Source organism: Euleptes europaea, chromosome 5 (genome assembly GCF_029931775.1).
Source record: "Euleptes europaea isolate rEulEur1 chromosome 5, rEulEur1.hap1, whole genome shotgun sequence".
NCBI classification, from domain to species: domain Eukaryota; kingdom Metazoa; phylum Chordata; class Lepidosauria; order Squamata; family Sphaerodactylidae; genus Euleptes; species Euleptes europaea.
The window spans coordinates 54,011,758-54,083,846 of record NC_079316.1 but is presented as its reverse complement, the minus strand read 5'-3'; positions in this window follow the sequence as shown (position 1 = coordinate 54,083,846).

Here is a 72,089-nt window from a genome sequence, read left to right as displayed (position 1 = left end):
AACCATATTCTAAATGTCCATCTCTTAAAATATGTTTCCCATCTTGCTTTTGAATTCTTTTCAGTGATTTCTTAAGCCACAGATAGCTATGAATTCCTTCTTTGATATAAATTAATTCCCTTTTCACATTTCTACGTTTAGGTTCTTTGATCCAATCTATTATCCATACCAATGCTGTCACTTGGTGGTATAACTTAATATTTGATACTACCAACCCTCCTCTTTTCTTTTCATCTTGTAATATCTCGAACCTTACTCTTAGTCTCTTCCCAGTCCATATGAATGTATTTATTGAATTTATTTGCCACAAATGGCAGGTGTTGATCAGTTGAGCAATTTATGAGCCATGTGGCAGAAACAGACAACATATTTGCTGATAACACATGAAGCTGCCTTACAGTAAATCAGACCACTGATCCATCACAGTCCGTATTGTTTATTCAGACTGGCAGTGTCTCTCCAAGGTCTCAGGCAGAAGTCTTTCAGATCACCTCTTACCTGATCCTTTTAAGTGGAGATGCTGAGGACTGAACTTGGGGCCTTCTGCATGCCAAGCAGATTTTCTAGCATTGAGCCACAGCTCCTCCCCTTGATGTGGGATAAGCGGAATTACAAGTAGAAGTCCTAAATGGTGTAGCATACTACAAGTTTTTATACAGGGTTCCAAGGCTTGTGGAAATGCCAGTTGATACAGTTGTTGTACCTCTTCATTTCTGCTGCACATGAAGAGCAAGATGAAGGAGACGCAGAAGATCTGAAGCTAAAGGGGGCTAAGGAATGGCTAAATAGCAATTAGAACATGACAGCAGAGGTCTCAACAATGCCTGGAAACTCCAGATATTCACAACTGCTCAAAAGTGTCAATGAAAATGCTGTATAAAGGGTGCAATTCAAAAGCATCTTGCACTTCTTATGGCCTCTCTGATTATACAATTGGTGGCTCTGTAGGGAAAGCATTTTCGTAATAGGCTTAAAACCAACAAGAACAACTATAGTGCTTTTTTTGTGCTGTGAAATCACAGCTGACTTATGGAGACCCCATAGGGTTTTCAAGGCAAGAGACATTGGGAGGTGGTTTGCCATTGACTTCCTCCCCATCACCCTGGTATTCCTTGGAGGTCTCCCCTCCAAATACTAGCCAGGGTCAGGGCTGAGAGTGTGTGATTTGCCCAAGATCACCCAGCAAGCTTCCATGGCATAAGTGGGGATTTGAACCTGGGTTTCCCAGGTCCTAGTCCTTAACCACTACACCACTCTGGCTCTCTTTTGTTTTACCTTCCCATAAATATTTCTTAAGAACATAAGAAAAGCCCTGCTGGATCAGACCAAGGCCCATCAAGTCCAGCAGTCTGTTCACACAGTGGCCAACCAGGTGTCTCTAGGAAGCCACTAACAAGATGACTGCAGCAGCACCATCCTGCCTGTGTTCCACCGCACCCAATACAATAGGCATGTGCCTCTGATACTAGAGAGAATAGGTATGCAGCATGACTAGTATTCATTCTAACTAACAGCCATGAATACCCCTCTCCTCCATGAATATGTCCACTCCCCTCTTAAAGCCCTCCAAGCTGGCAGCCATCACCACATCCTGGGGCAGGGAGTTCCACAATTTAACTATGCGTTGTGTGAAAAAATACTTCCTTTTATCTGTTTTGAATCTCTCACCTTCCAGCTTTAGCAGATGACCCCGTGTTCTATTATTATGGGAGAGGGAGAAAAACGTCTCCCTGTCCACTCTCTCCAAACCATGCATAATTTTATAGACCTCTATCATGTCTCCCCTCAGCCGCCTTCTTCATTATAATGCCCCAGATGTAGCAGCTGGAGACTTTCATTGTGGCCACTAAGGCTTGGAAGCCAAAGTAGAAGCAAATGGGAAGCAAAGAGTCAAGATAGCAGCGTCAATGAGAACAACCATGATAGGAGAAAAGAAGCAGGGGGACTATTAAAAGACAAAGCACCTAAGAGACACAACAGGGATTAGAAATAGAACTATGCCCCTCTTGCTTTTTTCCATGATTACAGACACCCCACCCCATGCATCAATGAAGTAAATAAAATGTGAGAAATTAAAAGGTCTGTAACCAGGGGCAGGCAACTGTTCATGGGTCAGGCATAGCTGTGGCTGCTGTATATATTTTGTGGTTACAGCTGCAGACCATTTTTGAGATCCACCATCCTAAGCCATGCTAGATCTTTTACTAGAATGGGCTTCCCAGTATGTTTAGTGCTTTTAAATATCTGATCATTTTGTTTGAAATGAGCTCTTCTTCCCTGACAGGCACATGGTATGTGGGAGGCGGCAAGCCCTCTGAGAAATGCACAGAGAGCACAGGATGTATGGGAGAGCAACCCAGCTCCCAAGCAATGTCAAAGTCTTTAAAAAGCTTTCCGTTTCCTACTTCCGTTCCATTTGAACCAACTCTTAGGAGCAATCAGTCACAATGTTACATCTCCTTTTACACAACTATCTAAATAAAATTAAATACTAGGGTATGAGAATTTCCTCTTAAGGAATATGGCCTCTGAGTTCTGTAGCACTACTCCCCACCCTTCCCCCATGTGTTAAGTGTGGACAGAAAGCAACCTTGGGGAGCTCTTTGAGTCACCTGACACGCCCAGATGGGCCTGATCCATAGGGTTTCCAGGTCCCTCTTTGCCACTGGTGGGAGTTTTTTGGGGCAGGGCCTGAGGAGGGCAGGGTTTGGGGAGGGGAGGGACTTCAATGCCATAGAGTCTAATTGCCAAAGCGGCCATTTTCTCCAGGTGAACTGATCTCCATCAGCTGGAGATCAGTTGTAATAGCAGGAGATCTCCAGCTAGTACCTGGAGGTTGGTAACCCTACTGATCCAGCAAGACAATTCTTATGGTATTTTAGAGTACTGCATCACAGCTGCTTACAGCATGTCAGCATGATGTAGTGGATTGAGTGTCAGACTAGGATCTGGAAGACCCAGTTTCAAACCATGGAAGATCTCTAGATGACCTTGGCCCAGGCACACACTCTTAGCCTCACCTACCTCACACAGTGGTTATTGTGAGGATAAAATGGAGGAGGAAGAACAGTGTTGTAAGATGCTTTGGGGCCCTTGGAGTGAAAAGTGGGGTATGACAACTGAGTATTTAAAAGTTAAAATTGTTTTTTCTGTGATTGTGCAGAAAGGCCCCATGCCTCACTCCCCAAGTTGTGTGAATAGGAAATAACAATAAAAACACACATATTTTTTAATCTTGAGTTGCTAGGGGGTTGGGATGTGGGAGAGGGAGAACACTTGCCACATTGTGTGTGTGTGTGTGTGTGTGTGTGTGTAAAGTGCTGGGGACAAATGACAGGGGAGGACTGTTACCTTATAAACTGCTTGTAGGCTAGCTATTGTTGCAAACTATATACTGGATTAGATTAAGATGGATGATTGATCCAGTATTATAGACTGAATACAAAGTAGCATCAACCCCAATATCACCAGCCATTGTGCGACCCAGCAACAAACTTCTAAAAGGAGGCAAAATGACACTGCTTCTGTGCAGCCCAGCTATATTGCAGGGGGAAGTAGAATCTTGCCTAACTTGTTGCAACAAGAAGAGGACCAAGCATTACAACCTGTGTATGGTCGAAAATGGGGCAATGTTATTGCTACCTGTATGTAATTTAGTAACTACCACTAGAGGGGGCTTAAGGGCTGCAACTCTGCTGGGGTGGGGAGTTAAGAGGACCTCATTTTACTTTAGATTAATTTGTGTGGAATAAACATCAGGTCCTTGGTTCTGTAATGACATCCAGCAATAAGGATTACAGACCTAATTCGACTAATAAGTGGCTGCTGAGAGGATGCACAAAGCACTCTTTTTTGCCATCTTTATCTGTGAGGATGTTAAACATGTAGAACATGGAATATATGAACACAGAACACATGCCTTATAGTGAATTGATCCCTTGGCCTATCAAAGCTAGTATTATCTTCTCTGCTTGGCAGCATTTGTCCAGCATCTCAAATGGGGATCTTTCATATCACCTACTATCTGTAAATGTGTTTTAAAAACGATAAATGTCAGGGATTGAATCTGGAACCTTCTGGAAGCAAAGCTGATGAATCACAGCTGCCACTCTGGATGATAAGTATGATAGGATGGCTAATTGAATTCAAAGTAAGTTCAGTGATCTTGAGTACCCTTTGAGAGGCAGTGTAGTACACAGAGGTTGCAGGTAGCCACATTAGTCCAAATGAACATCCAGAATCAAAATTCATGTAATACCTCTGGCACAATGAACAGAGCTAGGACTGGGGAAACCTATCTTCAGATCCCTACTTAGTCATGAATCTCACTGGCTGATCTTGGGCATGGTATACTTTTTTGTCCAAGGAGACAGAAGAACCATTTATGCCATCTTGAGATTCTTGGAGGAAGGGTAGAATGAATATGGTAGAGTATATATCCTGCAGTTCAGAGGAGCAAAAAAACTGAATTCAAATGTCTTGATTCCCAGGCTAAGTTATATTACTTTCAGGATAATAAAATGATAGCATAAGGATTGTCCTGGTTCAGGCAGGCATCTAGGGTAAGAGGTAACGACAGACATAGTCCAAACCCAATACAGTGTCAAAACACGGGACTCCAAAAACCAAGCATCAAATCCAAGGGGCAAATCCAAAGAGCACAAAGCAGGTCATGGTCCAAAGTCAGGGGTGAATCCAATAAGCAGAGTCCAATCCTAGATCATCACTCTGAGGTCAAAGGCAAATGCCACCAGAAAGTACATGAAGATTGTAGACAAGTTGTTTCTGCTTGGTTCACCCTTTTGGGGCTGCTTTTATCTGGACAACCCTGGAAGAGGTGCAACACCTCAACCTGCTGAATCATCCAAGGACAGCTGCTGCTCATCAATGGCTGAGCTACCTGCATGAATATCAGCCCTGATCCTGTAGTGACTCAAGCTCACAGGCTGAGGTTGACTGGTGCTGGGCCGCCAACCGCATACTATGGCACCACTCCTGCGTCTCCTTCCGGGCCCACCTTCTCCAGTGTTTCAAGGGCTCTGGTGACCCCGGAGGTGACCAGAAGTGGCTGCAGCACTTCTGTTTCAGCTTCGGATCCCATGCTGCGAGACTGAGGGTGTGGCATGCTGACTTTGGCCTGCAACCCCCCCTCTGCACCTGACAGAGTCTCTGCCTTGTCCAGAGGGTCTTCCAGTGGCATCCAAGGGCTGGGGCTGGGCTTCCTCCATCTCCTCCTCATCTGAGGTGGCATTGGCAGCCAGACCCACGACAGGGATACTTTTCAAACAAACAGCACAGGTGAAGTTCTTATTCTTCAGTTAAATTTAAACCTTTGATTAATAGCTGAACTTCTCTTCTTAACTACTCTGCAACTCATCAAACACACACCTGTTTTTCCACATTTCCCATATAGTGCACACTAACTCCTCCATCCCCCAAAGCCAAGGGCTGCTGTGGAATGCTGAGGCCAGGCACGCTCCATCTCAAAGTGCCAAACATGCACTGTTTGGACATGCTCCAGTGTATTTTGGAGCAGATTGTTGCCAACACATTTGCTGATTAATTCCCAACTCTCCTTTTCAATCCTGGGTAGGTTCCATCTATCTTGGAAACATCCAACTGGGTATCTGCAGCAGAAACAACTTCATTTTCTTTGAATCTTCTCCCTGTTTAAAGGACCAGAGGGAGGTCCTTTTTATCATGTTGGATGGGATTATCAGAAAATAAGATGCTAACTGAGCCAATAATAAAGTGAACAGAATGAGATAGGCCATTAAATGTGGTAAAGGATGGAGCGGTTGGGAGACACTACAACTTCTAATCAACTTCACATATAAGAACATAAGAAAAGCTGTGCTGGATCAGACCAAGGCCCATCAAGTCCAGCAGACTGTTCACACAGTGGCCAACCAGATGCCTCTAGGAAGCCCAAAAACAAGACTACTGCAGCAGTATCCTGTCTTTGACACATTTGACAATGTAGCTACAAAAACTCATTGCTAGTTTTTAAGGTGCCAGAGTTCCGTTGTTTTTGTGAGCATGAATCAAATCTTCTGGTACATAATGCTGAAGCAACTTTACAGCACAACCCTATTTATTTAAAAGTAACCCACACTGCGTTCAATGGGACTTATTCCATTATTAGTGTATTGGGCTGTAGCCTTATTCTAGTATTTGAGGGCATGCAAACATAAAGGCACTCATCCAAACATGTTTGATGATATGAAAGGATTTTCCATTGATGACACTAGTATACACACACTGTAGTGTATCTTGCTCCTCTTATCCTCACATCACATGGCAGGTTTTACACCTGCCACTTGCAAACACAAGCTGTAGATTTTTGTCCTATTTAGATCAGATGAAAAGCATTTATTCTACAAAATGGCAAGCATGAATTTAAAGGCTTTAAGCAAAAGCAGCTCCAAAAGGAGTGATTCAAAACTCACTTTAATTTGCAAATTCATTGTCAAAAATGAGATTCCTTTTTGCACTTTGCTATCTGAGCCAGCTATGAACTACAATTTCAAAGATAAAACTGACACCCACATTTTAAAATGGGTGGGGTCCTTTACTTGCAACCTCTGGAATAATCTCCATTAATTTTCTGCTGCTGGACAAGTACAGTGTAGGACAACGTGCTTTGGGCTTTGGGTGTGGTAATGATCTATGCTGCTTGCTGTGTATTTACATTTCAGGGTTCTTAATTGCTTACCATCATCCATTTTAGGTTGTCCACATTGTTTTTAAGAAGTAGCTCTCATGAGAATTCTGCAACTGTATGTTGCAATCACCTGCTCATTCATATACATGTTTTATAGTTTGCTAAGGCTTTAAGGTTCCACATGACTCTTTGTGGTTGTGATTTTTAATTGTTTCTGACCACCTTTATAGATTTGTCATGTAAAATATGCATTGCTTATACCCCCAGCTTAGATTCACATGCATTGAAAACCTAATATAAATTTTATTAATTAATGTGATACCATGAGACTTGCTCAGATGGTAATATCAATCAATCAGAAGTTGTATTGATGATGGGGCTCTCGCGAGTTAGTGAAGTATACCCCCTTCGTTCCCTTTCCCTTCTTCCTATCTAATGTACCCTCAAAACCCTTAAAAAAAGAAGTTGTTGTATTTAGTTGCAATTAGAATTTCATTTGGCCATTTATTTTAGCCACAACGTCAGCTGCACCTCTTGATTTTCTGCTTGCCAAGGTCAAACCATAGGAGGTCCGTCAGAAAAATATGTGGCTTCTTTAGGTCTTACGAACATGTCAGTCATTCTAGTCACCAATAGGAACTTTACCATAAAGACTTATGCAGCTCTATTTTAAACATTTTCTTAGGAGGGCCTAATAGCCCTCTGCATATGAAAACTCAGCTGCAGGAAGAAGGGACCCTTGAGTGTGATTCTCTCTCACTAAAGGGGAAAAAATGCTCAGTAAACAGAACTGTGGGAAGAAGAAAAAAAGCTGCACTTTGAGGTCAAGGGTTAATGCTGATAGAGCTACTAGTACAAGCACTAAGAAAACAAGGATTTCAGCCGCTGATAAAGGAAACCACCAGGGAGCTGATCACAGCAAGGCTGAGGAAGGAGTCCCAGGAAGAGAACGTGGCTGAGCAAACAGCATTGATCCATCCAATCTGGACCATACACCTGATGCCTGAATGAGGGCTACGTCAGTAAGGAAGTCTTAAAAAGAAGTGTTAGCAATACTAGCTAAGGCAACTCAACTTTATTAAGAGTAAAGATTCTGGCCTTTCAAATGACTGCCCAAAACCTAACAGATAAACTCTTCCAATAACTACATTGCCATACTTGGAAAATTCACTTCTGTTGAATGTTTTTTCTTGTCATGCAGTTGTTAAAGACCCAGCATTTCTGACAGGGAAAAATGGTAAAAACCCCCATTGCAAGCTGAGGGACAAGATCAAAGCACCAGAGTTGGTGTGCTTGATTCTTGAAAATTTTTGCTTCAAAATAGAAGCAACGACCATGTAAACAATTGGGGATGAAGCAGCAGTACAACAGCAGCAAGACCCCTTCCCCAACACCCCAAATCTCTGGTGAAATGAAATGTCTCTTGGCAGCTAAAACTAACCACACTAGAAGCCAGGCAAATCTCTCCATGGGCACCACCATGGAAAAAGGACCTCTTCCTTGAGGCTGCCTTCTTTACTTCAGAAGGTGGGCATGCTTAATTTGTTAAGTGGTAGGGTTACCATGTCCCTCTTCACCACTGGTGGGAGGTTTTTGGGGTGGAGCCTGAGGAGGGCAGGGTTTGGGGAGAAGAGGGACTTCAGTGCCATAGACTTCAATTGCCAAAGCGGCCATTTTCTCCAGGTGAACTGATCTCTATCTGCTGGAGATCAGTTGTAATAGCAGAAAATCTCCAGCTAGTACCTGGAGGTTGGCAACCCTACTTGAGTGGCTTTAGGGAGAGGCCAGGATATAAGAAACATCCCTAATAGGAACACAAAGAGAAAAGCTTGTCCTGAAGCCCTTAACTATCAGGTGAGAAGAAGAAGAAACTTTTAAAGCATCATAATTGCAGACCATTTTGGACTTTGGGCCCAGAGGCAGCCAGTGAAGCTCCTTCGACACTGGCAGAATATGGTATCTACAACTCATATTTTGCACCAAATGAAGCTTCTGAACAATTTTCAAGGGCAGCCCTATATAACGTGCATTGCAGAGTTTCAGGCTGCATGTCATCAGTGCATAGATAATTGTGGCCAAACCTGGTCTGCGGAGGAAAAGATGCCACTGGTATACTAACCAAGATTGGCAGGTCACAGAGTAGATCTGTACTTCCACCTGTACCACCACCCCCATTTCTCTTTTAGTGCAACATCATCCAGGACAGGCTGTCTTTATATCCTTCATAGGCTCGATTTATTGACCAGAATAACAGAGCAAACACATAACGTAGGACAAGTCATAGCAAGTCAGTACTAAACAGATAGGAAATGGGGGGGGGGGAAATGGAACAGATCCAGGTTTTACCAGCTATCATGGATGCCAACTTTAAAATTTCCCTCGGGTAGAAGCCTCCAAATGCCATTACCTGCCAATTATTCAGATCATACAGCTCATGAAGCATGTGGAAGGGGCTGCAATCCAGCAAGAACCTTAAAGGCTTTGCAATGGAATTAAAAGTGATTTCCACGCTGCACAGAAGTAAATGCCTGGGCAAGCAGCACTTAGTACATTCCAAGGTATTAGCTAACCAAACCAGCCCCCCCAACTAATCTGTGTCTAGTTTCTATTAGTGCTGTATGCCCTGTTGCTTGTGAAGCTCATCCCAAACAAATTACAGATGTGTACTTTATGTGGCAAGGATAGTAGGGAAGGGGTTAAGTTGTTTTCCTGTTAGCTGGGTAGTAGGGTTCCTTAATGGGGTTTGAAGGAGGTGAGCTGGATAAACAAAGCAAAGAGGGAATTAAAGGGATAAGTATTTGCCCTGCTGTCTACAGCTCCTAATCCCTCCTGGGTTGGCCATTGGAGCTCAGGGTGGCAGTCTTATCAACATTTAGAAAAGGAAAAGAAATGTGTGGAGCCTTGGGCTGGAGTGTGGTGAAGTTTGCCACGAGTTCTGGGGGATGGTTCTGATATTGGTGTCCTGAAAGCTCATGCAGGAAAAAATAGTAGCAAAATGTTTGCAAATGTTTCCCTTTGAGATTGTAAGGTGGGGATGCAGGCCAGCAGTGCTTTGCCAAATGGATGTCGGACCATTGCCCCATCGCAAAGGAATACTGGGAAAAGTCCTGAGGGCTGGAAAGGGGGGCACCATTTCAGGATTTAGTCATACCTACTTGAAGACCCCTACTGGACTGAACGCTCTGAATTGACAATCAAGATAAAAAATAAAATTGCCCAGATAGGCATCAGCCTGGACTCTATGCTTCTGTCCAGCGAGAGTTATATCCTAAGTCTAATAAAACAAAGACTAGTCGATCATGAGTTCCAGCTCAAATTTCCTTCAACGCCGCCAATGAAAATGCCTTACGCTGAAAGGGTCTGCGGATGTGGTGCAGGATGTCCTGACTCCCTGCCTCATATTCTTTTGGACTGCCATCTTTATGATTCCCCAAGAGGAAACCTAATAAAACCCATAGTTTTGAACTTCTCACCAAATAATACGAAAATACAAACTATTAGCTGATAAGGATCCTGAGATAACCAAAAACTTGGCAACATTTTTGACGATAGTAGTCAACCGATGGGAATCTAGTCAGTAGAATCACAACATTAAGGAATGATTTATTTTAATTTAATTTTACTCTAACTTTTATCCTTTTATATACTGCAGATTGTACTATGCCAATAAAGGTATTTGAAATTTGAAATTTGGATTTAGTCATGCCCTCTTGTTGCATTCAAAACTTGACCCCTGATATCTGGAATATGTTTGTTAGAAGATGATAGGGGCAAAAAGAGGACTTTACAACATGTCCACAAGGGGATACATGTCCACATTTCCCTTTCAGGAAGGGCAATGGCTAGTAAATCAGAGAAGACTTCTGCCAACACCTTGTCTCTAATCACATGGTGTTTCCTTGAGCCCTCTTCTCTTTCAAATCAGGGCTTCTTTTCAGCTTCCCTTACCCTTGGAAGAGTTGCTAGCTCCAGGCTGAGGAATTCCTGGAGATTTGGGGCTGGGGAGGGTACTCAGGGGGTTATACAGCAACCCTCCAAAGCAACCATTTTCTCCAGGGGAACTGCTCTCTGTAGTGTGAAGATCAGTTGTAATCTGCGGGCTCCACGTGGAGATCAGTTGTAATCTGTGGGCTCCACGTGGAGGCTGGCAACCCTAAGTCCCATATCAATTGCTTAACTGTGCCACTGACATCTCTGTCATTCACTTTCTGCCCCTTTATAGTATGCTAGTTACACAGGCTACTAAGTGTCAGAGGTGGCTCTGGCAAACGTACTAGCAAGCAGGGTCCTAATTCTACAAACACAGGCAGTAGATCAGTTCTATATATCTAAAGAATTTCTTCATTAGGAATTCCAAGCAGTATGGGTGACTCCCGACTTCTGTGTTGTGTAGTCATTGCTCTGAGGGCACAAATAATCTGACCACCTCACAGATGCTCAGGCTGTATATCGAGGCTGGCATCACCTAACAGTAAGACCTTGATGACTCCAGCATCATTTCAGATCTGCTCAGCTTTTCACACAGGAAGCTTACAAGACAAATCCTTAAGATGATGGCCTGGCTGAGATACTCTCACCCTCTCTTCTTCTCTCCCCCACCTTTTGCTTTTAAACATCCAGCCTGGTTAACAGTTATGGTGAGCCAGATATCTTGCACTCTGTTTGGGGTTATTTCGCTTGGTCCTCAAAAAAGGTATTACATGGTTTTTTGGTTTTCAATTTTGCTTTGGACCAGTGCAGCTACCTGCAATTTCATGCACTCAGGTGGGAGGAACTGGGGGAGTTGATTGTGTCAGTAGGTAGACTGGCAGTACTCTTTGCCTTTCTCAAATGCATACAGGTTGTCAATGCAATAAAATGTATCTGAAATACTGTGCAGGTACTTGGGCTCTCTAGCCATGGATCCTGACAGACAGGTAAAGTGTTTGTTGACTTATCTGTCTGTTAAGGATAGATCATGGTGAGTTGATTTACTTAACTAAACTATCAAAACAACATGTGGGAGAGAGGAAAAGACTGAGGAAGCTACTCCTGAAACATATTATGATAGCAAGGCTGTGTCTGAAGTATTGCTCTTGGTCATAGACTTCAACACTGCAAACCAAGCACTATCTCAAACTACATTAGATTTATTCAGACTCTATTACTTACCAGTGTTTTCCCTGCCCTAGTAATTTCTTTTCATGATTTCAGAAAAACAAAACAAAAAACAAAATTGTCTTTCTTCTTATTCAGCTTGTGTCATTTGAACCAAGTTGGAGTGATTTTTTCGTATGCAGCAGAAAATGCTTAGTATTGTTTTTAAATGGAAATATTTCTGTTTATTGCTTTTAATCAGAAAGAGTTAAAACCCTTTCTGTTTTCCTTTGCTATAAACTATATCCATCAAAACATTAAAACAACAATAAGAACAGACTAGTAAGACAGTGTGATCCGTAAACAGCAAAATAAAAGAGAAATCAAGTAACACCTTTAAAACGAACCATGTTTATTCCATCATAAGATTTTATGAGTAATTTCTTCAGATGCATAATCTGAAATGGAAACATGGAACAAACATTTATAACCAGAATCACAGGAAGAAAAAATGTGGGGAGAGGAGTTGGTATAGTTTACACCCTTGGGAGACTGAGAAAGTCATTCCACAGTTGAAAGGCAATCACAGTAAAAGCCTGGACATTTTGTATACTGACAGCAGTCAGAGAAAAGCTTGGCTGTTGAATGTAGGATCATACAGGAAATTCTAAGGTATGCAAGTATCAGACAGTGAAGGCCTTTAAAGATAAGCAGCACTAGCGCCCTGGCCTAGGCTTGGGAGCGAACTGGCAACCTATTCAGTTGACCCAAAATTGGCTAAATATATCCTGGTCTATCAAGATTCTAGCAGAAGGCAGGCAGCAATAATTAATAAACTTTTCAGAAAATGAACACTAACATTTACCTAACTGAGGTAAATATCCCTGAAAGATCTCAAAACTAGGATTTATTTTTTATTTTGCACAAAAATCCTGAAGACCATGAAAAGCTCTTCACATATTAGAGTACATTGGTCATGCCGTGTAACACAATCACACATGAGTTGTGGGCTGTCCTCAGTACCTGAGCATATAGTGCCCAATTAGGATCAGGACCATGGTGTGCATGGAGAACAGGTTTCAGCCCCCCTGCACTATTTTACCAGCTTGAAGGGGCACTTAAGCTTCTGGGTCGACTCCCCGCTTCGCTGGGGTGACAGCAGAGCGACATAAATCGCAGCTGCCTCCACCTGGCCTCCCCTCGCCTCGCCGGGGTGATGGCAGAGCGATGCAAGTCCCCGCCGCCTCCACCCACCATCAGCTTCCCCTCACCTCCACCAGGGACGGGAACGCAGTGTGGCGGAGGCTCCCACATTGTCCATGCATGTGATTTTTTGTTATCAAAATAAAAAGTCGTGCAATAAAACAGGAACAAAAACCATAGAAACTGGCCATGTGTTAATGACCTAAGTATGGAACTTCCAGGAAGAAGAAGGATATTGCCCAAAGAGTAGCAATCTGGAGACAGACAAGAAAAGACACTTAACAGGAGAGAAGGAACTGACCTTACAATCCTATCTAATTGCCCTCTTGCTGCCCCCTGCAGGGTCTTCTTCTCTTCTTTGTACACTAGGTGTTGCCTGTTCCAACACTGACATGACTCAGATTGAATAGGGCTCTGAGTTGCCTCTGTTAACATCCTTAAGCTTTGCATGCAAAGAGAATAAAACTCACAGTTGGGGTATCAACATTTTATTGGGCCAACTATTGTCACACTGAATGATATTGTCCCATTTCTGTGTAATGTAGAAACAGAACCACCTAGTTTTAAGATTTTAACATACATTATTTTCATCATGCAAACTATAGCCAATTGGACTTTACATTGTTTTAATTTTTTTTACAGATCTGTCATGATCTTAAATTCTAATTCTCTTGGGATCTTACTCTGTGCTGATTTCAAGAAAAAGACCTAGTTCCTCATCTTGGCATTCTCTCACACAGCTGAGTGGGAGATTGATCAGGTAATTAACATAGAGTCACTGGGGATGTTTTGTGTAATTACAACCCCAGACTGTTTTATTTACTATTGACCTTAATGGAACTGCTCATGGTAAGTATATGGTATTCCAGTCAAGTCAGGAATGACAAATCATAAGTAGCCTAGTTATTGTTGTTAGCAACAATTAATGTAAACCAAGAGGTCATTCTGAAAAATATAATGACAGGCTCTGAACAGTAATTTCAAGTAAAATCCTTGGTTCTTTATTTAACATGAATGTAGTAGTGTTGATTTTCAGTCCAGTGAAAGATTGAAAGTTCATACACTCTCACAATATGCACCTTAACCTGGAAAAGAACCCACCCAGGATCTTTTTGCTTCCTATAGCACCAGACTGATAAAGTATTATTTGTTTGATTACTTGTGTTTTAGTGTTGATTGAGGGTTTTTGGTTTGTTTGTTTGTTTGTTTGCCACCACTGAGCTTCAGAGCCTGTCTGCAGTGCTAGGATTTAGCTCTGGAATATATAAAAGAAGGAGATAGAAAACTGCTCATTAGCAGATGCAGAGTGTGTTTCTGTTACTACTGAGTGGTTACAGAATTTCTCTACACATCAAGGATTGGGGGGCCAGAATTCCAAATTGGGAGGGGAAATGTTCCATATAGAACCGAGTCCCGATAATTTTTTAAATAGAAACAAGCACTAGATCTAAAATGGATTCCATCAACCACTTCTGCGCATGCAAGGAGGGAGGACAATTTTTACCAGTCCCCAACTAATGTGAGAGTCCTCCAATTCCCCTTTCATCCTGGGGATCACTTGTCCCCCAGGAGCAACACTGGGGGGCATTTTTGGCTGCAGCAGGAGGTGAAATCAGAGGTCATGCTCTACTGGGGATCCTTCCATCAACTCAGATTTTCAGTGGGATCCAAGCCATAGTATTCACTGGAAAGCCCATCAAGTAGCCAATAGCAACATTCCTGTAGTGTGCATCTGACTTTCAAGAGCCAATGTGGTGCAGTGGCTTGAGTGTTGAACTAAGATAGGTTGCATGCACTCAGCCTAAACCTACCTCAAAGGGCTATTATGAAGATGAAAAAATTGGGATTGCCCTGAATTCCTTGGAGAAGAAGTGGCATACAAAGGGGTTAAATAGAAAGGCCTGGTTTTAATTTAAAACATTTCACAAGACTATTTTGAAAATAATAATAATCTAAACAGGCCCTTAAAGAGAAAGCTGTGATGCCTAAAATGAGAACTGCATGCTTGTGTGCGGATTTCAGAGTACGTCCTTTAACTGCTAAAATTTTATGACTTTAAAGTGCGGGTTTTATTTTCACTTTAAAGTTTATGAAGCTCAAATGAGAACAAATGTTCGCATTAAAATATATATATGCCCCATCCAAAAAAATAACTACTCTCCAAAGAGATGAAACACAATAAAGTTAAAATTAATAGCAGTTGCTGCTGATTAAAGTAAGTTTCTCAAAACAGGGGAACATTTATCAAAGGAATATTTATAAAAGACCATGCATTGGTGTTCGCAAAGGAGACTATTAGCTTTTGTTCATATTGTGAATTTATTTATTTTTAAAATCTAAAAGTGATTGTTGGAGTGGGTGAGAGAGACTTTCTTTAATCTGGAACCTTAACTGCTGTCCTAACAACATGGCACAGCTGCTTCTAGGGTACATGACATGCGGGATGAGAAGAGTTCAGTGGCCTAGGAAACTGTGGCTTTCTGAGGGTCTCTATGGAGATTGATTTACACTTGTTGCTTCCCTTTGACTATAGAAATGCAGTCTATCAGGCACTTTTGGTGACACTGGGGTGCCTCTCTGGAATGAAGAGGGCTTGGGATAAAACTTGGTTCCACTTGGTATATATGGCTGTCTCTCTCCCACTCACACAGAGGCATTTTCTAAGATGAATGGAGTTGGTACTTAATTCCTTTCATTTTGTGTCATTCAAAGAAGTTCTTTTTCTCAAAGTTAGCCAGATGTTCTGTGCTTTCCAAGTTATTCTGGCACTGTGGTTCCTCTGGCCCTTAGTCCAGTGAAGAACTTTCCTTTCTGAATCAAAGACTATTTTTTCCCTCTGGTATCTAAGTAAAGCAGCAACCTAAAACTCAATTTTCCTTGTACAGCCAGGTAGGCCAATGCCAAATGTTCAAGGACTGCTGGCAGACATTTAAAGAAATCATATTGAACAAACATTTTTAATATGTGACAATTCTAGGAGGCAAATCATCCTTAATTTGATTTTACTGAATGGAAACTGTAGCAGACAGCGACCTCTCCTAGGTCTTCTACCAGGAAACCCTTGGCTGACCTTTGGGGATGAGCCAGAATCTCCAGTACCTAAGCTCCCTCCCCCTGTAATGTTTTATTAAACATGTGAATATAAAAAGATGTTCTGTTTGTTAATTTATGTTTATGTATACACAATATGTTTTAGAAGACCACCAAAGAAGGCCTGCGGGCCAAAATTCGTTTGGCACGTGGTTTCAGATTATCAACCCTATATCTGCTGCCATAAGAGCTTGTTTATAATATATGCATGAACGCTTTGTAATAAATATATTTAATTAATTGAATATTATTTCACTCAACCTTTTGGATACCCATATGTAAACAGATGTAACTGAAATCCCAAACCATTCTCTGTCCTCTCTCCTTCATGCCTCTTTCTCACTGACAACCATTTCTTCCAAATAAAAGAGGAAGGAGTAAAACAAATGGACAAATGAACAACAACAAAAAACAAAAAAAACAGGGAGAAGAGAGAAAAAAGCCACCACAGATTCAACAAGTTCCAGCTCAAGAGCGAGCCAGTAGAGTGTAGTTGATAGCACATGGGAACGAGGAGATCAGAGGTCAGACCACTGTCTCTACTATGATGCTCATAAGGATTGGGCAAGTTAGGTGTCTTTCATCCTAACTAATTTCACAGGGCAATGATTTGGTGTATACTGAAGCACAGGGCCCCAGAATGCTTTGCAGCAAGAGCATCGGGCTTAAAGGTTTAAGAGTGACCACAAAGGATCGTTTGCGGCATGATCACACACAGGCAGAATACTGCAAGAGCTGTTCATATATACTCCCTCCCCTCCTCTGATGTACATGCACACAGAGATGAACGTGTAAAGCTTTATGCATCCGGCAATTAGGTTGATAGGCTTGGTTATAAAAACTAGAACAAAACAGACTTTGCTTAAGCATAAGCATATATGCATTTTTTAAAAACACCTCTTCATATCATCTCTCCCTTAAAGTGTTGGTCCCATCACAGTCTTGCTTCACCGAGGAGAATGAGAACTCCACGGTTCACCTGAAAGCTGTTAACATGATGACAGGGAGTCCCTCCTTATCTGTCTCCCAGTCTTTAGCTTCTCTGCTTGAGAATCTATCAAAAGCTTGTAACCGTATCGCTGGCTCTCTGTGCAGTGGGAGCACAGCTGCCTGCATCAGCAGCAACCGGGTGCTGAGGGGGCAATAGATCTTCTTTGCTTGTAAAATAAGGCATGTTAATCATAGCCTTTGTTTTATTGTCTCCTTTGTCTTGTACATAAATAATTCATGGCATTGTGGGGGGGGGGAACTAAGCTTGAGCCGAGTGACATTCCATCATGACTATGGTATTCTACTCTGTTTGCACATTTAGGCTTTGCCCTGCTCGAGTCCTCTGAGTCCTCTGTAGAAGTAGAGAGAGGCCCTCGAAGCTGGGTCAGAGGAAAAGGAGGTTTCAAGAGCAGCTACAGCTGTGCCAGCATGCCTCTGTTACAACCCTTAAGGCAGGGGTGGGGAACCTTTTTCCTGCCAAGGGCCATTTGTAGGGCTGTTGAATTAAAAAAAATTAGGTATAGTTCGGATTCGGCCGAATTCAGCCCGTTTAGATTCGGGATATGCCGAAGTCCAAACTCCCCCACTTCGGATCCGTTCAATTCGGCGGGAATTCAAAGTTCGGAAAAAAATTCGGCCGAATAAAGCCATTAAAAACACAATAGCGCCTTTCCGCGGCTCTGGGGGGGGCATTTTTGGGGTTAGAGGTCCCAAACTTTCGGCAGAGCTTCAAAGGACATTTATTGAAAGACTCCCCAAGTTTTGTAAAGATTGGGTCAGGGGGGGCTGAGATATGGGCCCTGAAAGGGGTCCCCCCCACCCTTAATGTGCATCTCTCAGCAGAGCTTGCCGCCCACGCACAAAACTCCCAGCCCCGACAACAGCTGAGAAATTTGCAAAGCAACTGCAAAGCAACTGCAAAACAACTGCAAAACAACAGCAAAACAACACAACCTTGTTAAACAACACCTTTGCAACACACAACTGAAACATACCCCCTCAAACCAGGGAGCAAGAGACTCGAGGGGGAACACACACCCCAGGCAGAACTGACGAAAGCCCCCTTTGGCTTCCCACCCACCCACAGAAACTGCTCCCTCCCCACACACACACAGACTCTGCTTCCCCCCACCCACACACACACACATACACAGGAGAAAAATTATAGATTAAAGCCCCCAAAGGGGTCTTACAGTGGCTGTCTTCTGTTCCATCAAGAGGGGCTGAAGAGGACTTGTAATCCAAGATGATTCCAATTAGGCACGGAACGTTTTGCTCTGGAGAAGATGCACAGGATCAGCTGATCCATTCATCCCAATAGGGAAAAGGGGAAAGAGGAAAGGGGAAAGCCCACATCTCGGGACCCCCTGACCCAATGTTCACAAAACTTGGGGGGGTATCTTAAGAACACTGGTCTGAAACTCCGCTCAAAGTTTGGGATCTGCACCCCCAAAAATGCGCCCCCTGCAGCCATGGAAAGAGAAAAGGGGGGGAGGCTATATTTCTGCCCCCACTGAACCCATCTTTACAAAACTTGGGTAGTATCTTAAGAATAATTGTCTGAAGCTATGCTAAACGTTTGGGGGCTATATCCCCAAAAAAGCGCCCCCTGCAGCCACATAAATGGAAAAGGGGGGAGGGAAAAAGGGGAGAGCCCATATCTCGAGACCCCCTGACCCAATGTTTACAAAACTTGGGGGGTATCTTAAGAAGCTTCATCTGAAGCTCCACTGAAAGTTTGGGGTCTGTACCCCCAAAAATGCGCCCCCTGCAGCCATGGAAAGAAAAAGGGGGGAGCCCATATCTCGGGACCCCCTGACCCAATGCTTACAAAACTTGGGGGGTATCTTAAGAAGCTTCATCTGAAGCTCCAGTGAAAGTTTTGTGTCTGTACCCCAAAAAATACGCCCCCTGCAGCCACAGAAAGGAGCGAGTGTGCACAAGCACTCCCCTCACACACGAGGATTTCTCTCTCTCTCTCTCTCTCCCTGGCCGGGCCGCACATCAGCTGATTCCTCCAGTACTCAATCCTGACTGATTGGCCAGAAGAAGACCCAGCTTGGCCACCGATTGGCCGGGGAGGAGAATGCTGCTTACTGACGGTTATGCTGCTTACTGACGGCCCCGAATTTGCTGAATTTATTCGCGAACTCCCGAACTCGCTGAATTCGGCCCCCCCGGTTGCCCGCCAGTTTTGAGTTCGGTTCCTCCCGAACTAAAAACCACCGAATCAGGGGAAATTCGGCTGATTTTCAGTTCGGGCTGAACCGAATCAACAGCCCTAGCCATTTGCACATTTATAACTTCATTTGGGGGCCATACCAGGTGTAGATCTCCCGGTGGGCGAGGGAGAGGCTAGGGTTGCCAGGTCTCCGGCCACCACCTGGAGGTTGGCAACCCCAGGGGAGGCAACGCAGCGAAGGCCTGGAGGGCTCCCTCGGTCCTCCCCCCCTCCCAGGCGGGAGGGCAGCCAGCGGTGGGCCCAAGGAAACGAGGCGCCAGGGAGGCGCAGCCTGCGGTCGATTGGCAAGGGAGGAAGGAAGGAAAACAGAGAAAGAGGAAAAGGGAGAGAGGGAGAAAGAAATGGAAAGAGGGGGAGAAAGAAAAGGATGGAGGGAGACAGACAAAGAAAGAGACAGAAAGAGAGGGAGAGAGAAAAGCCTTCTCCCGGCCCCATGCAACCTGGCCCCAGGCTCCATGCCCTCCCCGCCCCAGAGTCCACAAAAGGCCCCCTGAAACCCAATCGGCTCCTGCGTGCATGCTGTGCCGCCAGGAGCCATGGGCCTCTCCCCCCCCTCTCGCTGCTCAACAGCCGACAGGCAGCAAGAAGGGCTTACAGTGTGCCCCGGCGTTCCTGCATGTTGCGGCTATAGGGGGCAACCTTGGGGGAAGCGTTCCTCCCCCTCCTCTCACCAACCAACAGCCATCAGTCAGGGAGAGGAGGTCCAAAGGGCGCCACAGCCCTCCTGCAAGCCGTGGCCCCAGGAACACCCTCAGGAGGGCCCTCCATTCCACGCCTCCGCAGCAGGGCCCCGGAGCTCCTGAGGGCCACAAAAAATGTCCTCAGGGGCCGCATACGGCCCCCGGGCCTGAGGTTCCCCATCCCTGCCTTAAGGTTTTGATTCTTTAATGCTTGTTCTTGGTGTTTCAATGCCAGCATGTTTTATGAGTTTTCTTCCTAGTGTTTATCCTGTTCATTAGGGTTGTGCAATTTTTTTAAAAAATAGAAATATTTCTTTTTCGTTGTCAAAATTTTCATCCATTTTCAATCCACTTCATTCATTTTCATGTACGTTCATTTCAAACAGACTGTGACTTCTGTGATTTTCAGCCATTTGGGATGATGTTTGGGGGATTTATACCTCTCACTCAGGGAATCTTTTCTGCCAAACTTTGGGTAGATGATATAATCTTAGTTTTATATGAAAGTTAAGGCCAACCCCCTTTGCAAGTTGTACCATCTTTGTTTTCCATCCAATGAGGTTGACATTTTGAGGGAATCTAACCCTCAACCAATTTCAGACAGATAGGAGAACAGGTGCCCATTTTATAGGCAGTTCAAATCATTGCTCGTCCAACAGGTAGAGGCAGACATTTGGCACTCCCGATATGCAAAAAGCACTATGCAGGCATTTGGAAACATCTGGCACCTCAAAGAAGTAGGTAAATTTACATAGCATGTACTGATGCTTGTACCAGGCATTCAAAGAAAGACAAACAGTGTTACAGAAGGGGCAGAGGGAGGAATTTGATACATCAAGGAAGAAAGGCAGCACTGCAGTTTGGGCACAGAAGTTTGTGATTTGATCATCCAAGGGTGGGGCTATGATTCTCTTGGGGCCTCAGGATATTCAGCCTTTTCTGATCAAAATGGCCACCTGTCTCTGAGAGTCAAGAAAGAATGATCAGGAAAGAATACGACAGAGAAAGGTGCTAAGTAGAGTTCTATGGCCCAGACTAGCCTGATTTCATTAGATCTTAGAAGTTTAGCAGGGTCAGCCCTGCTTAGTACTTGGATGGGAGACCACTAAGGAAGTCTAGAGTTGCTATGCCAAGGCAAGCAATGGCAAACTACCTCTGTTTTGTCTCTTGCCTTGAAAACCCTGTGGGGTTACCATAGGTTGCAAAAATGATGGCACTTTCCACCAGAGTTGTACATCAGGCCGAAGAAATTCAGTGGACAAGGAGGCAGGTTTGCTGGCTCACAGCAGTAATGTGTCCACCTCTTAGGCTATGGGCATGATTTCCCCACTTCAAAATACCAGCTTGAGCTCTCCCAGTGGTTTCAAGTGGATGATTAATAGCCTAAGATATGGAAGAAATTCCTTCCAATCCACTTTGTTTCCTGGTGAAGTTCATTACCAGAGTAACCAAAGCAGTTAATCCAAACCCTAGTTGAGAGACAGACTGAGATGGGCCCCATGTAATCCATATAATCCAGTAGCGCCTGGGGCAGCTCAGCCACAGCCCCCTCAATAGGGTCACCAGTTCCGGGTTGGGAAATACCTGGAGATTTGGGGGGCAGAGCTTGAGGATGGTGGGGTTTGGGGAGGGGAGGGACTTCAATGCCATAGAGTCCAATTGCCAAAGTGGCCATTTTCTCCAGGTGAACTGATTTCTATCAGCTGGAGATCAGTTGTAATAGCAGTAGATCTCCAGCCACCACCTGGAGGTTGGCAACCCTACCCATCAATGCCAAAATGGGAGATCATAAACTGGCCTGTAGTCCCATAATTCACAGGCACCAAAGAGGGTTTTTTAAAAACAGCAGCCGCAACAACATTATTCTCACTACTCTCTTTTTGAAACTACTCTTTTTTGTCCTGTTTTATATGATAACAGGATGCTGATATCTACTGAAAGAGCATTGCTATATACCTCAGGCCTGCCAGACCTTTCTAATTCTTCATTATTACCCAAGGTAGACATGGCTCGGGTTGGTTAGTTGTAGAATAAGCAGAACCAAATAGCCTCTCCACCTACTCAGGTGTAGCTGAAAGTATATCATATCAAATGGAGCTCAACATTTGTATGAATCATTCCCAACTATTGGTTACCTAATTTTCAAAGACATCTATCGAAAAATGGTGGCCAATATTTCATATCTAGCTTTATATAAATAAATAAACACGAATATAAATAAATGAATATAAATATCCCATGTGTATTGATGTGTTTCTATAGAATGTTGCAGAATACTGTGATTCCCTCCCTGCTTCATTTCTCATGACCTAATGAGTCACAACAGAATGAATATATTGACTCCATTCACAAAAACATGTTTGAGCTGAGATGATGTATTGTTTTATCTAAGATGATTCATTCACATGTACAAGCCAACACTTGATGCTGCAGTCACTAACTGATGGGTGTACGTGTGTGGCTTGTCCTCTGGTTGAAAGAGACAAAAGCGGGAGAGGGATTGCCATTTCAGGGAATGTCACTTTCTCAAAATAAGCCAGTGGCAGATATAATTGCTAGATGCCTCTTATTTTAGGTAGTTGCCCTTGAACAGCACTGCCTCACAGAACCAAAGGATGGCCCTTGTTTTGGAACAATAAACTCATTACTCATTTTTTTGGGGGGAGGTTGCTATTTCTCATTTATACACTCTTCCTTTTTTGCTTTCTCATTCAGCCCACGGTCACTGGAAAATTTTGAGACCATCCAAATAGCACCCTGGGCCCACGATTCCCTGTGCCTCTATATGACTTACCTGTCCATTTTGGCTTTGCAAAGTTTGCAGCTGTACATCTCTGGACAGGCTCTGTCTGCATGCTGCCTTCAGGGATATGTCTATCACTGCTTTGCCTCCTCAGGTTGTTTCCCTTTGAATCCCAATTAGACTGAGAATGACACCAAAACAAACATGTTCCAGGCCTCTGAGGGGTATGTAAGGCTCAGACTGCCTGGTGCCATGGCCAGCCAGGCCTCAGGGGGTGATAAAAGAACTCAAGGAGCTCCTGACAAAGGAAGTGAAGGGATGTGAGCATGTCACCAAGTTTCTCTTGACAATTAATCACAGGGGAACAAGCAACATAGATTCACTGAGAGAGCTGGAACTTTTGTACCAGCACTGCCTCCCCCATTAAAACACAGCTTATATGTCGGTTAAGCTATATTTTATTAATGCACAATCAAACTGTACCTTAATCTTTTAAGAGTGGGTTGCAGCCAGGTAGACAGTGGTTACCATCATTTGGTCTTCTTCACCCTGGCTCTAAACTTGGCCAGCACCACTGGCTTGGTTTATCCTAGTTTGCACATTAAATTTGCCAAGAGGTGCCATGGGTCCTCCTCTTCTCCCAACAAGCCCCTCAAGCAACTGCAGGTTTAGTTGATACTGCTCAGCATGAGAGGTACATTCCTTCCACAACTTACTGTGCACTCCAGTGAATAATAGGCTGCTTTTGGAAGGATGCAGAAAATGCCTCCATTGGAAAGGTGGAGCAGGCCAGTTTGCCATTTACATTTGATGCGTCATTTGAAATACAGAGATTGGCACTAAGCGCTCCAGGCTCAGCCAACGCCACAAATGATCCCCCCCCCAGCTGATCCCCTCTCGGTCGAAATCAAAACCCTATTTTGCAGGGTCAGGTGACACATACGGCAGAAAAAAAGGAACTGAAGTATTTTTGCAAATAGAGGATAATGCAAGCACTGAATATCTGATGACCCTCAGTGGACTGCATGCCCACTCTGCCGTATCAAAAGTCGACTGTCAGTGTCCCAGGCCTGAGCGATAGATAGCCTGTACATGTGGTTCCCTATGAATCTTGTGAGTAAAGCATATGGAGGCTTCTCTGACCAAGAAATGATGTGGAAAATTAAGTGGAGTAAAGGTCGTGAGTTGCTGGCTAAAACTATTCTGAGATAAATAAAACTGCAAGACTACAAGGTTAAGATATGCAATGTTGCCCGCCTGATGGTTGTGTCTGGAATAATTTCAGCATCATATATCCGAGGTGCTTTCACCTCTTCTTGACATTAACAAGAAGGTCATTTCTGCCTGGAAGTTTAGCCCCTCTGATAGCTGCCGTGTGAGGAGGGAATAATGCTACCATCTAATGATTCAGACCTAGTCTTCAAACAGTATAACAGATGGTGACCTTGCACTGGTGAACATTGTGACTCAATGCCAAGAACATGGTAATTCTTTCTTCACAGACCAGGTGACAATGGCACCACACCACCATGAGTGATTATGCCAGGTGCAAGGATACAGGTATTAGTGTAGCCACCCAGAGCAGAAGCTTCTAGCCTCTCAGCTCAGATGACCACTGGTCTGAGAGAATAAAAGCCAGAACCAAACTGCCAGAAGGCAGGGAGTTGATGGAAGATGGCTTAGGCTGTCTGACCTCACTCTCTCCACATCTCCAAAGATGTAAAACTTGGAAAGAAATGCTGGTAAAGGACAATGCTGATTGTCTGGCTATCAGCTTTCTCTGTCTCTAGCGTGAGACTAAGAGGGAGTAACTGGAGGACAGCTGAAGCTGTCTGGCCTTGCTCTCTCCATCTTGAGAGATGTAAAACCTAAGGAGATTGAAGGAAGACAACTCTGATTGTCAGGCTTCCCTCTCTTATCATCTCTTGCATACAGATTTACAGTCTTCTTGCCTAAAGCTAGAAATCCCCTTTGAAAGGGAATTCAGTTCAGAAATTCTAGTTCTCATAAAGGCTAGAGTCTGAAGTGAAATGCTGACAGGCTGCTCCATGACAAAGATGGAGACCTTAGAACTCCTAATACGCTACCTTAGAGATGGGAGTCTAAGTGTATTGGATCTTCACCATATTTGGTATATTGAGCCTCAATTGATCCTAGCAAGGATTAATGGAATCTCAAAGAAGATCTGTCTGATACTGTTCTGGCTTTCCAAATGCTGGCAAGCATGAGGATTGTATATCCTATATAGATCGTATATAGATAATTCCCTGGACCTGTTCAGAAGTCTTTTCTAAATAACAGAAGGGCTTCAGAACTTTCTCAGGGTAAGAGGCCAGAGATATTCCTGAAAAGAAAGGAAGATCTCTGTTTTCTGTGGTAATGCACAAGGCACATATAATATGCTTACATAAAACATATACAGTACCTATTAGGCTTATTTATGGAGACTCTTAATCAAGTAAACATTCTCTGAGATTGGCAAAGCCAGAGAATAACTGAGTCTTCCATAGAACATAAATACAGCCTTAAGCTTACACATAATGAATTATATATAACACATAAGCTCTGCATTGCTGACTGTTAAGATACACACATCTTTCAGCATGTATGTAGCATTCCTGATCTTAACAATGATCAGAAGTCCATAAACATAGAATAGATTAAATACAAAGCTTATGGTATTCTATCCTCTGCACACAGCATTGGGTAAAGCTAACACATACTGAAACATATAAATATTCTGAACATAAATTCAGTTCCCATGAAGTTAAGATGATTTACAAATGACATGGCAAGGTAAAAGCAGGTCTTTTATCCTGAAATATTGCTGATACCTGAAATGATTTTAAGATGTTTTTACTAATCATATCTTCCCTCCCATTATATTAATCATATTTTGATAGGGATTCTGTAATGATTATACACTAACCATGCTTTTACAAGATTCTGTAACTGTAGTATTCTAACTGAATCTAGAGATACAAGTTAAACTCTCATAGAGAGAAATATTATGAAACATAGAAAGTGCTTACAAAGATTGTTTGAAACTGCTTTTGTATATCATAATGTATTTTATGACATGTTTTGAGAGTGTGTAAATATTCACATGCATATATATATATTATGTGAAATAAATGTTATTTAAAGGAAGTTCATTGTTTATAAATTTTCTGGCATACTTCAATAGAAAGCCTACAGTAGTAGGAATTATCATTGACTCCTGTCTGTGAGGTCTCACTGAATAAGATAACTTCACTTCTCAGTAAGTGATACATTCTAAGAGTGTAGACCCCTTAACGACACGAGCCGTGACATCAGCAATGACAAATGAAATTCTGCTTAGATGTCTATGCTGTTATTTTTAGTGGGAATGTGTGTAGGTTAGGGCTGTCAATTCGGTTCGTCCTGAACCGAAAAACAGCCAAATTTCCCCTGATTCGACGGTTTTTAGTTCAGATGGAACCGAACTCAAAAAAGCCGGGGAAACGAGGAGCCGAGTTCAGTGAATAAATTCGGCAAATTCAGGGTTCGGCGCAGCAGCATAACCGTCAGTTAGTAAGCAGCATGCTCCCGCGGCCAGTCGGTGGCCAAGCAGGGTCTTCTTCTGGCCAATCAGTTGCGATTGAGCACGTGAGCCCAGCTGCTGCGCGGCCCGGAAAGAGAAAGAGAGAGTATCTGTTTGTGTGAGAGAGAAATCCCCATGGGTGTGTGTGTGTGCATATTTGCTCGTTTCCGTGGCTGCAGGGGGTGCATTTTTTGGGTTAGAGGTCTCAAACTTTCAGGGTAGCTTGAGGGGACGCTTCTTGCAAGAACCCTCAAATTTTGTAAAGATTGGGTCAGGGGATCCCGAGATATGGGCCCCAAAAGGGGTCCCCCCTTAATGTGCATTTTTATTCCATTTACAGCACACATTCGAGCCATTCCGTGGCTGCAGGGGGCACATTTTTGGGGGTACAGCCCCCAAACTTTCAGCGTAGCTTCAGAGGAGTCTTCTTGTAAGAACCCCCAAGTTTTGTAAAGATGGGATCAGGGGGGCGAAATATGGGGTCCCCCTTTTCCCTATTGGGATGAATGGGATGTGTACCCCCCAAAATGCGCCCCCTGCAGCCACGGAATGGCTCGAATGTGTGCTATAATGAATAAAAATGCACATTAGGGGGCCCCTTTCGGAGCCCATATCTCGGGACCCCCAACCCAATGTTTACAAAACTTGAGGGTTCTTGCAAGAAGTGTCCCCTCAAGCTACCCTAAAAGTCTGGGACCTCTAACCCCCAAAATGCCCCCCCGGAGCCACGGAAAAGAGCCAATGTGCGTTAAGTGGCTTTATTCCTGTGGGCGATTTTTGGGGGGAGCCGACCCCTTCTGGGCCCCATATCTCGGGACCCCCTGACCCAATCTTTACAAAACCTGGGAGTTCTTGCAAGAAGCGTCCCCTCAAGCTACCCTGAAAGTTTGGGACCTCTACCCCAAAAATGCCCGCCCGAAGCCGCAGAAAGGCTCGAATACGTTTTTAATGGCTTTATTCGGCCGAATTTCCCTCTGAACTCGGAACTTCGCGCTAGGGCTGTTGAAAAAAAAATCAGTAATGTTTGGCTTCGGCAAAATTTGGCCCTTTTAAATTCGGGCAGTGCTGAAGTCCGAACTCCCCTGCTTAGGATCAGCGAAATTCGGTGCGAGATCCAGAGTTTGGGGAAAAATTCGGCCCCCCTGCGGGACTTCATGGGGCTTCCATGAAGGCACACGGGGAGCTCTTTAAACAGATCTGCACCTTCCAGCTGGAAGGCACAGATCTGTTTAAAGGGCCCCTCGCGAGCCTTCAGGGAACCCACGTGAAGGCGCGCGGGGGGCTCTTTAAACAGATCTGCGCCTCCCAGCTGGAAGGCGCAAATCTGTTTAAAGGGCCCCTCGTGCGCCTTCAGGGAAGCCCCGTGAAGGCACGTGGGGGCAAACCCCAAATCTGCCAAATTTATTTGCTGAACACCCCGAAGTTAGCGAATTCGGCTCCCCCATTTCCCGTCTTTTTTTGAGTTCACTTCGTCCCGAACTAAAAACCGCTGAATAGGGGGAAATTCGGCTGTTTTTCAGTTCAGGATGAAATGAATCGACAGCCCTACTTGGCGCCGAATTCCACGGATCCAAATCGGGGGAGTTCGGACTTCGACATTTCCTGAATTAAAACAGGCTGAATTTTGCCGAATCTGAATTTTACTGAATTTTTTTTCAACAGCCCTACTTGTAGGTGTTTGTCACCATGTTTCCTTACTGTATTATGTGCATTTGAAATATTGAAGACCACAAATTATTTGTACCTGCAACCTACTTTGTTCTTCACAGAGTAGAAAAAGTAGCTTTCTAAGCTATGGTGGAAGGTTTTGTGTAACCAAAGAGCAATCTTTCTTTCTTTCCAGCAGAATTTCATTCCATTGCAAGATATCACCTGCACCAGATCCTCAATGGAATCTTCTTAGGATTGCAGCTTTGTCCTCACTAGTACTGCTTGCATTGGTTTGCTTTTAACATTGGCAATTTGAATATATCCATATTTGTTAGAAAATACATTTGATCCGTTCCATTATCTGTCTTGCATTAAGAACATACATTGTGTGAGAAGTTTTGTATGAGAGGCAGAAAAGTACTGTGTATGTCATGTTTGGAAAATACTTATAGTTATTAAACAATAGTACACTTAATGTACAATCTCTGTCTTGTTCATCCTCACTTTTTCTGTCCTCTGGGATCAACACAGCAGCATCTGATTTATATCAAACCAAGAAGAAGTGAGCTGTGACTCATAAAAGCTCATACCCTGCCAGAAACTTTGTTAGTCTTTAAGATGCATCTGAACTCTTAGTCTGTCTGTAGCAGTAGAAAAGAGGAACACAGTTAACCCATCATGATAGATCAAACCAACAGAGTCAGAGTGCTTAGGGCAGAGTAAATAACCAGTCTAAAGACTGTTTCTTGCTGCTCTGAAATGGTGGGGCATTTGGAGATTTTCCCAAATACCTGCCAGTGATTGGAAATGTTTTTGTCGTTATAATCTTCTTAGGGTACTTTTGCTATCTGGCACTGGCCCCGATCAATGCCCACTGCTGACAAAGGCCAGTGTGGGGCCACTGCAGGCTTTGTGGCCTGTGTGGTAGGCATCCTGCAGCAAATGTGGAGGTCTCCCAGATAAAAAGATACTCCCTCAAATATTCTTACTTTTTTGGTCATGCACTATCAACACCCTGCCCCACTGCCATCTGGGAGTATGCTGGGGTTGGCAAAACATCAAATGGATATGGGGGAAAGAGAAGAAAATATAAAGAATAGAATTGTTTTGGCCAACAAGACAGTCATTTATTTGGTTTGAATTTCCCCCTGTTATAGCAAGAGCTGATGGAAAGATAGAGTGGAAGAAAACAATATTGGAAGGAGTTACTATGCCTAAAACTTTCTTGGAGTGTTTACCTGATAACTTACTCCCTCTAGTGGACTTCTGAATAATGTCATCTACGCATGGGTGGGGAGGTAGTTGTGAATTTCCTGCGTTGTGCTGGGGGTTGGACTAAATGACCCTGGTTGTCCCTTCCGACTCTATTATTCTATGGCAACTGCTGGAGCTAGATTATATGTCATTTGTTGTGGATTTTGAATGCCTTTTTGGTTTTTTGCTGGAACTGGAGGCACTCTAAGGATCTTTTTATACTGGCCCAGCATTAATTAAGTGTGGCGCAGAACAATCTGATTCTGTGTAGCTGTAATTAGACACCTAGCAAGATGCTCAGTAAAATATTTAAAACATGCATGTAGCAAAAATAACCAGAAATCTATCCTGTAATTACAAAGAGGATGGTTTGTTATTTCCACTAATGAAAGCCTGGCTACAGTTTAATTAGATCTCTCAAATGAACACACCAGTTGATTTTGTATTCCACATGATCCATAATGCAAGGAATTTATTAGCAAAGTGTGTGTGTGTTTGTAAACAGATAGGGATATTTCAGCTTTGGTGACAGCGGGGAAAGGGTGATAAGAAAAAGCTAATTTCATCCCAATAAGTGATCTTTTTAAAACATGGTTTTTAAAAATGCAAAACACTATCATTTAAAAATATGGTAGATGTGGAATTCTTGCAAAATTTTTGTTTTAATCTTGCAAAATTTTGTTTTAATCTCTTAACATATTCCATTCTGGAACAGATAATAGTATAATTTGCCTTGCACACACATATTCACTTTCTCTTTAGGGAGGAAAACCCACATAATTTTACTTCTTCATCACTGACAGGGCTGTTTGAGCTCTGTCCTGCACATGAGCACGGTGTTTGCATGCTTTCTGAGTTTTGACCCTGACGGCACTGCTGGAGGAGATGTCATCTTGATGACACTTCCTTGTTTCCCCCTAACCCCTTCCCTCTGCTGTTCCTCAGAGGTCAATGCCTGCAAACCAACTCTCTCCGGTGCTGTCATACACAGAGTTACAGCGGCTCATCTTGGTCTAGCATCTGCCTACTCCTCTGAAGTATTCCTGGGTCTGTTTAAGCATCCTCTCCCACTTAGCGTTGCTCTCAGGTCATGGTTACATTCAAGGTCTCTAATATGCACTCAAAGAACCCTGAGGATATGAAGGAGACACCTGGTGCATCAGTGTCCCACCTGGGGGAGGAGGATCAACTGAAGCCTGCCTTTGCCATGACTCTTCTCTGTGCATGGATTACAAGCATTTTGACTGTTAGGCAAGGAGAGTCATGCCCCAGTCTGCCCCTGGTGTGCACACATTTTGAAGGCATTATATCAAATACACCATAAAGCATCTTAGCCACATTTATATCACCCAAGATATAATCTGGATAATATTCCTACAGTTATCATTTCCCACAAGTTATGACTTGAAAGGAGACATGAAGAACAGCATGGGGGGAAATTGTTGGAAAAATCTGCCCTTCTAGGACGGTGTCACTTGCCTGCACATTGAGAGGGGGAACTGACCACAGAGTCAGATAGATAGACAGGACAGGGGGAGGTCATCTCTAGTTACACCTTGCCCTCATTTCCTGCCCCTTTGATGTTTAGAGGATGTATTGTCAGGGAAACTTCACCTCTCTCTCTCTTTTCCCTTTGCCCATCATTCAAGCAAGACCTAGGAGCCGGGCGCTCTGCACGTCCAGGCGTTCCCACCCCAAGATGGAGTGGAAGGCAGATACCCTTTTATACCTAGAGAATTAGCAAGGTAGATCAGGATAGGGGACCCTTGTTTGTCCTTTCCTATCCAATGTGTATTTCAACAATAAATGTACTTTAGTTTGATTAGAGCACATGACTGATGCTCCTTTTTATTTTCACACATGCACGCATTGGTATGCTTCTGCTGAATGCTAAGTTTGAAGCACTCTGCTAAATACAGGAATATCTCCATGACAGATATTCCAACAAAAATGACACTACTTTTCTACCTCTGCATTCATCTGCTTATGGGTTAATTCTGCTAAACTACCTACTACATTGTTTAGAGCAGGCCATAGAAAGGATGTAAATTTGAACAGCTGGAGCCTGAGCAGTTGTGTTCAGAAAGCAGGCAGAGCCATTGGTACCCAGAAGCAGACATTGGCAGGGCAGTCCATACTCACAAACAGCCCTTTTCAAAGACTTGACAGATGCAATGCAGCAACTCCAGTATCATATTTTATTGGCCAACCAAAACTTTTAAATGATCTCACAGATAAGTCTGTCTGAGGCTACAGTCTTTGTTCTGCCTCTATGTGTGTCAGTGGAAAATAGTTTACCCAGCCCCATTCAACAGGGTCAACTCTAAGCAATGGCACTCTTTCCCCCAAAGGGAAACGGAAAGGGTGGAGGGGCTGAGGGTGCTATGGTGACAAAGGTTGTCAACATGCTTCTTCAACAATTGTCTCCAATAATAACACTGGCCAACCGGTCTGTCACTCAACCACCCAGGGAATTACCTCGTGGCCTAGAACTTCATGCTCCTTTGTGCAAAGGTCTCATGAAGTTAGAGAAGACACATCTTTCCGGACTGATCACATTGTTCTCTGGGAAAGTTCCAAACTCCTGGATGCCTGAATAAACAATGAGCAAATTGTGTGTGTTCTCGGAGTCCGGCCCATAACTTTCCTATTATAATTTTAATGTGCTATTTTAAGCAAAACTGGTTGATTAACTCTGTGTCCATTTATAAATGTAACCTTGACACTGCTGCTGCTGAATTTCAAATCTAATTTTTTTAAAAAAAAGAAAAGAGGCACTTGTAGAAATGATCAAAAGTGAGTAAGAATTCTACATTAACACCAAAATAATATCTGGGAAAGTTTTTTTAATCACAAATATAAAGCATTAAGCACCATTTTTAATGCTAAATTTCATAGTCCCCCCCCCCCCCCGCAACCAGGGCTGGACCGGAGAGCAGGCTCTGTAACAGCCCAATAATGGCCCTGCCTGATGTAGAGCCAGTTGGGGGGGGGGACTAGGGGCTAATCACTACCAGTCAGGTGATCAGCTGAGCCTGAAACATGGCTTAAGGTTGCAACCAGGTTCATGGCCCTTTACTTATTTGTTTAATTTACAAAATTTATATCCTGCCTTTCTGCCTTCACAAGAGTCACTAAGGCAACTGACAATTTAAAACATACATGTTGAAACACCTGAGCCCTGTGGGATTTAGCACAGTTCCTCAGGGCCTGTAAGACTGGTGTTGCCAAGTCCCTTTTCAGCACCGGTGGGAGGATTTTGTGGTGGAGCCTAAGAAGGGCAGGGTTTGGAAAGGGGGGGACTTCAGTGCCATAGAGTCCAATTGCCAAAGCGGCCATTTTCTCCAGGTGAACTGATCTCTATTGGCTGAAGATTAGTTGTAATAGCAGGAGATCTCCAGCTGCCACCTGGAGGTTGGCAACCCTATGCAAGATGTTCCACCAGCCCTATGACTGATGGTTCTATCAACAAATTGGCCTCCCTTCCCTTCTCCCCATCTTTCATTTTATTGAATAAATTGAATAAAATAAAAATTTAAAAATTTAAAACCATTAAAATCACCCCCAACACACATCATTAAAACAAATTAAAAACACAGTTAAAATATGCACGAAGACATAAAAACAGCAATTAAAACATCGGTCAGGAAGTAGGGATCACTGAAACAAAAGCGAGCAGAAGATGGCAACAGAAGGGGACAGGTGAATCTCCCTGGGGAGAGAGTAGTATGCCAACCTGTCATACAGCTGATTGGTGGGCTGGAAACAAATGCAGCAGCTGTTGACACTCAGGAGGCAGGTCCTGCAGGGCAAACAAGTTTAGGCCTCTAGGCGCTGGGCCATTCGTCCAGGAGGGAGACCCACCGCCTGAGAAGAGTTGAGGCAGCTTGTCAAGCCTGTACAGAAGGGGGAGGAAGCAGGTCTATGAGGACATGCAAACCTTTTCTCCTGCTGATTCTATGACCTTAGGCAGATCATGAGAGGGAGGGAATCTTGGCCATCTTGTGGGCATGGAGTATGGGTCACTGGGGGTGTGGGGGGGAGGTAGTTGTGAATTTCCTGCATTGTGCAGGGGATTGAACTAGATGACCCTGGTGGTCCCTTCCAACTCTATGATTCTATGAAGTTCTAAGAGTTTCTGTGGAGCTGAACAAGGGGAAGCAGGAGTGTGGGGCAGTAGCCCCATTTCTCGACAGTCACCTTTAAAGCCTTAACTGACTTGGGGCTATGGTGCTTGAAGGACTGCCTCCTCCCATATTGTCCAGCTTACCAGTTAAGGTCTACCTCACAAATCCCATTCTCTGTGCCCCCCTTCAGAGGGGAGGCATGTGGAAACAAGAGACAGGGCTTTTTAAGTAGTGGCACCTCACTTATGGAATGCCCCTCCCCTTGCTGTTTGCCTGGCACCTACATTGCTTGCTTTTAGGTGCTAGGCCAAAACGTTTCTGCTCACCCAGACTTTTAATTAAGGGGTTGATACTATTTTAGTCTGAAATCTGTTATTTTAAGCTGCCAGTGGTCTATTATGGTCTTTTTAATGCTGAATTTTAATTAATATCTTTTAGTGTCTTGTTTTTATTATGTCTTATTTTGTAAGCCACCCAAAGCAGGCCCTTGGAGACTGGGCATATTTTTTTCTAAATGAATAACTACAGACCCCACCTACACTGCAAACCCACTGCCAACCATAAATCTGCCCACTGATGTTTTGTTTTCAAATCAAGAGTATAAAGCAATGCCCTTGTGTATTTTCTGTGTAAAGATATCCCAAGCTGTGTGCTTTTTCATCCTTGCTGAATCAGATTGTGTCGTGTGATTGTACCTTTCTAATACCACTGTAAGAGTATAGTAATGCTTTTAGGAACAGCTGAGGCTTAATAGCAGAGAAAGATCAGGTGTCGGATAGTGACTGTGTTTTGAATGTGAAGTGATTTAGCTGGAGAGGAAAATTGTTTCCATTATAGCAAAATGTTAAAATGGACATAGATGAACAGGAGACCCTGCAACCAAAGTGAATCAACAGATGACCTTCCACCTTTGAGGTCAAAGATCAAACACAAACTATGGCTAATGAGAATTCAGAACACTTCAGATGACACCACAATAGACATACATTCTTGGCTGCAGAATATTTTTTCTGACCTTTTATATGCAGTCCATTTTCTTTCACGGTGGTTCTTCAACCCTGGAAGTAGATACTACCATTTACAAAGCTAGCATGTACAGTTTTGTTTAATTCACTTGCATTTAAACTAGCAGTCCTTATATTCTGAAACTTTAGCTTTAGGAAATTCAGAATATAAAGATTTCTAGTTTAGGACTTCCATCCTGTGCACAATTACCTGAGAGTAAGTTCTAGTGAATGTATTGACTATTCAATTTGAGTTCAATTAATGGTTGCATATATTTCATTATTCTTGGGCCTTCCAAATGAAGGACTTGGACTTTGGGTTGCCAAGGCTGATGTTCTTGCTGTTCCCTGATTAGGCTCCCTTTGTACACCCCTGGCCTTACAGATAATCCCTATTCGTAAAACATGTAGGGGGTTTCTGCCTTCAAGCTTGATCATTGGGCACTGCTGACTCTGACCTGGTATAAGTCTGAGCAGGTTACAGTTCTTACCTTGGTAACAGTTTTTCCACTGAGCTTTGCCCATGTGGCCTGTTACCACCTTTGATTGGTGTAACAGTTAGATTCTAGTCCAACAGCCCCTTAGAGACCAACAAGATTTTCAGGGTATACGCTCAAAATCCTGTTGGTCTCTAAGATGCTACTGGACTTGAATCTGACTGTTCTGTGCAGATCAACACAGCTACCCCCTGAAACGATTTAATCTTTGTAGGCTGTCATCTTGCCCTCTGGTATCTCCAGTTGCTGGCTTCCTCTAACCTCTGCCTTGCCCCTTGCCTTTTTGGTCAGACTTCTAACTCCATTCAGATTGAAAAGACACGATCTGTTTTTCCCGCTGACCCTGTGTTACTGTAGCTCTGAGCCAGTGATTTTACAAAGATTCTGTTCATTTCATCCTAATTGGGGAGGTCTGTATGTTTGGCTGCAAATAAGTTTGTTTGAATTTTGTGGCATTTCCTAATCTGGCAAGGCTGACATAGTACCTAAAATGGAAAGGTGTGCGCCCTCTCCAGCCCTGGAAATTGTAGTAGATTAAGATTATATATACTGGAATCCATAAACACTGAAGTTTCATGTGAGCCCGTCATGCTGGATACATACATACAATATGCCAATGCAATCCTGCTTCTCTGCAGTGCACTACAGACACTGAATAGGCCTGAAATAAGTCCCAAAATGTCTTCTCAAGTTGCTGGTAAAAATATCACATTCATTTCCTCCAAGTTCAGTTTTATCATAAACACTATCAATCCATGCTTTGTCCTCCGTGAACTTCTCTTGACACAGTTCTGTATTTCCAAATTATGCTTGCCGGGTTGGAGCCAGAGGGGGTCCTCATGGATGGGAGAGATTTCTGTCAGCAGGAGGGAATGCCTTAGCTCCCCCAACTACTGCTGCCCAAACTGCTCCCCAAAATGCTGCTTCTAGCAGAGAAGTCAGCAGACCTTAAAGAGCACCGTGACGGGGCTCTGCTGTGGGTGGGAGGAATTGGCAAAAATCACCCTCCTTCCATCAGTGGGATCCAATACACTGTTTTCTGGGATGCTGCTGTTTTATACAGGAAGAGACAGAATCTGAACCTCTCTTTTTATCTGTTGTCATGTTGATGTGATACCTACTAGTGCTGGTCTCTGTTTGGGGGTGGGGGGAGCGACAGAACTGAAAAATACGGGTAGACGGCTCTGCAGTTACACGCAGTTGCAAATCATGTGTTCTAATGTTAAAGATTTGCATAAAGCAAGTAGGTTTACGCCAACTTCTTCATTAAGACTGTATTATGTGAGGGGCACCCTCAGAGATGTTTATCAAGATTTATTACTATGATATTATTTATTGTAGGTGGCTAGGTTTCCAAGAGCCATAGCCCCTGCCTTTTGAGAGCTATCACCAGGTATGCCAATAAAGGTATTGAAATTGAGAGCTATCACCATATAAGGGAGGTTACAGTCCTTCTTCCTACCCACCTCCCCTTCTTTGCTATATTTCCAGTGTTGAAGACTACACTTGTATGTCTTACTTCTGAGCCTGGACTATCCAAAGCCTGCAGGTGTTTTAAACGGGCAGCTTCTTCTTCCACTGGAGGCATTTAACAGCCACCACAAAGTCTCCAACCTCCTCTTTCATCCTGCAACACACACCCCTCCCCGCATCTCATTGAGCTGTTATTAATAGGGAGTTTGTTTGGTGTCAGAACACAGACATAAAACACATTAACATTATCACATAATCTTATTTAGTAAACACTTGGTGCTGCTTCACTTTTGGTAATTGCATTTGGTAGATGCAATATTTATGAAAGGGGAAACAGAAATGTCACAGCTCATCTCCACGGAGCAGTAAAAATCCTGGAACAAAATTGCATTAGGTAGGGGTTTTTATAGGAGCCCTGGAAGACACTGTGGCTGTAGCAACTAAAGCTTGATAGCTACATTTTAGCTGAGTGAGCACCTGAATGAATTATTGACTACAAGTTTCAATTTGCCCCAAACCTTTACAGCATGACTTCAGAAAAAAAAGATATCCTCCACATTTTTTCTCAAAACCCCACCCACTTTCCCCGCATGTTTAATTTTTTTAGTGTGTTCTTGCCTATGTTTGCATTAAGCAGGAGGAGCCACAAGCCCAGAAAAGGAAGTCAAATACTAGTGCACCTTTTGAAGCTATATCTATTCACCGAAGGTAATGGAAGAAGTACATCAAGCAGAAAATACTACCCTTGAATTTAGCCAGAAGGCAGAGTAGATACAGTTGAAAATTCACCATTAGAACAGACAAGAGTTTAAACCATGTCTCTAATGTGATACACCACACAAGGATTCACAAGTGTTTGAGATGGAGATAGAGACATTCTTGAAGTCATGATAGGAAAACAACCCTTTAAAATACCTGCAGATGATTGGAAGGGATTATTGGCATCTGTCATGGAAGGGGTTCAGCCAAGATCCTTACCAAAAAATAAAAACTGGTGGCAAGATCAAAATTGAGAGATCGTGTTCTCGCCCAATACATCATATTTCACCAACATTTGCAATCTAATGGTTGCAAGGCTTGCCTGATTTTCCAAAGATGTACGGAAGGGTTTGAGTTGCATTTGCACATGCTCTTAGAGTTCTTCCTATTACCTCTGAGCTCCAGAAGTTAACACTGGATTTAAGTTCACCCCTTCAGTGTGCTCTCATTTGTTCTGTGTGCTAATTAACCTCCATAAAAATTAAAAGATGTACCGGTGAGAGTTTATCATCCAGCTGTAAGCATGGAATAATTAAAACAAGAGGCTTTGATTTGCTTGGTAATTAAGAAATGCTATCTTGACAGTAAGAATAGTAACACCAACCTTCCTCCCCCCCCCCCTAATCGATGGGGCTTCCTACAAACTGTTGGTCCCTTTCTTTGATCTCCTCAGTTGCTGTTTGGGAATCAAGTTCCGTTGGCAAAACAAGGTCTCGGCTGATTTGGGAGGCAAACAAAGGAGGTCATCTGTCTGCTCCTGGGATCCCCACGGGCTGCGCAAAGACAAACAAACAAGACCGCTAATAAGTCAACAGAAAGACCTGCTTGGACAGGGAAGAGAAGGAGTCTCTCTCTCTCTCTCTCTCTCTCTTGCAGTCCGTTTCAAATCCTACAGAGCCTTACAAAAAGCCCTGTTCACAAGTTACAGTGAACACAGGTACGACCAATGTACAGTTTTCACTTGATTTTTCTTTCTACTTGTGTTGAGTAATTCTCATGTTGCACTCAGCGCATGTACAACTGAACGTTTGATACAAACCCCACATACTGGTTTCCCGTTTCATTCTTTCTTACAATACTTGCATTCACTGTAACATGTGAAGAGGGTTACATTAGAAGGCCTAATGGTAGGGCAAGGTTGCCAATTTGTGGGGTTGCCATCTCTTGTGCCTTTAACAGGAGAGGTGCTATGCAGAAATCAGGTAAGCATTACCTTCTAATAGCTGCCGATCTCACTGCTGTTAAAGGCACAGTCGTCAGGGCTGGTTCAAAAGTTGGCAACCCAGCTGAAAGCCAGCCCCGATCCCTTTACATTTCAACCATGTCATGTTGTTTTTGCCGTAGCTTGAAGAGCTTTGGCGTTGCTGGGTTTTGCTTCTTCTTCTTCTTTTTAATTCTCAGGGATTCTTAAACGAGCCAACAGTCCAGTTATGTTTCCAATTTGCAGCTATTAAAATAAAGTTTCCCTCCTCTTCTTACACTAAAACGATCAGTGAGATTTTTCTTGCTAGGAATCCTGGGTCTTTGGGGTATGTGCAGTATGACATTTTTGGCAGGCTTCTGTTGCTGAGACAACAGGCAGCCGAATCTTGCAGAAATGAACGGTGACCAACAAGAGAATTCAGTCTTCTAGGGCAGACGCCCGGTAACATGGGATTGGCTTTTTTAAAATGAAAAGCAGCCACGGGAAACTGCTAGTCTGAGCGGAGGAACGGGGGAAGGGGCTTTCTCCTTCAGCGCTTTCCCCTAAAAAAAAAAAAAAAAACCCCTCCCCAGATCTTGGAGTGATTACGAACGGCCTCATCCTATGTGCAATTTAATTCATTTCTTGCCTTACGTTAACATTCCAGCCTGCTCCATTCTTGAAGAACCTATGAGGATACTTCATTCCAATTACACCGGAAATCCAAACACACATTCAAGTCACGCTTTAAAATGGGCTTAAGCCTCAACTGGTGCTGTCTAAAACCGAGCCGACCCTTCCCCACACTGCTGGGAACTAATATAGTGCTGTATGTTGTGTTAACATCTGCTGTGCTCTTAAAAACGTGGCGTTTCAGCCCTGGCAACAGGAAACGTATGGGTGTTAAAATAAAAAATAAAAAAATGAAAACCTCGATTATTAAAAGGAGCCCCGATCCTTTCGTGGAACAATTAGAAATCTTTAGTGAAGTTTTCAGTTAGGTCTGCTACAAAGTACGATGTAACCGAAAAGGCCTCATTTTTAATTCCCCTCTTTCCTTCTATTTGCATTTTTACGCGCACAAACTTGGGAGTCAATCTTCCGCCTTTTCACACGTGCTTTAAAGATCGATCTCATTATCTCCAGGGCGGCGGCGGCTGCTGTGACCAATTTATTGATCCTTCCTTTCAAAGGTCTTTGTCAGTTACCGCAGGACAGGAGACACCCCCCTGCACTCCCCAAATACAGGTGCGTCTTCTACACCTGTATGCTAATAAAGCTGGAGGAAAGGCCACTAAATTCCCTTTAGGTGGGTCGCATTTGCCCCCGGAGGACCCAGAGCTGCGGGGAAGTTGCAGCGCGGTGTGACTGAATGGTTATTTATGCATGGGAGGTTTTGCCTTGGATTTGCCCCTCTCTGGGTGTATATTTTTCCTATCTGAATTCTCGAAACTCTGCATGGGGGCTTATTTTTGAGTTTTGAGAATTTGGATGGGGGAAATGTGACTCTAGAGAGGGGCAAATTCAAGGCAAAACCTCCCGTGCATAAATGAGAACTGGTTCCTTTGCCTCCTAGAGGCAGATTGAAGACCTAGCAGATGCCTGTGAACGGAGATGCCACCCAAGGCCCTCCTTGAGCCGATTCAAAGGGTCTGGCTCCACCTGAGCGCACTTGCTTAGGGATCCACGTGCCACTGGCTTCAGTAGGATTTACAACTGAGCAGCATACATGCTTCGTATTCCAGAGGAAGGTTTTTAAGCGCGTCCAACAGGTGCTTGAAAATACCGGCATCAAGCTAGCCGGAATTGGTTGTGGGGTCCCCATTGTGTGGCCTTGTGGGTCAGCGTTAGAGCACCCTTGTTTTGCACGCCGAATCGCCCAGGGGTCGGCCCTGGCATCTCCCATTAAAAGGATGAGGCCGCAGATGGTCTGAAAGGCTTCTGAGACCCCGGAGAGCCGCTGCCAGTCAGAGCAGACAACGCTGCCCGAGAGAGACCAAAGGTCCAGCTCGGTGTAACGGGGCTTTCTGTACGTGGATCCAGCGCAAACGCTTTGACAAGCCTGTGCGTGTTGCCACAAAGCTGGAGAAAAGCTTTGCTCAGGTGAAGGTACTGCGTTATGCTTTGTGTGCGGCCATATGGGGTCTGAATAAGGCCTGGCTCACTCCATCCACTGAAGGGAGAGGGGGGAGCATCTTTAAACAGATCCCACAAACGGGGCCGCTTCTCAACCTCAGATGAGTTGACTTGTCCGACCTGGAAGTTTCGCTGCACAAAGTTTCCAGAGCCTCCTGTTTGGCTTTAGCAGCAAATTCCTGCTGGGATGTAATCCATGCAAGGAGACCGTTTCACCATTGCAAAGGCTGCTGGATGCCCGTGGGGAGGGCTGCACGCTCACCCTCCCCCCTTCTGCTTTTCTGGAATTGGGTTGGCTGGAAATCTGACAGCAGATCCTGGCAGGATCTGAGCCTTCGTGGGGGTGGGGGGACATTTGGCCGAAGGAGCTGAGCTAATACCTGTCCTCTTGTTCAACTACTGGTGGGAAAGGAGAGATTTTATTTTAGTAGAGCACCTGGGTAGTGTGTGGAGGAGGACGTTGTAAAGAGGGTGCTCCTTCGTCACATAAAGACAAATATTTAAAGCATCTAAAATCAACCATGACGGTGTCCTAATGGTGTCTCTTCCAAAGGAAATTGCATTTCTCTCTCCGGGAGATTCTTCTCTGATAGAAAGCAGACCCCCCCCCGTGCCCCCTTGAACTCAGATCATTCAATGCTGTCGGCGATTAAAGAGAGGGAAGCAGGACGGTCGCCTCCCGTGCAGATTCCTGCAGCTGTATGCGAAACGCGTTTAGTCCGAAGTCGGTCCAGCGGAGTTCAACGGGATCCGATCCCCACTGACTTCAAGTCAGCCGCAGTAGGTGGAGGTGGAATTGCGTGTCCAGGAGTGCACAATTGAAGCCCCCACGCTAGCCTGGCCTGCTGGGAGGGCATCCCGGGCACTCGGCAGGACTTTGCCTCGGATGAACACGCTTCGGATCTCCTGTCCGGCTACAAACGTAGGCCATTTATGCATGGGAGGTTTTTCCTTGGATTTGCCCATCTCTAGATTCACATTTCCCCCATCCAAATTCTCCAAACTCAAAAATAAGCCCCCATGCAGAGTTTTGAGAATTCAGATGAGAAAAATGTACATCAAGAGAGGAGCAAATCCAAGGCAAAACCTCCCATGCAGAAATGACCATGATTAGGGCGGGAGGGGCAGGTACGCAGTGGCGGACTGGGTCTCAAAATATTGGTTGCCAGGGGACCCACAACTATAAGTCTATCATTTAATTTTTATAAGAAAGAAGTAAAATTTTCAAAAAATACATAAGTGGGAAAAAGGTACAATTAAAATTTTAGTTGCATACAGTAATAGTATTGGCACTTCGGTTATATTTTCAAGCTACTAAAAAGTCATTAACATTTTAACATATTGCCTAACGTTTAAGGGGGCCCACTTCACTTGCCATCGGACAAGCTGACACCCTGGCCACGGCAGGTACGACTCCCTTTCCCCAACAGGTAGGGGAAAATGACAGCGCACACCTGTCAAGCTAAAGAGCTCCTCTCTTTAAAACGAGCACTTCACCCAACAATTGGTCGAAAGAAAGGCCATTAAAAGAAATAAATAAAATGAAGCAATGGCATGTCTCGGAATAATTTTGTCATGCCTTATTTCTTTAAAAAGGAAGGCAAGGGTTACTTTATCTGTACAGCTGTGTAGCTTGCAAAAAGTGTCGCTTTTAAATATTGAGTTACTTGAGTTCTTAAAATAATTTTTTAAATCATTTCTTAAATAAAAGGTTATAGAAACAAGAAGAACCAGACGACAGCCTGAGACTCGCAACCTCTTTACAATGAAATACTAGCTGGCTTCCCATGAGGGGCCCGCTCTGTTGCATACCGAATGGTTCGTTCAGGATCGCGCTCCCCTCGTTCAGGATCGCTGCGTTCAAGCGACGCCTCCCCTCGGCCTGCGAAGCTACGAGGAGCGGGACGGGATGCTGACTCGTGAAGGCTCCTGCGCCTTATTTAGGAATACGTTTGTCTCAACTCAGTGGGATCTACTTCTGAGGAAATAGTTCTAGGCTAGGGAGCCCTGTGTCTGGAAGAATGTTTTAAATGAAAGTATACGGTGCTTTTAAATTAAAAAAAAAATCCACAGTTCGTCTGCAGCGGAAAAACCAGGAGGAAGTCTTGTCGAACACATTTATTGCGGAATAAGCTTCTGTGGGCGAAGCCAGCTCTGCCATCATAAATCTGTTAGTCTTTAGGTACCGCAAGACTCCTTTTATTTTGAGGACTTCCAAAGGAACTGAGTTGCAAACAAACCGGCGAGGGAGAAGGGCACGTTGGAATCAGCGAGAGACGCGTCCACAGGCGCTTAGATCGCGATGGCTGGGACCATTGACTTGAACGACCCGGACACCCAAATAATCTTGCAGTGGTTTAGGAGGAAACCCCTTTTACTTCCATGGAATTTACTTCCACGTAGGATTACAGCAGCCAAATGGCTTCGTTCCTAGTCTTTGGGTGAGCTGCGGATCGCCTTGTCTTAATAACATTAATTTACAAACAAACCCGTCCCCTTGGCAAGACGGGTTCCCGGAGGTTCCGCCTGCCGTCCCTCTCCCTGGCTACGGGGCGCGGTAGCCGGTCTTTGATTAGAATGCGAACATGTGAACGGTTCGTTTCCTGGGTGCCAGCAGCGGTCGACAGCGCCGATGACGGGGAGAAGGAAGCCGCTTTCCATCAGCGAAGGCCGAAATGCGAAAGGGCAGCGGGAACCAGCCTGGCCGTGTTTAATCAGGTCTCCGACTCCAAGCTAGGCAGAAGCAAATCAGGGCTGCAGATCTGAAAAGAGGGAGCCTGGAGGCAGCCCTTCCCAAACAGCTGAGAACTTGGGGGAAACAAAAGTGGTCTTCTCTAGTGCTTTACAGACAATATCCAGCCTTCTTAATCTGCAGTCCTTTCCTATTTTACTCGAGAGAAAATCTTGCTGTTTTCCATTGAATTTACACCCAAGTGAGTGAGTTTGCAACCTAAGCTTGGCTTTACCAGTCTTAGAATCATAGGATCATAGAGCTGGAAAGGACCACCAGGGTCATCTAGTCCAACCCCCTGCACAATGCAGAAAATCTCCCCCCCACACCCCCAGTGACCCCTACTCCATGCCCAGAAGATGGCCAAGATGCCTCCCTCTCATGATCTGCCTAAGGTCATAGAATCAGCATTGCTGACAGATGGTTATCTAGCCTCTTCATTAAAAACCTCCAGGGAAGGAGAGCTTACCACCTCCCGAGGAAGCCTGTTCCACTGAGGAACCTCTCTAACTGTTAGAAAATTCTTCCTAATGTCTAGACGGAAACTCTTTTGATTTAATTTCAACCCATTGGTTGTGGTCCGACCTTCTGGGGTAACAGAAAACAACTCAGCACCCTCCTCTATATGACAGCCCTTCCAGTACTTGAAGATGGTTATTATATGCCCTCTCAATCTTCTCCTCTTCAGGCTAAACATACCCAGCTCCTTCAACCTTTTTGCATAAGACTTGGTCTCCAGACCCCTCACCACTCTGGGGCCTGTGCAGATCTAATGCCAGGATTTCTTAACAGTAGTTCAGAGATCTGGAGGATTCAGCTGGATCAGCCTACACAAGGACAGCCGGACCATATAGACAAACTAGGTGATTGTCTAGGGCACCAGATATCCGGGTATCCAAATTACACTGAAGTGCTCATTCTCAACTTTTTTCAGTAGTGAATCAGTGTGTGTGTGTGTGGGGGGGACTCATAGTTTGTCTACAGTACCAAAACCCCTTCCTCCCACCCTATCGGTCTGTTCCCTTTTTCAGGCTTAGCCTCCTCTAGATTGGTGTTAGGTGTATCTAGGTGAGATCCAAGCATGAGAAAGGCTACACTTTATGGGACCAAGGGTCTAGTGTGTTTCAGACTGGACTTCAAGTCATTTGCAATGATGTGACATTTTGAAAATAAGCACTTTTCTTTCATGAGATTGCTAGGTATTTATGTAATGTAATTGGAAAGAGGACTCATGCTTAAAGTTTGGACCTGCCACACGGCTAATGCTAGGGCCTTGAATGTGGGCAAGATGTGTCAGGGTTCTACATTAACTAGGATTTGAAACCAGAGGTGGAAGCTGGCTGTAACTATTGTACTCTCATCCAAGGTATGGTGTAAGAAGAGGGTGGAAGATCTTCTTCTCCTGCTCTTTCGATGGAGGGTTATGGTTTCAGTAGGAACTCTGATCATAATAAAACCCTGGCTTGCTATTAAGTGCTTCAGCCAATCATACTTTATGACCAATATGATGTATCCAAAAGCACGCACCTGCTTATTGTATTCACACCTTTATTTTTGCAGTTGTGGGGGAGAGAGATGATTGATGTCTGATGGCCCATGGATACTTTTAAACTGCATTGTAAGAAATCATCCTTGTTCCAAAGGAAGAGGGAACATTAGACCTTATGCAAAACATTGGAATCATGGAACAATAGTTGTTTAGGTTAATGGAAGGATCAAACAAAATACAGATTTCTCGAACACCTCAGTTTCTGCTTACCAAAAATGTGGAGATCTTCTGGAAATCCGGTTGTCCGCAACCAGAGCGCTAAGCATCTGCTGCTACATGGTTCTTATACTGATGCTGCAGGAAGTGAGTGAGCATCTGATTATGCGTCCCTGGAAGCTTTGGGGTTTTCAGTACTATGCAACTGTCTGAACAAAGATCTCAGGATCAGTCCACAAAGCCATTTTAAATGGTGATGGGGGAGGAGTGAGTGAATATGTTTCTTTGAGACCATGGTGGACTGTAACCACCTCACTGTGCTCTGAAATTCCAGTTTTTCATTCCGTTGTGAGCTGACTCATAAGTAGTCTTTGTTTGGTTCCTACAGTTTCATGTTTGACAAAGACAAACAGTGTTCTGGGCAAACAAGGAACAAAAACAAGGAGTCCTCAGAGAAGACTGGGTATTAGCAACAGCCACTATTCTCTAGGTGAAGGTGAGATCCAGGATATGCTGAGGTCAGTGGCAGGGAAGTCCACTCAGGGCACAAAACTGAGCATAGTGGGAGGCAAGCCAAGGCCGGGACGCACAAGCCAATCCAGATGCAGGATGCAGTTACAGAGGGAGAATCCACTGGTGGAGACGTAGAAGAAAAAAGAGGAACAACAGCTAGATGGAAGAATAAGATCCAGACAGCAAGTCAGACAAAGTATGAGTAGAGCTCAAGAGAAGAAGAAGAGTTGGTTTTTATACGCCAACTTTCTCTAGCACTTAAGGAAGAATCAAAACCAGCTTACAATCACCTTCCTTACCCCTCCCCACAACAAACACCCTGTGAGGTAGGTGAGGCTGAGAGAGCACAAAGAGAGCTGTGACTGGCCCAAGGTCACCCAGCCGGCTTCATGTGTAGGAGCAGGGAAACAAATCCAGTTCACCAGATTAGCCTCCACCGCTCCTGTGGAGGAGTGGGGAAATCAAACCCGATTCTCCAGATCAGAGTCCACTGCTCCAAACCACCGCTCTTAACCACTACACCACACTGGCTCTCTTACTCAGGCAAGAGGCCGAATGCTGTCCTTAGAAACGCAAAGCTCCAAAAATGCTCAGTGGAAATAAAGTCACCCCTTATTTTCCCATGCGGAAAAAGCCACACAAAACAAACTGCCATTTGCTTGCAAAGAGGAGAGGAGCCCAAAATGGTAAGATTTATGACTTGGATTGCGGGTCTGTCACCATTATGTTGCCTTCTTATTCTCACAAGCAGGAGAAGAGATGAGGGGCAAACAAACTGCTAAACCCACATCAGCAGAAGAGCGAGGGGAGGGGATGGAGCAATTTAAGCAGGAAGTTAATATTGGGAGTCAGAGTCATCAATCTCTGTTTCTCTGAAATGGTGTGAATGAGGCAAATAAAAGTCCAGCACCTGATGTGGGCCAGCAGCTGAAAGCTGGCTAGTTCCCCCGCCCCTCCTTGCCTTCTCTTTCGATGTCATTCTCCTCTGTGCCTCCATTCATCACACTGTCACTGTCCATTCAGGCTTCCCCTTGCGCCTAACTTGTCTTGGCGCTGATGGCGCAAATTTAATTTGTTACAGGCAAAGGAGGGGTGAGCTGAGCCTTGCCTGGGGGCACCAATGCCGTCAGCACCGTCAGGCAGATGCATTGTTCCTTAATGGGGACTGGCTGGTGCTGGGAAGAGGTGGCACAGGACCCAAATTAAATTAAACGGAGCTGCCTATTCCCCCCCTCTCCCCTCTGGAAGTAGGTGGCTTTGGCCGAAAGACAATAACTTTGGAGGCAGATGCTCCATGGAAGAAAAGAAGCTACTTAATATTTATTAGGAAACCAGAGCTTTGATAACCCCTGAGCTTGTGCTCTTTCTTGAGCAGCCATTCTGGTCTTTGAGTATACATGGAGTTCTAGAGCTTTCCCTCACTGCTAAACTGTTATGCTTGCATCTGTTGCTCCTGGCAAGTCTCTGGAGAGGCAGCATATATGGTTTGTAAAGAATGGCTACATGTACTTGGCCTCCAAAACAGCCCCTTATTATTAGATGTCCTGCCAAAGACTGGCCAATTGTACAGTAGCAGCTAGCTCTTTGCTTCCATTAAGTGGCAAAAAAGTGCTAATTTGAAGGGGAATTGGAAGACATATTTTAAAGAACCAAATTAGGAAAGAAAGCTAATAAAAACACCAGAAATGAATCAAAGACCAAGCATAATTTCATCAACTTCTATATGATAATTTTATAATTAATTCTGAACCCTGGCTCCAAGAGTCCCCTCAGAGAGCTGGCTGTGTTTATTTCCCTCAGGGAGGCATGGGATGTTGAAGACATTTGGACATGAGTTACAAGGAAAGAAAGCAAAATAGAGGGAGATGGGAAGGCCTGCTGGAGCCTCCAAGGCAGGGGTTTCAAACATAAGCCCCATGGGCCAGATTTGGCCCCTTGAGAGCTGTTATCTGGCCTGCGAGCCAGCCAAGCCAGCCACCCCCTCCAGTCTTGATCTGGGCTGGCAAGGCTTGGCCCAGCCCCACCAAGTGACATTTATGTCATCTCTGGTCCTCATAACAAATGAGTTCGACTTCCCTGCTCTAAGGGCTTAAACTATTCTGGTGGGAGATATTTGGGTTTTTTGGAGAGTAGTTCCCAGTTTTCTCTCTTCCTGTAACTCCTTGCAGGGGCCCCAACCTTTTCCTTTGAAGTTTATGAGCTATTGCTAATCAGTAGAACAATGGGACTACTGACAGGCAAGGTAGGGTGTTTATTGTTGCCCCTATAATCTGAAATACGCAACAGACACAAAATATGGATTCAGCTAGGTTTTACTGAAACTTCTGAAATGCACCTGAATAAACTCACAAGCACCCTTATTTCAGGACTTCTAAAAAGCTGCCTAATCAGATTTGCCAGCATTCGGGCAACCCCACCCTGGCTACCAGCACTTGGGCAACTACCAGCCATGTCTTGCTCCCCCTGCCCCCAGCCTAGACCAAATTTGTACAAAGATGCTGCACATTAACCCTTTAAACATTCCAATGGGATGGGTGGCAACATTGCTCCCTCTGCTCCTATTTTGGGCAGCAAGCATGCTTCTTAAGGGACTTTCCAAGTATGCAGGAAAATATTACTTTGTCCATTTAAAAAGAAGATTGACAAGACCTACACAGTCTGATGAGGGTTGAGCATGCTCATTGCTCGTGGAATGTTCAGACCAGCTAAGCATCAATTCAAAGAAGGGGGGAAGGAAAAAAGATGGGAGAGGGGAAAAAGATGGGAGAGGGTCATTTGTCATCCCTGCCCAACTATCCATTTTGAATATATTCAAAAGCAATTTTTCAATCATCATACAGCAAAGAAGCAGAACTTGGGGTGGAGTGGAGCAATAACTATAGATCATTGGGATCATCAAGATCGGGGTCAGGTTTTGTTCCTAGGTTCACCCCTTTGCTTTCTCCCATATAATAATACTAATACCAATAATAACAGTTAGTAGTTACATAGGGCTTTCAGTGTTCAGAGTGCTTCACAGACATTATCTCATCAACGGCACAAAAGATAGGACAAAGATCACAGATGACCACCTGTCTTCACATGGCGTGTTATGCACATTGAGGGGAGAGAGGGCATTTAATTCTGCAATGAACATGCAGGTTTACTAATCAAAAACAGGTTCCCTATGCATTTTATAATTAAAAAGGGGAAATTTGGAGTTTTAAAGGACTTGTCTTTTACCCCTTTAAAATGCTAATAGCAGTGTGGAAAGCTTAGGAAATTGTGGGTGTTGAAGGGTTAAGACCACCTCCATTTCCCATGCACCCTCAGATTTAATAAGGGATTTCATGTTCTGCTGTGGTCTTCATAATTTCTGCTTGTGTCCTAATACATATGGCTATCCTGATGGATCTTAGATGCACATTTGCAAAAGCAATTGCTAGATTTCCTCATGCAGAAAACAAACCAAAAAAATGTCCAGCCTGCATGCTTGCATATTTATTTTGTAAAAAACAAAATCAGTCATGCAGGATGGAACATCTCTGAATGGAAACCCTAGGTCAATTGTGTTTATCCTTTTGCAACCTCCAAATATAGCTGGGTGACCTTCATCTTTTGAAACGTATTCAGGTGACAAACATAGCCCCATGCCCAGCACTAGAACAAATCCACAAGGCCAGATTTAATTAATAGGTGAAGTATGCTGTAGAGCAGAGCCCAAGGAAAATGCTGTCTCCCCAGCACTTGCTAAGCTGCCAGTATAAAGACTGTACTTATCTTGCTCTCCATGCAGGACTCCTTGAAAATTTCCTTCTGTTCAGAAGGAAATGTCACCAGACAACTGGGAATGGATAGTGTGTAGGGTTGCCAACTGCCAGGTAATAGCAGTAGATCTCCTGCTAGTGCAACTGATCTCCAGCCAATAGAGATCAGATCATCTGGAGAAAAATGGCCGCTTTGGCAATTGAACTCTATATCATTGAAGTCCCTCCCCTCCCCAAACCCCGCCCTCCTCAGGCTCCACCCCCAAAATCTCCCGCCAGTAGCCAAGAGGGACCTGGCAACCCTAATAGTGTGGGTTGGCCATGTTCTTAGCTAAGGCAGGTCAAAAAATGCTGGCAGCTGCCCTGTATGGTCCCATTAACGTGGCCTCTGAAACTTTGCAGTGGGAGTGGTGACAGGAACTTTTATCTTTGTTTGAATCTGCATATGGGTACTGGGAGAGGAGAAAATTGGACTTTTGAGATGTATGGCTCCAGATGTGGTTTAGAACAAGACCTCCATACCCAGAACTGGCCCAAGGGTTTTCAGTACCACAGGCCAGCCACTAGTTGAGCACCCCCTGATGTTTGCCAGGCATCCCCCCAATGTGGTCAAGGTACACAGAGACCTGCTGCACCTAGAGCCACTGCATGAGCCACGGTGCCTGACGTGCATGGAGCCAGACACCTCCTCCCATGAGGCCTGGACGTACAAACAGCCCCTGCGTACAGAGCCACTGTGCCTGAGCTGTGTGCAAATGCCCCTAGCCGCCATGCAGGAACCCGGGCAGTCAAGAAGGAGCCACTGTCCAAGTGGATGGGGAGCCCAGTGATGGTGGCAGAGCTGCCAGCTGCCAGCTCTTCCTCCCTCCCTCCTTCATGAGGGTGGGTGGAGGAGCAGGAAGGCAGGCTGGGTAAGTAGGCCCGTCTCGCATGTTATGAATACAGGCCCCAGGGCTGGGGCTCTGCTCAGGGTTGCTGCTTGATGTCCCTTGCAACCCCCACTTGTCTGGTGCCCTAGGCAACAATCTAGGTCCACCTAATGAGTGAGCCAGGCATGTCCATACTCAGTCTCACTACTAGCCTGACTCTGTAAACCTTGCCTCAAAAATTTCTTGAAGAATCATGTAATATTTGATTTGCATGAAGCCACTCTTTCAAAGTAATGTATCTGAGATCCTGTCCCTAGAAGCTTTGGGTTTGGATATCAGGACCTGTATATCTAGTGTCTTATTTCCCAGCTTGGACAGCAAACTGTAGGTAGAGAAGAATATTTTTTCTTTAGCCTTATATTAGACTTGGCCGGTCCAAGTAATCCTTAGGCAAAATTGAAATTTGAGTTTAAAATCTGTATGTACAAATACAGATAGTGGACCTTGTCAAATTTTTAGGAAATCTTGGAAATTCTCTTGAAACAAACCCAAAGGAAGCATTATTACACGTTCTTTCTCTGGGTGCCTGTGCTGCCCCCACCCCAGCAACTCTGCTGCGATTTTGGTGCCTGACTCCCCAGCCACCGAGAAAATTTCCCCATAGGGAATAATGGATCTGAACAATTCAGACACCTCCCCAAAAAAACCTGAATTCAGATACCATACCAGTATTTGGTATTCGGGAATATCAGGAATATTTTTGGGGTCCAATACACCCACATCTGAAAAATCGCCTTTTTAATTTGGACATCCTTAGTTCCTGCCCCTAGAAGTCTTGATCATTTAGTGGCCTGCAGAACTGTTTAACAATTTGTAACAATAACTGGGGAAAAATGGTGCTTGGTCAAGTTCTTAAAGTCTTGCAATTTTTTCCCTTCCCTTGTGCACAGGGCTCTTTATACTCATTAAGAGCACCAGAGTGCTAAGTCATTATTGTAATAAGGATATCTGCTGAATAAAAAGAGCCATGCTTCAGGCCCCATAAATTACAACTGTCAAGGAGAGCATTCAAGGGATCCACAGGGCTGGGAATAATTATTTACAGCATGCTTTATAGAGCAATTAAAAATTCCCCAAATGGTGTTAATTGCTTTTAATGCGCAGAATGTGCTGTCTGGTTTTCAAGTGAGTGTTTAGCAGAAATGTTGCTCTTTAAAGATTTCTTTAACTTTTTTTAAAAAAGAAATGTTTACTTTTATTCCCATCCCCCTCAGTTTCTTTCTGTAAGCCAGAACTTTTAAATCATATTAGACAGGATTCCTTTGGTGTTTGTTGAAAATGTGACTGACATTCTGAGTCCACGTTCAGCTGGCTTTGGCAGTCATAACAGCACTTCATTTTGAACAGGAAAGTGAAACAAAGTAGAAATCCAGTTGGCATTATGTATAACAAGCAGGGGACTGGCAGAGAATCATGGATAAGGGAAACAATTTAGAAAGCTCAGCCCACCTCCCCAAATCCCCCCTCCAGGATTCTTTTAATTGTCATGGACTTGAGAAGGTTACTTCTCCTCTACCCCCTTTCCCCCCTCTTTCTGTAATGCTCAGCTACTCTCGACATTCTGTTCCTCCTGGAGCACGCTCAGTCCTCATCAGCTATTTTGGATGCATTTTACTGCCTTTTCTTTTAATTAATTGACATAGCCATAATTTTCTGCGTACCTTAGTAGTATGTAGAAACAAGTACTTTTGCCTGTGGGTGGTGGTGTGGTTTTGATGCTTTTGGGACAATGACTTTACTGTTAGATATAGAGATGAGGTAGAGAGAAAACCTGTTTGATTCCTTGCCTTAAATTGTAAGATCCACTTTATATAAACCATGGAATATAAGTATTTAACCTCCCCCCCCCCCCAGCACTTCACAGTGTAAAGCTGGTGAAATGTCAAACGAATTTGGGGATTTATCAAGATTTTAATTCAAACTTTTGAATTTCAGAAATTTCCCAATTTGTTCTGGAGTGCCTTTGAATGGAATGAAGTTGCTAAGCATTAATATTACAGAGTCAAGCAATCAGGATGACTGCAAAATTATAGGGAATGCTCTGCAGAAGGCCTACATTTTGTAGTCTCATCTATGGCAATAGAAACTGATGTTACAAATGCCTTTGGAGCCCAGCCTGTGATCCACTTGACACCAGTGTCCAGAGCTCTGAAGAACCATTCCATGTATTCCCCATATGCCAATTATAGTCATCCAGTTGCCACCTTCTGGTTCTTCCATCACTTAAGGGTGTCCGCTTGGCTTCTACTAGAGCCTAGTCCTTTTCAATGGTGGTTCCACTTTGTGGAACAGGTTTCCTGAGGAGTTGACTGGAGCACCATCCTTAGAAGTAATCAGGAAGGGCTGCGGGGCTGGTTTGTTTGCTAGGGCTTTCAATGAGGTATAAGCAGCAGCCATTTTCTTGGGGAGAGGGGCTGATTGGGTTTTCCTGTATTGTGGATTGATTTAATTTGAAATTGAAAGAGCTGAGTAGCAGCAGAAAGATGGGGTATAAATATTTAAGTATATATAATTAGTCTAGATGGAACTCCTTGTGCCTGGTGCACATATCAGTGCTGTTTACACCTCTTTTTCAGTGCTGATCTTCCAGGAATCGAACATTTGATAAGGAGCCACCAAAGCCAGGTCTGTGATTACTTTCCTGGAAAAGCAGTGTTGGAAGGATAACTTCCAAAGAGGCACTAATTTGTTAACAATGCCATTACAGCAGCATGCCCACAGCAAGCACATGGTCATGTACTATATGTCTATCTGTCCTTGAGTTGCCATAGCTGCTTCAGTTCCATCAGTCCTTGCATGGTGAGATGCAGCACTGCTCCTCCAAAGATTCCTTCCTCAGGGGACTATTTCAGCTCATGGTAGCCTTCAAAGAGACCAGTGCTGGAAGAATTTTTAGGTTACCTGTACTCTGGCCAAGGCCCTCACAATGGACTGTCCCAGGTCCTGATGTTGGACTGTCACACTGTGCTCTGTCACTTGCTTGTGTGTCTGTCAAGTGCTGCTACTTTGCCTGGGTGGCGACTCTGCTGTGAACTACATGGTGTTCCACAGTTAGAAGGGTATAACTGTACTGAGGACTGCATTGTAAATAACTGAAAAAGGCCCAGGTTTGTATAATAAAGTAATAAGATAAAAATGTGTGCAGGAACCCATTTGGACACTCACAGATGAATGTGCAAAGTGTTGTATTTGCATTGATGCTGGGTAACAGTGTCATCTGTGATCTCCATGTTGTACGATACACACGTTACACATATGCAAGTTGTTATACAACATTGCATAAAGTTATGAAATGTCTTTGTGAATTCATCCAGATTCAGCTGAATTCTGCTGTTGAAGAGATTTTCTCTGCTTTAGGAATTACTCTCTGTTCTTTAGAAGCTTTTTGTCACCTTTGTTTCACTTCTCAATACTTACATGTTGTATGGATGACTGAAACAAATCATATGCATTCAGATCTCCAAACTAAAAACACACATACCTGTTTCCCCAAAACACAGTTCTCTTCCAAGCCCTTCATTAGATTAGGAACAATTCAGTATTGGCATTAGTAGAAATCCCTACAGTTACTGTGCCCAAATCTTTAGGATTACTTTTATTATAGGTGGGAATTAGGAGGGAGAAACTTTCAATGTGTTGGGAAATCCATAGAGCAAAAGACATCTGTTAGTTGTGGTTGAGATAGTTGGCATGGGACAGAGGGGCTATAGCTATTCAAAGGACACCAGACAAAATGTTCCAGAGGCAACACCTCTTGGGTTGGTTCCCTTTAGAGTGGAGAACACTGGGGATTTCTGGCATTTTTATAATATTTGGTTTATATAGAAATATACAAGTAGAGCACAAGTAGACACAAAGAGGCACTTTTACAATGCATCAGGTCCTTTATGCATGATTTGAGAACTAAGTTTGTTGCCTTGTTGTTTATATAAGATTCTGTTGGTCAAATAAGATATAAGAAGAAGCTAGGTTGTAGATAGATAGATAGACAGACAGACAGACAGATGTGTGTGTAAAGTGCCGTGAAGTCACACCTGATAGGGCAACCCAAGCTAGGGGCTTTCAAGGCAAAAATAGAGGTCGTTTGCCATTGCCTTCCTTTTCAGAATCTTCCTTAGTGGTCTCCCATCTAAGTACTGACCCTGCTTAACTTCCAAGATCTAACGAGGATGGGCTAAACTATACCACTCTGCATGATAGATAGATAGATAGATAGATAGATAGATAGATAGAGAAAAGGAACATGAATACTGTCTTCCTTTCTCTGTGTGTCCCCCCCCCCATCTTATTAAGCAATAGTCCTGGAGTGTATACTTTCAGAAGGGAGAGGGGACACACTAGTAATGACTGCTTATACAATGGTAAAAAGTTTAGACTAAACCCTGCTGCTCTTATGCCACATCCATTGAGATAGATCCATTGAGATAGAGTACCCTTCAAGGTGTTTTGGTTTCCAGCCAATGTTCACCTCTCTCCTGCTTCTTCCTTTCTTTTCCATCTTCTCTAGATCTGCTATGTTTACACACACACTCACACTCCTCCTCAATTAACTCCTTCTTCAATTAAATACCAATTAAAACTGAGCTAAATCAAATTAAAACTGAGCTAAAATCAAGAGGTGCTCAATTTTCTGGCAACAGATGTCTCATCCTGTTGGTGGCATTGACTTACATTGTGTAATCCACATTGAGTCTCAGTAAGAAAAGTGGACTATAAATAAAGTAAACAAACACATAAATAAAATATAGTGGGCATTTTTTCAGACAAGTAGCACCCCAAGAGCTGAATACTAGCTAGCTTGTCATGATCTCAAGACAAGAGACATGTTAACTGAAATAGCAATTGCAGGCAAATCTTGAAAAACTCTGGAACGCAGCAAAGACAATGAGGCACAAAGAGATAACTTTATGCCTCTGGCAACAGGATAATGTTTGAGAGGAATAATACCATAATTTCAATCCAGGGTGTTCCTATCATGCTACAATGTTGTTGGGAGGCGGGGAGGCGGCACACTGAAAAAAGAGAAATTTAGTTTTAGGAAAAGTACTGCCAAGTCTAAAACAATGCCTGCATGGTCAACAACCCAAGTCAAGGAAGCCATAAAAAGCAAAAAGGCTTTGTTTACAAACTGGAAGGTCTGCCCTAATGAAATGAATGGAAGGGAGTACAGGGTTTGGCAAAAGAAGTGTAAGTTACTTTTTTTGATGTCAAATCACAGCTGACATTTGGCAACCCTGTAGGGTTTTTAAGGCAAGAGATGTTCAGAGGTGGTTTGTCATTGCCTGCCTCCATGTTATGAGCCTGGTATTCCTTGGAGGTATCCCATCCAAATACTAGCCAGGGTCAGGGCTGAGAGGGTGTAATGGGCCCAAGATCACCCAGCAAGCTTCCATGGCTCAAGTGGGGATTGGAACCTGGGTTTCCCAGGTCCTAGTATGACACTTTAACCATTACACCACACTGGCTCTCCAAGTTACTATTTAGGCACTTGAAAAGAGAATTTGAGGAAAGGGTTACTGTAAGCATCTACACAAAAAACTAGCATTTCTTTAAGTATACTCACAGAGCAGAAAACCAGCCAGATAAGCAGTTGGGCCTTTGGATGACCAAATAATAAAAAGATTGCTAAAGGAAGATGGGGAGATGGCAGAGAAGCTAAACAAATTCTTTTCATCTGTGTTCACTGTGGAAAGTGTGAGACATGTACCCAAGCCACCACTACTATTTTCAGGAAGGGAGTCTGAAGAACTGGATCAAATTGAGGTGACAAGAAATGAAGTTCTAAACCTACTGGAGAAATTAAAAACCACTAAGTCTCCAGATACTGATGGCTTGTAATCAAGAGTAATTAGGTAACTCAGATCCAGAGGAGAACCAGATAATTACAGGCCACTTAGCCTAATGGTTGTGCCCGGCAAATTAGAAACTAACCAAGGATAGAATTGTTAGGGACAGAGAAGAACAAAGCCTGCAGGGGAAAAATCAGCATGGCTTCTGCAAAGGGAAGTCCTACCTCACCAGATGTTTGGAGTTCTTTGAGAAGGTGAAAAAACATGTAGATAATGGTGACCTGGTAGACATTAGATGTCTAGACTTTCAAAAGGCTTTTGACAAGGTACCTCATTAAAGACTCTTTTGTAAGCTTAGCAAACATAGGATAAGAGGATGGGTCCTCTTATGGATTAAAAATTGGTCAAACAACAGAAAGCAGAGAGTAGCAATGAATGGTCAGTTCTTGCAATGGAGGGCAGTGGGGCCCCACAAGGATTGATATTGGGGGCGATCCTATTTGATTTGTTCCTTAATGATCTGGAGCTGTGAATGAGCTGTGTAGCGGCCAGGTTTTCATATGACACAAAATTATTCCGAATGGCTAAAACCCAGGCCAACTGTAAAGAGCTTCAGAAGGATCTCTAAAGATTGAGTAAGGGGGCAACTATGTGGCTATAGGTAAGTGTAAACTGGAACAAAAACCGCAGGTTAAGTATATGCTAATAGGCTCTGAACTTGCTGAGACTGAGAGGGAAGGAATGCTTGGGATCATAGATGAAAGCTTAATGGAAGTGTCTACCACAGTGAAAAAGGCAAACTCTAGGCTGGGGATTATTAGGAAAGGGACTGAAAACAAAACAGCCAATATATAATGCCCCTGTATAGCTAAATGGTGAGACCTCATTCGGAATACTGTGTGAAGTTCTGGTCAACATAGTTCAAAAAGGACATACAGAGCTGGAAAAACTGCAAAAGAAGGCAACCAAGAGATTGGAGCACCGTTCCTATAAGGAAAGGCTGATGGGTCCGGTCTGGGACTTTTCAGTTCAGAAAAAATATTACTAAGGTGGGACATGAGAAAAGTTTGTAAAACCATGCACAGGGTAGAAAAAGAAGGCATCCACTGAGGTTAATGGGCAGTACATTCAGGATGGACAAAAGAAAATACCGCTTCATTCAATGAGTGCTTAAAATGTGGAATTCACTTGCAGCAGATGTAATGACGGCAACGGGCATAGGTGGCTTTAAAAGGGGATTAGACAGGTTGGTGGAGGAGAGGTGCATCAGTGGCCATGGTGACTAAAACGAACTTCTACATTCAGAGGGAGTAAACCTCTGAATATCAGTGCCAGGAGGCAACATGAGGAAAAGATCTTCACCTCTATGCCCTGTTATTGGTCCTCCAGAGTAACTATTTGGCAACTGTGTGAGACAAGATGCTGGACTACCTGGAACACTGGTCTGATCCAGCAGGATTCTTCTTATGTTTTTATATTTTTAATCTGCCATTTGACATTAAACATATGGGTCTTTAGGGTACCAGAGTCCTGGATGGAAATGGGAGCACTGAGAGGCATTACACCCACTAAAATGTAGTCATGGGATAAGATGATGGGTCCTCTTATGGATTAAAAATTGGTTAAACAACAGAAAGCAGAGAGTGGGATTAAATGAACAATTCTCTCAATGGAGGGAAGGAGAGAGAATAATGCAGTTGCAGGCAAATCTAGAAAAATCTGCCTTGATAATCCACAAATTCTAGCTGCATACTCTATCTGTCCCCCTTCTATAGTGAATATGTATCTGGTACAAGTAGTTCAGAGACTTGCTTGCCCATGGCTTCATTAGCATCTTTTTGAAATAAATTGGCCCTACTTTGCAATGTTCTTCATCTGCCGTGAAAAATTCATAGAAAGGCCTTTCTGGGCTGCCTTAATCAAACTGACAGATTCCTCTCCAGTGACTTTATTAATCCAGATTGAAGGAGGGACTCTAAACACCCCCTCAGGAAGGTGGGGGTGGGGAAGGAGGTCTGGGATCCTGTCTATTGATGGACTTCCGAGGGCTGCATAGGAGCTAATAAATAAACAGGAGCACTGCAAATGGATTGCTAGCTCTCTGCAACAGCCACACTCAAACAAAGAAGGCAATATGCTGATATGAGGCTCTGCCAGCCCAACCTGATGCCTTCTCATTTAATAAAAGCAACAAGGCGTAGTAATTACTAGAGTTCCAAATACCTGCCACACTCAGATTGCCTTCTTGTCCTTTGGCTCCCTTATACTCAAACCCCCAGTTATGTAAGGTTGCTTGCATGCAGATCTCTCTGAGCTTGAAGTTTAATGGAAATGGATAGTTGGTTGGTGGTTGATAATCTAATGGTGGGTGATGTTGACCAATCTGCCAAGGGGAGTGGATGCAAATTTCATTTCCCAATAGTGGATTGCTTGTTTCTGGTCATACTGTTCATATAGTTAGTTGATCATTTGACCTCTCTGCATATAGGCAGGCTCTCCAGAGGAGCTTAGTGACTTAATAGCCCTGGGAAACAAAAAGCAAATTGCTTCTACTGTAAAGCTCTGATGGAAGAAGGACACATTATTCCTGTTACTGATCATGTATCTAGTTCACCTAATTTATAGAGATAGTTTCTTTCATCACCCCACAATTTCATATTTGTTTCCAGCATGGTGAAGTGGTTAAGAGCGGTGGTTTGGAGCGGTGGACTCTGATCTGGAGAACCGAGTTTGATACCCCACTCCTCCACATGAGCGGTGGAGGCTAATCTGGTGAACTGGATTTGTTTCCCCACTCCTACACATGAAGCCAGCTGGGTGACTTTGGGCTAGTCACACTCTCTCAGCCCCACTACCTCACAGGGTATCTGTTGTGGGGAAGGGAAGGGAAGGTGATTGTAAGCCAGCAAAGTTTACAGTGCTTCTGTATGGAGGGATAGCTTTGCGGAGGCCCATTGCAAGCATTAATGGGAAACTGAGTTTTCCCGTGATTCTTGGGTGAGGAAGCAGGCAGCCATTACAGATTGTGAAAAGTAAGTACTTTTAAAATTCTCCTGGGAGGGCATTTTTCAAGGTAGAGTCACTTTACAATGCTTCTCTATGGAGGAAAGGGGTGACCCCTTTGGGACCCCATAAAATCAAAACTATGACCCAATCTTCACCAAACTTTGGGGTTCATGCAAGGAGAGTCCCTTGAAGCGACCCTGAAAATTTGGGAACTCTACCTCCAAAAATACCTCCCCCAGAGCTCATTTAAAAAATCCCATAGGGAAAAGTCTGGGGAAAGCCGAAGCCGAAAAATGCCGAATACCTATTTGGCTGATTCAGCGATCAGCTATCCAGCTTCAGCTTTGTTCCCAGGTTTTGATATTTGGTAAGACCAAAACCGAATATTGTCAAAACGGCAAATTTCGGGTTTATTTTCGGTTCGGGTTTATCGATATGCACAACCCTAACCACTATACCACACAGGCTCTCAAATTCTATGTTAGTCTGAGCAAAAAGACTGTTTCTGCTGAAAGACAGGATATAAATGCTTAAAATAAATAAAGGAGAGAACTCACTATGTTTCCTCAGAATTTTCAGCAGCATCATAAAGCACGTACACCCTTACCACCAATTTTTCCACAAGAGTTTCAAATGTGTTCATCTATTCAGGAAATGTTCCCTCACTCTGAATTAACATGGGTGGTTTTTGAGCAGTGATGTCAACACATATCAAAATCTGACTGGTTATATAGTGTCGTGATGTTAGCTTCTTCTGTGTGACCTTGGGCCAGTCACAGTCCTCTCAGAACTCTCTCAGTCCATGCAGAGGCAGGCAATGGCAAACCACCTCTGAAAGTCTCTTCCCTTGAAAACCTTACGAGGTCGCCATAAGTCAGCTGTGACTTGACGGCACACACACACGCACACACAATGCTATTAAATTAAAGGAGTATAAGATAGAATTATATAGGTATACAACTAAAGTAGTATAAAATTAAGAGAATCTGTGCTGAAGATTTTATCTTAGTGTTTGCACCTTCCAGGATTCCTGGCCAGGAGCCATTGTGGCAATGTTGCATAGCCTCTGGGCTGGGCTATGCATGAGCCAGCCTTCACTCTGCATTGCTGGGGTTTGGGAAGTCAGAAGGCTGTCAACACAACACTGTGAAGTACTGCACAGCAGAATGGTGAATTGTGACATATTTGGCAAGAGAAAATAGACCAAGTTCACTTACTCTTTGTCTTTCTACAACAAAAGTCACTTGTATTCCAAGGTACTAAGATCCCCCTCCTCACTCTTTTCTTATTATCTCATTCTCTTCTTAAGATCATAAAAAGAAAGCAAGAGGTTTTAAGTCTGATCGTTCTTCCCAAAACAGGTAAAGCCGGAAAAGGGACTGCAGAGTCTGATGGAGAGGAATCACCTCCAACTGTCTTGGGATGAGGGGAGTCAATCAGTGGATGCTCCAATCAGGCTGTCACAGTCTAGTTCATGCAGTCCTAAATTACATGTCCATTTTTGTAATAATCTAAAATAATTATACGATTGGTCACAAGACAGCCATAAGAGTCCCAGCACCTTGTCTCGGCCCTAATGGGCCTCATGCTGTCCTGGGTTTGTATCAGAGACCTGCCATTTAGAAGCTTTTCATGCTGTTCCCCAAACCACCTCCTGAGAGATCCAGTTATCCATCATAGCTATTTTTATGGAGGAGGGGAGGCTTTGACAATCAGTCAGTGCTGTTATCAACAGGTGTAAAATGTTATTAAAGAGCCTTCAGACGCAGCAAGGCTTAGCAGGGTGAGAATGCATGAGGCTTTGCAGTTAGATTTTGACAGGCACAGCCAAGTGCATTAATTGCACAGATCAAGTTATAGATGGATTTAAATGGTCCTTTCAATCCCCTCTCCAATGTCGTCTTCTAAAAATAAAGGGAATATCCATGAAGCACCAACAGGCCTACTTAGATACTCATACTTTGTCTGTAATCCTAAGCATATATAATGAAGAGTTGACCTCTGCGGGCTTTCTTCTACACAAACATGCACTGAACAAGTCCATTTTTTGCCCTCTCAAGTCACAGCCGACTTATGGTGACCCCGTAGGGTTTTCAAGGCAAGAGACTAAAAGAGGTGGTTTGCCTTTGTTTGCCTCTGCACAGCAACCCTGGTATTCCTTGGTGGTCTCCCATCCAAATACTGACCAGGGCTGACCCTACTTAGCTTCCAAGATCTGACAAGACTGGGCTAAATAGAAGTCTGTAAATATTTTGCAAAAATATGCAATTTCTATATTAATGGAAGATTTCCAGGAGCTACCCCTTCCTAGACACTCCTTTTCCATTTCTGAAATCATGTGGTCATCTCTCTGGGTAATTTCTGAATGTTTGTGTAGCTGAATTAAATAAAATGTATGGACCAGTATTTTGTTTATGGCTTTTTTGCCCCATAGATTGGTTACCTGTTCCCCCCTCCACCACTTGAAAAGTTGCTTGAATGTGTGTATTGAACTGTAAAATGGTGAGAAAGGAGAGGACCAAGCATGCAGTCCCACACAGAGTTATGTCCTTCTAAGTCCCTTGGAAGTCAATGTGTTTGTAAGGGTATAACTTAAGATTGGACTGCAAGTGGCCATCCCCCACCCCTTCCCAGTCATGAAGCCTCCTTAGTCTGCTTTCACTAACAACAACAGTACTATTAATAATGATGATGATGATGATGAATGGCAGACAAAATATGCAAGTCATAGAATCATAGAGTTGGAAGGTACCACCAGGGCCATCTAGTCCAACCCCCTGCACAATGCAGGAAATTCACAACTATCTTCCCCCCCCCCCAAACACACACACACTGATCCCTACTCCTGCCCAGAAGATGGCCAAGATGCCTTCCCTCTCATAATCTGCTTAAGGTCATAGAATCAACATTGCTGACAGATGGCCATCTAACCTCTTAAAAACCTCCAGGGAAGGAGAGCTTACCACCTCCCGAGGAAGCCTGTTCCACTGAGGAACCGCTCTGTTAGAAAATTCTTCCTAATGTCTGGACAGAAACTCTTTTGATTTAATTTCAACCCGTTGGTTCTGGTCCAACCTTCTGGAGCAACAGAAAACAACTCGGCACCATCCTCTATATGACAGCCCTTCAAGTACCTAAAGATGGTTATCATATCACCTCTCAGTCTTCTCCTCTTCAGGCTAAACAAACCCAGCTCCTTCAACCTTTCCTCATAGGACTTGGAATCCAGACCCCTCACCATCTTTGTTGCCCTTCTCTTGACATGTCCCAGCTTGTCTACATCTTTCTTAAATTGGGGTGCCAAAACTGAACACAGTACTCTAGATGAGGTCTAACCAGACCTCATATGTTGCACATATTTAGACCCTAAATATGTTGCACATATTTAGACCCTAAGAAACACTGTAAACAAACTTCTTTTAAAATCCTTCCTGTATCCTAATAAATAATAAGGAGATGTTCTTCTGGAACCACATCCATTATAAACCAATCAGTAGGCAGTTTGGTTTCGAGCCAATCTAAAGAGCTCTGCACTCCAATGAGACAATTGTGTTATTAGGACAGGTCAATCACATTGGCATAAAGTTGTCAACAGCCATGTTGGCTTTCCTTCCGTGATGGGACTGACTGAATCCTAAACTTGCCTTCCAAAAGCACATTAAATGAGTTTCGTAATTCCAAAATCAACCAGTCCTGTCTCAGAGGCCCAAAGAGGTTATAACAGCACAAAAAGACAGAAACATTATGCAAATACAGCCTCACAGTCTGAAGCTAATTTCAAGGTCTGCCTCAATCTCATATGTGGAAAAGTGGAACCAGAGTCAGAACTAGGAAGCTGATCAGCGAAGCAGAAGTATTGATAAGAAGAGTTTTATCTTTTCCCTCCTATTTGGTAATCGCAAGTGATTGACATAAATGAAGGGACTGTTGTTGCTGCTGTTATTATACTTGAAGGTGTGTAAAGCACACATTATCTCCACAGTCTTGCAGCACTCTCGTAAGATAGGTCAGTATTATCATCTTATGTTGTAGGTGGGACAGCTGAGCATGACAGACTATGATTTGCCTTAAGGTCAGCTTGTGTGGTGATGGCAGATGTGCAGTGAGAACTGGTCTTCTTGATTCATTCTCCCTAGGCTCTATGCCACCTTAATTCTCAAGGTCAGGGATAATGTTTGGGATTAGTAGCAATGCAGTGCTTAGAACTGAGGTCTCACAGTAGAGTATTAGGCACACAAAAACTGGGATCCTGCTAAAGCTAACCAGCCAGTATGTAGTCAGGAATTGGATGGGAGACAGCTCGCCAACCCTATCTATGCTGCCTTGAATTCCTTGGGGGAAAGAGGGAATATATGAAACAAATTAAGTCATTATCATCATTATAACCTTTACTAGGCATTTATCACACCTTAGTTATAAAACAGGATTACAAAAACCAAACAGTCTATAGAAGCATTAAAATAACATTGTCAGTAGGATTATTTAGGAACCTGCACAAGCTGTTCATGTATCCTTAATGCAGCTAGCATGTATCTGGCTTCTTGTTGAGTAATAAAAGAATTTCTCTCTGATAAAAGATACACCACCATCTGCCTCAAGTAAAACTTGCAGTGCAATAACACATGGATTAAGTGTGCAGGTACCCCAATCATACATGGACGACACCTATAGCTGAAAGGAGTTCTCTTACATCTACCATATAAAATGGCTGAAGGAAGAATGTTAAACTGGGCAAGCATAAATGCTCTGCATATATCAGGTGATTCCAAATGAAATAAATAAGTGGCTACAGTGCCATAATCCAAAGCAACACCATGAAACATGGGAGAACAATGTCTGCTTGCCAAAGAAAATAAAGTTTGTCTTTCTATATGTAACAATATCTATATGTAAAGTTTTCCTTTCTATATCTAACAAGTGCTGATGCAGCAATCTAAAATTAAGTCTTAATATATTGCCAGAAGGAGTGCTGATCTTTTAAAAGATAAACATGCACTGCTAGCCCGTTGACTTCAATGGACTTAGAAGGGTACTTCCCACCCTCTTTCCATTCAGTCATGCATTGTTGAATTCAGTGGGACACAATATGGATGACATACTTCTGAATGCACTTCCTACTAAAAGTAATACTGAAGAGTATAGGAATGCAGATACCATCCATCTGCATTGCATTGTATTCAGTGGTACACACATCTAGATGTGCATCACATTCACATTTTCCCCCATCCAGTTGTGTGTAAACTACACTGTTAAAACTGGATTGGGATAAAAGTCTTGCCCTGAAGTGCTAGCTAGCAACAAAACTGCTATAGCAGTACAGAAAGTTTCCCTACCCACCTCCAATCAGAGCAAAGTGCACCAAACAGCTGCATCTGATTGGCTTCCTGATTCATCAGATTAGTACATGATCCCCGATTGCCTAGAATCATGGGGGAAAGGAGGAAGCCTTTAGAACTGAAATGGGAAGAGCAGCATGCAGGGGAACTGGTCAACAAACAGCAGCAGCAACAAAAACACCCCAGCCTAGCTGGGACCACTAAAACAGAATTTCAGCACTGCTGAAAAGTCCACCTTTAGCTCCAAAGATGGAACACTAGGTGACGTCATCCTCCACCACTCTGCTCTGTGTCTTAGAGCTGAAAGGCTGTGGGTCAGGGGGATCAGCATGGAAGACGAGCTACACTTTGGTGCAGGTTGTCCTTTTCAAGCTGTGGATGCATTTTTAAGGACAGGGGAAGCCCTTTTCTCCATCTTTCCTGAGATCGGCGTCCCATTACACACACCTCCAGCCCAACGATAGCCTCTGGGCGTGCAATTAAACTGGGAGAGGAGGGGGAAGACGACTCTCTCGAAGCCGTCGTCAGCTCCTTCCAGCCCCTCCGCATGTTTCTGCTCTTCCAAACCACAAGAACTTTGGATGATGGAGCTGGCGCCAGCAGGTTCCCTAAAGAGTTCAGAAGTCAAGAACTTTAGGCAGGTAGGGCGGAGGGCGCGGGGGAAACCCGATCGCCTCCTGACAAGGCGCTACAGGAAGGAAGGGAAGGGGAAGATCCTGGCTGTCAAGAGAGGGAATCAGGTCCCTTTCTCTCGGGAAGGGATAAAGAACAGGATGCAGCCGCTGCCAGGCCGGGGAACTGCTGCGTAAGCCTGTCTGGCTGGTTTCATTGAACCCCTGTCTCTCACCTGAGTCCCCGCAGCCCTTTTTGAATGAACAGGAGATGCCAGCCCGCTCCCCCCCGCCCCAGTGGTGCACGCCAGGCGGAAATCCCAACGCCTCGGCTTTTCCTGGCGCTGGAAACCTACCCATGTGCACCGCTGATCCTGACGAACTTCTGCCTCTGTGGCTGTGGGTAGCAGGGGAAAGGGTGGCAACCCAACTGCTGCAGAAACATGCGAATATTCGCTGCTTTGACACAACCAATATATTTTTAGCGACTGGAAAGTCTTCCAAGGCGACACCCCCGTGTGTCAGCAAACTGCGAGAGATTGGTGAGTTTAAAATTTGTGCACAATTTTAATCTGGTTGTAAGTGAAAGTGGGATGAGGGTTTTCAGCAAGTGACCTGATGCCTCTTCTCAGTTCTGCGACCTGTTTGGGAGGCTCAACACGTGGAGAAGCAGGCATCTCCCTAACCACTGAACCCCAGGCCGTCTACCCCCGAATGGCTGGTTTATCCACCTCCGTTTCGCTGTCTCAAGATTCAGATCAGTTCGGTCGACCTCTGTATTGATGCCTGTATCTAATTTTGCATTCAGGTGATCAACACACAGACCCCGCCTCCGAAGTTAGTAAACCGTAAGTACCTAAGATGTACATCTGATGCACACATTATACCCAGTGGGACATTTTAAAGCTGCAATCCTAAAACGTTTGTATACCGTGGAACAGTCTTCCGAATAAACATCAAGCTCCAGGGAATCTATAAACCTACTCAAGGGGGGGGGGGATTCTGCTTGCTGCAGAGTTCTGTGATACTCGAAAGCCTGCATCATTAAGTTAAATCAACCGGTCACATCGCCTTCCCTAGTCTTCTCTTAAAATGTGTGTGTGTGTAAAGTGCCGTCAAGTCGCAGCCGACTTATAGCGCCCCCTTTTGGGGGGTTTTCATGGCAAGAGACTAACAGAGGTGGTTTGCCAGTGCCTTCCTCTGCACAGCAACCCTGGTCTTCCTTGGTGGTCTCCCATCCAAATACTAACCAGGGCTGACCCTGCTTAGCTTCTGAGATCTGACGAGATCAGGCTAGCCTGGGCCATCCTGGTCAGGTCTCTTAAAATACCAGTCCTGTAAACACACTTAACGGTGTAAGTTTGGATGCTTGCTCAAGACGACAACAGTGGATGCACCTCGATTTTTTGAGCCTGCCCTCTAGACCTTTGTCCTATCTAGGAGGCTGTTTTTTTCTAAACTGTTGTAACAAACTCAGCTGCCCAAATGCAACGTATTTGTTTACTTTAAAATGTATATATTTGCCTTTCTCAATTCTCATGACCAACTCAGGACCCATGGCTGAGAACAACGCTTAAATAAGTTATACAAAGGGGGGGGGGATGGTGGGCGGTGGGAGAAAAATAAGAAAACGCAAGCCAGAAATATTCCTTCCCTCGCCTTTCTACTGGTTGCTGTGTGGAAAACCTGCCAGTTGTGGACACCGAGTGAACGATGCTTGAAACGAATGGCTATTGGGAGGTTTTCATAAATTGGAACTGACACTGAACAAAACATCCTTGCAAATATTTATTTAGCACTTAAAAAGCCCTGGTGTGTGTGTGTGTGTGGAGGGGGTTTTTCAGGACACTTGAGAATGCCCCTAAGAGTGCTTTTGATTCATGCAAGGGGCAAGCCTTCGTTTCCCAAGTGTGTATATGGGGAGGGATCTGGGGAAGGGTGTTTTCTTGAACAGATGCTCTTTCCCCAATAATATCGTCTCTCCATCACTTAGCATCGGCAAAGCAAGAGACCATCTGGTGAAGTCCTGTTATTCTATAGTGTGTGTGTGTGTGTGGGGGGGGATTTAGAGGCGATGTGAGCAACTGGGAATTGAAGGATCCTGACAACTAGAAGTTTCGGGAGGGGGGTGTAAGGCAGAAAAGGCTGGCCTAGGGCCGCCAGGGTAAATATTTTCAATACTTAACAATATTTTATATTACTCCCCAAAATAGGCTGGAAATAGTCACGAATGATTAGTTTCACACATTGAAACATTAAACATTCAGATTTTTTGTCCCCATGATTTCAGCTAAAGTTAACATCCACCACAAATTCTCTGTTCTCTCTAGTAGGATCAGCCAAGGCTTATAATTTAAAGCCGATACCGTTTCTTGCTTTACATCGATTAGATATTTAACAGTCACCATACAGTCGGAACTTGGAAAAGACTTTAGCGAAGATCATAGAGCGGAATTGTACAAATAACACACTTGATCAATTTGTTTATTTCAAAATCCCCGATTAAAAGGCATGCTTAAATGAAGAGAAGTCTAGAGAGTTTCAGCGATAGAGCGGGCGATGGAGTTTATCCAGTAAAACGAATTTACAATCAGCATAAACGAATTATTTAGTCACTCTGCCGATGAATCAAATAGTATTGTCAGCCCTAAGGTGAAATTTTAAAACAAAAACCATCTCAAGCAGTTTAACACAACCAACGCAACATTTCGACCTGCCTTTAACTCTACCAACTCCCCCCGATTCTTCTAAATCCATTTTGTCTAAAGAAATCCACTTGATCTCAACGAGATTTAGCGTCCGAGGACCGAAGCCACAGATACACAGCAAAAACCAGCCTTTAACATGAATTAGCCACGTTTGTGACAGGACTTTGACTAAATGCAAACTCTATCAGCGTCTTCCATACATATATTTCAGCCGCCTTTTTTTTTTGCTGTTGAAAGAAAAGCCTCTCCCCACCCAATCTATCTGCTGATTTCATCTCACGATCTTCCAAAACTTTGGATACTGACAGCGCAGGATAAACGCGGAGTTAATGGTTGTTTCCTGCTGCAACGGCGGAGGCGAAAGAAGACCGATGGCGTTTGCAAGTCCTGGCCCTCTGCGCGCCCTGGGCATTTGTTCCGGATCGCAGATTTTTTTCCTCCGAAACCATGTCTCCAGTCCGCGGCCCCGCCTGCAGGCGCGTGCATGTACGCGGGTGTCTCCGCGCGCCTTCCTCGCTCTCCCCCCCCCCCCGAGTTGCATGTTTATGCCTGGCTGATAATGGCTCCCGGCTCTAAAGAAGCTCCCTGGCCTGGTGGGGCCGGCGTTCCTTTTTAATTATTTACCTGTTGGTGAAAGTGCTACTCCCCACCACCCCGCCCGCGCCCTGGTTGGTGTTTTTGTGTGCGCTAATGGTCCCTGCTACTTTGGGCGGACAAGCCTTCTAAATCTGGGCAGCGTAACATTTCATTAAAGTTTAATGTCCGTCAATTGCCCGACATAAAAAATATAGACTCGGATCCCATCTAAAATATTAATACTTTAATGCTTGCTGTTAAATAAGCCAGGCCCCGGAGCGCCCCCAAATCAATTCGCCATAATGCACTCCTCATTTGGCTACCAGCTCGGAGACGTTTTTCTTGCGCGGTTATTAACTTCTGTCAATTGCTCACCCAATTAGTGCTGGCGAGAGGAGGGAGAGGCCCTGGGAAGAGGAGCCCCGCTCGGTGCCTCGGAAAGCCAACACCGGAGCGCCGAACGCCGTGAACTTTGGGCTGCGGATTCGAACTGGCCACCAAGCACCTGGTGGGTGGGTCGGTGGGTGGGTAGGGGCATTCGGTAGAAGGGAAGTAGGTGGGACCGCTCGTGCCCGCAGCCTTCAGGCTTGTTCCAGCTTCACTGTCTCCAGAGAATAATATCAGCCTTCCAAGCGCTCCATGTATATTGGAGCCGCTATCACAACAACCCTTTAAGGTAGGCTAGTGTTTTTATGCAAATAGAGGACTAAGAGTGGAAAGCGGGTCACCTGCTGAGCGCTTGCGAGGTGACATTCGAACCCGTGTACTCCTGGCTGACAGTTCAGGTTCTTCGTCACTAAGCTGTAGAATAATGAGTTGACAGAATTTTGAGGCTGTCGAATGAATTTAGGAAGGGTGAGAGGTTTTGAACCCGTTTTTATATATGGTTTAAAGTGACAGCGGCAGCCATTACCCAGCATATCAAAGAGAAAAATTTCTGGCCAGCCATTTTATTGCTGTGCTCGATTTCTACTTGTAAGGAAGTTGTAGATAGGGATCCTTCAAAACTGTGGTTCTCTTCCCACCCACCCCCAAACACCAATCTGACCCAGCTCCTCCGATTATCGGTTCCTTCTGCTTAGATATGTTCATAAAGCGAATGCAAGGAGTGCAGAAAGAGATTAGCAGATTACAGCCTGATCCTAAACTGCGAGCTCGTAAATAGATCCAATTAAACTCAGCACAATTGGGAAGTTGCAGTTTAATAGATGAATCTGATCTTCCTATTCTCTCTCCCCTTCTCGGTTCATCTGTGCGATAGGGATACTAGTATCCTACCGGTATAATTCACTACTAATAGTGATTTATTATTACAACACGGAACTGGTTGCAAAGCATTTTGCTTATTCATAAGAGCTATAGGAATGATACATTGCAATAGCAGGACCTGAATACGCAAACGCAGATTCGTTTAATATTTTCCATTTCAAATGCACTGCGGAGGATTTCTAATGAGCTGTTCTCATTTGCTTCCAAACATTCTGAAAGATGAACAAGTCATGTTCCAAGGGCATTAAAAATAGCCACAAACCTCCTCCTTCGGAATCTGGTGTAGGGGAGTAAAACCTCCCCCCATTCTACTGTGCATCTGGAAAGGAGGGAGGAAGCCAGTCACTCTTATCAGCTTCACCTACCTCACAAGGGTGTTGTGAGGGTTAAGCGCAGAAGGGAACTGGATGTGCACCATCCTGAGCTCCCTGCAAGAAGAGCAGGAATCCGAGACAGACGGACAGGAGCTGAATCGAAATGTTATGAAAATGTTAACTGAAAGCTCATCTGTGGAGCAACAGGTGACAGGAGGGGCAAAATGGCCATTTTAAGGGAATCAGTTAAACTGTGGGTGCTCCTTCCTCAGCCTAAGGATTCTCTTTCATGGGGGTGGGGGGAGAGTTAGGCCATTTATGCATGGGAGATTTTGCCTTGGATTTGCCGCTCTCTAGATGCACATTTCCCCCATCTACATGCTCACTACTCAAAAATAAGCCCCCATACGGAGTTCTGAGAATTCGCGTGGGGGAAATGTGCATCCAGATAGCGGCAAATCTAAGGCACAACCTTCCATGCATAAATGGTATTAGTCTACCTGGCAAACTGAGACCAGATACGCTCCAGTTGTGCCAGCTAGGTGCTTTGATATTAGACCTTTGATATTAGACCCGCAATAGGACGTTTCATTCGACGAAATCCATGATTTCAATCTGAAATGCTTCTAGCTCCTTGAAATTCAGCCAACAGGTCTGGTCAGTTTCAAAAAGCCAAAAGTTTTGTGTGTGGGGGGGGGGGATGAGAACAAGGAAAGTCTTGTGTTGATTTGCTGAGGCGAAGCCTGCCCCGATGCCTTTTCCTGCTGAGTAACATTGAACACGCTACGTTGGAGCAAACGGGACGTCGACGGGCGTCCCTCCACCCCCCAGGAAGGACTTCCTTTTAAGCCTCTGAGATCCTCTTGTCTGTGCGTTATATATTCATTCATTCCCATAAAGAGAGAAGTTGCTTCGGGCTGTATTCAAAGCGAGAGGGCTGCTCTAATAAAAATTAATCATGCTGAAATGAAAGATCATTTTGACATTACACGAAATATTCTTCAAGAAAAAGGAATTACAAATCCTTTAGAAAATTACAATCTAACGTGCAGGCTTCCTTGAAAGGAAATATTTGGTTTCAAAATCACACAGATTTTGTGCCATTGACCTTCACGAGGCTTAAATCAGCTGAAACTCAACAAAATATTCATAATTGCTTGAATGTCTTATACAATTAATTCAGGTGAAATAAGTCAGGAATTCGTAGGATTTTAAAAGCTGTGATCCTATGCACATTCTCCTGGGAGTAAGCTCTATTGCACTCAGTGGGCCTTGCTTTCAAGTAAACATGCCTATTAAGGATTGGGCTTCCCTGAACACCACAAATTAATTCCCATTCTAGTGAAACTGAATCAAATTGGGTACTCATTGCATTCGTTGGGCCTGCTCAAAAACTGCTCTCAGGAACATGGAGGAAGTCAGTACTTTCTGCTCTTATGACAGCGCCACTGAGATCCTCACCCTGTGGCAGGTTTGCCCCAGATTTCAGACTGGGCATCTGATGCAGTCACCCAAGGAGAGGTCTATTTGAGAGGTCATTTTCGCTCACATTTTTACAATAGGTTTAGTCGGGTGGTATGCTCTCAAGACAGATCTGGTCTGGCCATGGCCCAATGAGAGGCCTCCTGGGAATCCTAGGTAAGCCACCCTCAGTTCCATGATAAAAGAAAAGTAGCTAATAAACAAAGGAAAAGGAGAACATTTGTGCATCTCAGTCCCTGGGGGCTTTGGTGCAACCTGAACTCTTCTAGGCATAAAACCTCCCATGCAACCCAATCCTATATCTTGCAGACAGGAGTTCCAGCCTGCCTATAACCATTTAATTTAAAAACTTGCCTTCTGGAGCTTTTTCCTCGGGCCCAACTCAGAAACTTGCTTGGTTCTTGATGGCATTTAAAGTGGTCCTCACCTGCAACTGTTACTTTTGGATCTCCTTCTCCCATGGATCAAAACCTTCATTGTCTGTTGTGACACCCAGCCCATGAAGCATTGCTTCAAATTAGCCATATTAAGATTTAGAAAGGCTCTCTCTTCTTCATACCATTTAATGCCAAAATGCTGATGTTCTATAAGAGTACACAATAACACCAACTGTGGCCCTGGAGAGTAATTCACAACTGGACTGATTAGGGGAACTGTGACCCAAAGTGATGTAGGAGGAACAGAGAGGAGGCCAGGTCCTCTGGAATGAGGGTTCCTGGTTCACTCGTGCTTCCAGCCGGCTTCCCAAGCCCAGCAAAACTCGGAAACAGGTGCAGAGGGAATCTGTTTCTGGCATGGTCAGAGAAGCACAAAAAAAGGGGGGGAAGAAACTCAACCTTAAAAAACTGAAAGCTGGGTACCCAAGGTTGGGTGGAGAAGGTACAGCTATATAATACAAAAATATTTTTATTTTAAAGCACATATCAGGTTAAAAACATTAAAAATGATAAAACAAGGCACAGTGGCAACTCATAATGTTGAGAGACTTAAACCAAACTGACCATACGCATTTTGGCCTACAGGCCTTCATTAACGGTC